Source organism: Amborella trichopoda, chromosome 6 (assembly GCF_054954075.1).
Source record: "Amborella trichopoda isolate Santa Cruz 75 chromosome 6, AtrichopodaSantaCruz75HAP2 v2.0, whole genome shotgun sequence".
Lineage (NCBI taxonomy): Eukaryota > Viridiplantae > Streptophyta > Magnoliopsida > Amborellales > Amborellaceae > Amborella > Amborella trichopoda.
Genome location: NC_142341.1, coordinates 34,198,699 through 34,270,787, shown reverse-complemented (window position 1 = coordinate 34,270,787; position 72,089 = coordinate 34,198,699). Strand labels below are relative to the sequence as shown.

Genomic DNA, 72,089 nt, shown 5'->3' with positions numbered 1-72,089 from the left:
CTTGTACGAGACGGATTGCGGCTTACTCTATTTTTACAAAGCACATCACAGTTTTGAATGCAACTAGTTACCTGGGAGAAAAAGTTTTGGGCGCGGTGTGCAATAGTGCACCATGGTGAAAACCATTTGAACATGGTAGTGTGACTTGGGTTGTTGTGTCGCGTGTGCATGGTGAGTGTTGGTTCTTGACTTGGCGGTTACAACTATTATGTGGGGTTCATCCACCGGTTTCTAACCATTGAAGGTTACTATTGGATTTCCAACAATTACATAATAGAGTAACAAGCACTACTGTTTACTTGAGCTACATCTAAACAGTCAACTTGCTCTCTCTATAAATTTTGGATGGATTCCCAATTTGAAGAACAAATTTCTAACTCGTTTTTCTCTCTTTCTCCAACATTTTTATAATGGCACTTTTTCTTTCTTTTTCTGGCAATTCTAGTGCTTTGTAAACTTATCTATTGTGAACAATAATAGGCAAGTATTTGTGTGACCTTCTGTTTTCAGATATCTCAAGGACTGTTTTGCTCGGTGAACCTTTTTGCACAATGTAATTTGATAGTAAGTGGTGAAATACATTCTTGAGAGAGCACTTAGCATGGCTAATTATAAGAAGGTTTCTTTCATATGTTTTTTACAATTCAAAATCATTTCCTCACCGATTACTTCAATCCCTGTTTCACCCACTCTTTTTCAACATTCTTCCTCCTCATTGCCACATCTTCATTATCATAAGGAGAAGAAGCAACCACCATTATCTCTAGGTTTCAACAATATCTTCAGATAGACACAATACACCCAAATCCCAATTATTCTCTCTGCAACTTCTATTATCTCTCTTGCCCAATCCATCTGTCCTATATGCTCCTAAACTCTCACACTGGTGTTGTCCATCAGAGAATCACAAATGGGCTCACCCTCGATTATTAGATCACGACGTTTTTATTATAGATATCTATGTGAGGGCTTCCCAGGACATGAAATGTGTGGGATTATAGTATTTGGAAGCTATTAAAGGGCTAGAGAGAAATGGGTTTCAACCATAGTTACCGAGAGCGCCCAACGCTCCTGGACCCAACTCCGACGCTCCGTACCCGACCCAACCCGTTTCCATTTTCTTGCTCCAAGTTTTAAGATTCTCATTCCCGTTAACAACGGAGCTCACTCCCCCTACTTTAGGGATCTCTCTCCCTCTACTTCATGGATCTCGATCCCATTCACAATGGATTTCGCTCCAGCTAAAACACGGATCTCGATCGCATACATAACGGATTTCGCTCCCTCTACTTCATGGATCACGATCACAATGTCTCACAGAACGCGTTCCGTAACATTGTAGATGTGGTTCCTGAACAAATTAGATCGTCGCTCCAAGAATTTGAAGATCACGATTTTGATGTTCTTGGAACTAGATACTAACCTAACAAGGATGTGACCCCGATCCTATAATCTATGGAGCTCGCTAACAAGGAAAGTGGATCCCAATCCCAAAAGTATAAGGTTCTCTATTTTCATTTTTAATTATAAAATTTTAATCTCCAAAAATGGTTTAAATCAAATAGATCCGAAAGCCTATGTAAATCTTGAAAATGGACGGTCTTGATAATGTGTTGCAAGATACAAAATTCTTAGTACAATTGAGAGTGTTACTACATTCATCAAGTATCTCCCTAAAGATTAATGGGGTCAAGCAATGGACTTTTCTATCAAAAAAATTTGTGGTACATAAGCTAGTGCACTGCACACACAAAAATTAGAGGTTTTCCTTGGAGATAGAAAGACTCAAATATAGATAGCGAAAAAGACAAAGCCCAGAATACTCAGATATAGAGAGTGAAGAAGACAAGACTTAAAAGGACTAAGTACCAGTTTGGATGTACCCAAAATTGCAATATTCTCAGATGCCAAGATAAAAAGATAAAAGTAAGAACCGTTTGGAAGGATAACCACATAAAGTTTTGTAGTTCATTGAAAAAGGGGTGAGGTTTGTATAAAGTGACAACCTTATACTATTGACGTAAGGTGTTAGTCCCTCATGGGTTAACCAGATGATTACTGCCAACCCATTTTCAAGAGAGAGAGAGAGAGATATATATATATATATATATATATATATATATATATATATATTGAACCTAGTAATCAGGATTCAGAAGAATATATATATATATATTGAACCTAGTAATCAGGATTCAGAAGAATTGAAATAAGGTGAAAAATCTCATAAGACCATTGTTTTTTGATTCAAGGTGAACATATGCACTATCGGCCACTAGATTACAAACTATGTGGCCTAAAGTATGCATTAATTGCTTCAAAATCCAAAAGAATTGAGTCGTATATAAAGGGAAAAGTTTATATAGAGCCGAGGCTCGAAACAATCAAATTCGAGCCTACCTCGAAAATTTCACTAGAAGATATTGCTTTGATGCCCAAATATCCTCAAATTCATCATCTCGACATCAAGATGCATGGACATGATAAAAAAAATGGATTTCAAGTTTTGGAAATAGTGTATTTTGTAACACACTTTTGGATCATCAAATTTCAAGATTTTCAAATTTTCATAGATCTCTCGATCTATATTATTTTTGAAGCTTTAGACTTTATAAATAAAGATGAAAATATATTTAAGGCTATAAAAAAATTTCCGGTATTGAAACCATATTTCTCAACACTATTTGAAGGCAGGCTCTAATTTGATTGTTTAGAGCCTAGGCTCTATACAAACCACACCCGTATATAAATGTCTTTACATACAAAAGTAGTCAATAACATGATATTAAATTTCGTATGACGTTCTCTTACCCAACAGTCGTAACCCACGCTCTGAGTGAGGTCAACTCATCAAACTATGTGAATTGGGTCAATAGTCGCTGCCCACGATTTGAGTGGAGTAAACTCATCAAACTAGGTGATAAAATTGGGCAATAGTTCACTACGTGGTCTATCAAGAAATGGGAACTATTCATTATAATACAAGGTATAGTATAGCCTATATTATAATAAATACTACCCATTTATGGAGTTTCCTTCTGTATAATTTGAAAATATATCCGACCTTGTAATGGTTCTATCCCCATAAACCATATGTGGGGACATGGGCATACTGAGACTCAAATAAATATTTCGCAACATGGCAACAACAGAAGAAATAAGGGTTCACAACATGGCTACAATTGAATAAATATAAGGACAATTTGTTGCATTTGCATGAACACAAAAAAGCCCAATATGCATGCATCTCAAAACCTGGTTTGAAGGCCATGTCTCACCAACAGATTGATCCATCAACTCTATGGGTGTCCCATCAGACAACAAGTGTCGATGGTTCAATCTTTTAAAGAATATATTTCAAAATCCCTAAATTTCCTATGTTGGCCGATTATGAACGTTAAATAAGCAATAACCATTCAGTAAATTAATTGACATAAGAGGCCCCAAGCAAAAGAAGGGAGCACCCTACTTGTTCAAAATATTAACATAAAGTTCTTCAAAATATTAACATAAAGTTATTGATAAACTAACGAACACAATAGTGAACAATAGTGAATGAGGAAGCAGAACGAGGCAGCAGAAGAAGGCAGTTGGAAAAAGCACTTCACATATCAATCACATCAGTGAATGTGGAATTCCTTCCCACCCCTGATGACCCCAAACGGGCCAGGAGACAGTTGCTCATTGGGGAGTTCGGTGAGTAGCCCCTGAACCTCTCTCTTTCGAGGCCTCTTCCTTTTGGGAGCCGGGCTCCCGTTTAGCACGGAAACTGGAACAGCGTCCTCAATGAAGGCTACCTCCCCCCGTGAAATCCACTTTCATGGATTTCAGCAGTTTCTCCGTCTTCTCCTTGGCCTCCAACTTCCTATATGGCCGTCACGACCAATCACGAGATCGAGGAGAGAGGTCTTCTTCTTCAGAAGAAGACTCGGTGACTAATACTTGAGGGAGGCTGATGGAGGAGGCCAGGACGAGACCCCTCTGAAGATGTTGTGGGGTGGCAGCTTGGGAAGGGGTCTTCAAGGATAAGTGACCCCAATTAAGTTGGGTCCCCCATTCATAGGTAGTCTTCATCAATGTACCTTGAGGCAATTCATGTAGATCTCTTGCATCTTCAAAAAATGTTTCATGTTTCTCCAAATAAAAAATAGTTACCCTTTGAATAGACATATCCTTCAAATAAGAAGACATAAGTTAGCTAAGAAGGCACGTCGCATGTAACTATTAAAAAGTTAGGTGTTGCATAAGCATGTAATTGTTAAAAAGTGAGTATCTACCATTCTATTTCACTTATTTCCATTTAAAAATTCATTCCTTGAAACAAATGAAAATATCAAATTTTGATTTCTCAAAACCACGTAAAATTCATCAATATTTCAAGAAAGAAACAACCACTACGCAAGTGCAGTAAATTTCTATTTTTTGGTTCTTAGATACAACTCTAATAAATAAGTAGCTAAAATTGGGGTCCTAAAATTTCTCGTATATGGGATTTTACCTTAAGGAGTAAATATACAATATATACACATGAGTGCATAATATCATTTTGCTTGGCAGTGTTGCATGCCATTTCCACGTTTGCAGTGGTCAATCAATAAAATAGCCAACATAGCAGCGGTATCTTTGTAGGATAGCCAAGATAAAATAATTGCAGAAGAATAAACTCTCTTTGGGTGGAAGCAATGGCAGGAGTTGTTCTCCGGTGTTCTCAAGACCCAAATCGCATTTTCTATCAAAAAATGGGCATGGTTTATATAAGTTTGCAACCTTAAATAATCCAAATAAGGTGCACTTCCAAATTAAAATTACATTATCTAATTTTGGTTGAAAAAACTCTAAGGGCCAATTGGAATTCTATTTTGAAATCTAATAATAAAATTTTAAATTCCAAAAATGGATAAAATCAAGTGGATCTATAAAAATATGAAAATCTTGATAATGAACCGTCTAGATAATGTGTTGCAAGATCCACTATATCTAGGACTCAAAATAAATTTTTTTTTTTTTTTTTTTCATATTCATCACTCTGATGCCTAGATGATCAAATAGAGGGTTTTTCAATATTAAAACGACTTTTCTAATCAATTTTTGAAGGGCATCTCTAATTCTACTTGCAACCGTTTATAAACTTTTTCTTATTACATTAAGGGTGAGGTTGGCATATAAATAAATTTGTAGCAGTAGAGGTAAGCTTGAAGCAAATAATTTAAAATATCAAGTCTAAGAACCCCCTCACAATATCAATGAAGTGAATACAACCTTTATGGAACTTAAAGACAGAACATAAACCATTCAAATGGACCTGCAACAAAGTCAGAAGTCAAAACTCAGAACTCAGAAGTACATATTTCAAAGGAGTCATGAGTGAAAGATCTGATTCATCCGAAAGCTCCATGACTATAGTAGCCCTATAAAAGCTATTTTAATTGAAAGTAAAAGGAAAGAAAATGCTAAATGCGAAAACCTGTATAGTTCCACAAAAAGCAAGAGGGTCCGAACTTTTCTCTATAATTTGCCAAAGCAAGAAGAATAAAACCCGATGTTATTTATCTATCAAAGCTTCTGCTCAACCTTAGCTTCTAACCCAAAAGAATAAAACCCTAAGTTAATTAGGATTTTGTATTAATTGGGTAATGTCTTTGAGCCCTAATATATATTGGATTTTTTGGTGGAATTTTGTCAAGCCAAAATTTGGGGACTTATGATTGAATGGCTTTCATGCATTTTTATTCTAATTTGTTTCTAATTTGTGAGGTGAATTTATCATGAGATGGCATCTTTTAAGTTTCATATTGAAACAAATATTTTGAATGGTTTCATTGTAATCTTCTATTTTAGGATTTTTTTTTAAAGAAATAATATGTTTCTTTTAGAAAGTACGAAAATAAGAGTACACAAAATAGGAAAAAATATACATCTCGCCAAAACAGAGATAAATGCAGTTTCTCGTTGCTCACGCATCTCTATCTAGTGTTTTTTGGTAATGGTTGCCAAAAGCAAGTAGAAGGAAGTGATAGTAGTTCAAAAAGGTTTGCTCGATTGTGTTTTTATCGAGATTTGTTTCGAAATCTTTGATGTAATTTTCATTGATATAATGGATTTCATTGTGTCATGCTCGTGGATGCAGCCCTTCTGGGGTAAACCACGTAAATATTTGTATTATTGTGTATGTGTTTCATGCTTTATTTCTCGTACTTTATTTGCCAAAAAATCAACCCGTCAGGTTTAAAGCTTCTGCGTACAACGAGTGGTATCAGAGCCTGGTTGGGGTTTTCGGTATAGCAATAAAGGTTTCGAATGCAAGTTTCTAGGTGGAAATATTTGATGGAAACACTATTTTTCAACAAGAATGATGAATAAATTTATTTGGCAGATAATGAAAGTGCAGAGAATTTATGTGCCCAATTTAGGTCACCATATGGGAATGGTGGTTCCTCTAGAGAGAGAGGGAGGCAGAACCTCCTGTGTATAAGATGCAATTCCTCTTAGAGAAAGGAGCTTCCTATGAAGAGAAACATTGATGGTACCTCCTGAAAACTTTTGCAAAGTCAGATGTTGTTTTCTTGTAGAGAAGTGGTTTCCATAGAGATTTTTGGTTGTTTCCCTTTTTAGTTAGAGAGAGTTTTTCGTTGCTCTCGCGTCTTTATCTAGTATTGTCAGTAATAGTTGTCAGAAGTAAATAAAAGGAAAGGATAGTGGTTTCAAAGGGCTTGCTCGACTATGTTTCTGTCGAAATTTATTCCAAAATCTTTGATGTAACTTTCATTGGTATAATGGATTTTAGTTTGTTGTGCCCATGGATCCCTTCTGGGGTAAACCACATATATATTTTTGTTCTTGTGTATGTGTTTTATGCTTTATTTCTCGTACTTTATTTGTCAAACAATCAACCCATCGGGTTTAGAGCTTCCACGTACAACGAGTTCATCTTGTCCTGTAATTACATCTATGAATGGATGATCAATGATTGTGGTATAATCAATAACATGTGTCATATTGACTTATAGATTAATGAGAACTCAACCTTCCATTGATGAGCATATACTGAAGAATGTAACCAAATCACACTCTTACGATATTGTAGTGTTCCTTCAAGTTTTGATATACACACACACACTCTCTCTCTCTCTCAACTTGTGTATGAGGAAAAATTAAAGTTGATACGTAGCTGTGTATATATTGTTGGATATGATGCTATCCAAAATCACCTACATAAGGAAATATCATATTATGTAGGATTGAGATTGATATTGATAAATTTCCTAAAAAAAATAGCAATCCAAAAGGATTAGAACTCTTGGGTATATCTCTTGATTTTTTAGGTCTATGTAGCATCTATAGGAACTTCCCTATTTAGTGTGGATTTTTAATCTTATATATATGAGATGAAAGATAAGAGAATATGTGTGCCCTATTTGGGTCATCATAAGGGAAAAGTGGTTTCTTCTAGATAGAAAGGGGGGCAAGGCATCCTATACATGAGATGAAAGGTCAACCTTAGAGAGAAGAGAGCTTAATATGGAGAGAAACATTGTGATGGCATCTCCTGTAGACTCCTGAAGATTGAGATGCTGATTTGCAGTTCCCATAAAGAGTTTGGGTGGTTTTCCCTTTAAGGTAGAGAGAAAGTAAGTTTCACGTTCTTTTCACATCTCTATCTGGTGTTGCTGATAATGATTGCCAGAAGTAAAGAGAAGGAACAATGACATGTGGTATCGATTGGGAGAGTATTTTAAAAGGGTTTGCTCACTGTGTTTTGTCGAGGGTAAAAGATGTAACTCTATGTCCCAAAATCTTTGAGTAACTTTCATTGGTATAGTGGATTTTAGTTTGTCGCGCTCGTGGATGTAGCCTTCCTAGGGTGAACCACATAAATCTCTGTATTCTTGGGGTATGTGTTTCATGTTTTATTTCTTGTATTTTATTTGCTTAAAATCACCGCATCAGGTTTAGAGCTTTCGCGTACAACATATACATCATAGCTGGAAGGCACATACCTAGGGAAAAAAAAGGTACCACAAAGGGGAAAGACATTTGCCACCTCATGGGCCACATGCCAAGGTGGTGGGAATTTCCTTTTAAACATGTCAGTATATTTCAGGTGATTTCCCCTAAGAACTTGATTTCCAAGAGTGACAAAGGGCAATTTTTGTTGTGGTCAAGTACAGGTTTTCTGGGAGCGTATGGTCAAGTACAGGTTTTCTGGGAGCGTAGAGAATCACATCCATGCCCTCGTGTTGTCTTGAAGGAGACCTGCAATCCTGTTTGACCTAGATTTCCATGGGAACATCCAATGGAGCATTCTCACCTCTAACCTTTGTCATTTGGCTCATGGTCTAGGGATGAAGGATCAAGAGAGTAGGCAATAGGGTCCTATTAAAGGAGTTATGAGTCATTTAGGGTAGGACTAGAGTAGGTAATAAGCTTTGAATTACATTAATCAATATGAAAGATAATTAATGTAATTAGTGATTATGGCCACAAGTAGGTTTAGAGGACAGAAATAAAAGGCAATTCCAAGAGGACATGGACATACTAATTCTAAGGAATACCAAATAGAGAGAGGGCATTTTTAGGAGGGGATTAAATGGTGATGTAGAGAAAGATATTAGAGAATATATAAGGATACATAGAGGATAAAGATTGGAAAATAATGAGATGGGGTAAGCCATTCTTGCTCCTAAGCGGCCTCGGCCTCGTTCAATTGGCAAAAAAACGACCATTCAATGAACCATGCTTGGTTTTATGTTACGACAGGCTTCTTGCGAGGCCTTGGTTGTAGTAAGTGGTATTAGCGCTTTGCTGATAAAGATTTGGATAATAATGAGATGGGATGATACTATTCTTAGTTTTGCTATGGCTTATAACCAAGTAATAGAAAATTCCTATTTTAAAAAGAGAGATGAACATTTAATAATTTACATAAGTGAATTACATTAAGGGTGCAGTTTGTATAGAGCCTCCAAACAATCAAATTAGAGCCTACCTTCAAATAGTATCGAGAAATGTGGTTTTAATATGGAAAATCTTTGTGATAGCCTTAAAATATATTTTTATATTTATTTATAAAGTTTAAAGCTTAAAAAATACTGTAGATCGACATATCTATCAAAACTTGGAAATCTTAGAAATTGACGGTCAAAATATGCGCTATAAAATGCAATATTTCCAAAACTTGAAATCCATTTTTTTCCCATGTCCATCGATCTTGATGTCGAGATGATCAATTTGAAGATATTTGGGCATCAAAACAACTTCTTCTAGTGAAATTTTTGAGGTAGGTTCAAATTTGATTGTTTAGAGCCTCGACTCTATATAAACTTTTCCTTACACAAAAGCCAAATAGACTTTTTTTTTTTGTCTATCATATAAAAACTGTAATAAAAATGACTATCATATAAAAAATATAAGGTTATCACATGAGAGAGTTTAACCAAGCAAACATAGGCTCATGGTTATGTGGATGCTTTAATAAAAATATAGAAGAGAAGGGGTGAAATTAATAATAAATTTTGGAGCCGAAATATTACACCCCCACCTCCCCCCCCCACGTAACAGTTAACCAACGCACCAAAAGCTCAGCTAATTGTCGAAATTTCAACAAAATCTTTTCGTCTCCCAAAATTATGCCCAAGCCTTATTACCCTAACCTCAACGGCCACTATATCCATCCATGCTTCTAGAACAAGCAAAAAACATTTGATTTTGAGGTAGGCAAAAGTTTTCGTCCTCCCAAGGAAGTATACTACTGTCCATTTCTTCTCTTGAGCAAAAACCCATGTTATAGACACTTTATAGATCTCAAGTATTGAAATGTAATCTCTACATCCATTGCATAATCTTAACAAAAAAATAATAATTAAGAACTAAACTCTCTGTGGATTGAGACCGTTTAATTTTTTAAGGGCTCGATCTAAGTATTACAAAATTCAAAATTCAAATTTTTTTCTTTTAGAAATAATTATTTAGTAATTCTTATGTGGATTCCAAATTTTTAGACTAAAAAATAGTCCTTCTAGATAGGTGTTTTGAGTGAGGAAGCAGTTGCACAATATGCATCTATGAGAGCATATCAGTGTTGAAATTACAATAAAAGAAATAGAGAAGAGAGAAAGAAAAATAGATCAGCATAACATACACATGGTTCGGTAATGGTACTTACGTCCACAAAGGGTAAACCAGTATTTCATTAATTGGGATTACTCAGGTTTACCAGATTTATAGAGTTACAATTCTTGTCTTTTAGAAAATAAATCTCATTACAATTGTAATCCCACAAAATAGGAAACTCATTATAGGAAACTCAATATCTTATAATCCACAAGATATGAAACTTATTTATCTTTCTGCTATAACTGTCAATACTCCCCCTCAACTTAGTGTGTAGATATCTATGGAGCCCTACATGGACAGTATCGTATAAAATTGTATCTTTGCAATAGCTTTGGTAAATATGTCTACAAGTTGGTCTTCACTTCGAACATAAGGAGTACTAATAATTTTTTACTGCACCTTTTCTCTCACAAATACTTTTATACGTTTGGATTTTTTATGAAAAACTGGATTGGAGGTTATATTTATAGCTGCTTCATTACCCTTGGGAACCCCATATCTCGAATTAGTGATTATAGCCATATCAATTCACTTGTAGTTGAAACTATAGCTCTATATTCGATCTCTGCTCTAGATTGAGCAACTACATTTTATTTTTTAGTATTCCTTAAGTAACTAAGTTTCCTCCAACCAATATGCAATAGCTAGTAGTAGACCTCATGTCAATAATCACCTGCCCAGTTAGCATTAGAATAACCAATAATATTAGTATGATTATTCAGTTTCATCTAAATACTCTGATGGTGCCGACTTAAGATATCTGAGAATCCTATTGACAACCTCTATAAGACTTAAGATAAATGGGCTCACAAGGATAATCGCAAACATTATATCTGGTCATATCACAGTCAAATAAGTCAATCTGTCAATAGGTCTCTGAAAGTGACCCACGTCTTTAAGAGATTTTCCATTTGTTGAATTAAAATTGTAATTAATATCAACAGGGGTGTCAACGGGTTTGACTCCCAATTTTTCAGTTTCTTTCAACATGTCTAAGATATATTTTCTTTGAGAAATGAAGAGTCCATTTTTTTAATGTGCCACTTCAATACCTATAAAATACTGTAGTTGACCAATGTCCTTGATGTTAAATTTCTTGTGAACGTAGTTTTTAAGCTTCATAATTTTTTCTTTATCATTACCTGTAATGATAATATCATAAACATAAATGAATATAACTGTTGTACCCGAAGTTCCCATTTTTATAAACATCGAAGAAGCAGTTGAACTTTTAAGAAACCCAACACTCATCAAAGTTGCGCTGAGTTTGGCATACTATGTATGAGGTGATTGCTTAAGTACATACAAGGCCTACTTTAATTTGCATACAAGATATTTCTCTTTTTCTTTAGAATGGCCTGGAGGTAGACTCATATCAACTTCTTTTTTAAGTCACTATGTAAGAAGGCATTTTTAACATCAATTTGATGTAGAGACCACTTACAATTAGCTGCAATAGATAAAAGAACATGAACAATATTCGTCTTGGCAACTGGTGCAAAAGTCAATTTATAGTCAACTCCATAAGTTTAGATAAATCATTTGGCTACTAACCTGGTCTTTTGTCTCTCAACAGACCGATCATTATTATATTTGATCTTCAAAACCCATCTGCATGCAACTGCTTTCTTCCCTTTATATAGCTTGACAATTTTCCAAGTTGGTTCTTGTCAAGTGTCTGAAGTTCTTCTACTATTGCCTTACTCCACCTAGGTTGAGAAATAATATTTTGAAAATTGGTTGGCTCAGAATTATTAGAAATAGAACTCAAAAAGGCAAATAAGTCATGAAAGATTTTCATAGGAAATATGACTTTGAACAAGATAAAAACTGCATGGTAAGTATAGAAATCTTAAAGTCTAGAAGAATGTTGAGAGATACAAGACAACCTTCGTAAGGATCAGGTGGGGTCACGATGGAGTTTTCTTCTTCTAAATCAGCTTGATGAGTTTTAGAGGTATTCTCAGCTTCGGCTTGATCATCATGACTTGTTCCAGGTATGTTGGGCACATCACTGGTACTAATATTAAGCAAGAGCAAACGATTTCTTGAACACTCCCCTTGAGTCCTATTTTCCAAACCTCTCCAATGTATTATGAAAATATGGCGTTGTTTCAACAAATTGAACATCTCTGAAAATATACATTTTTTTGGTTGTAGGATCATAACATTTATCCAAGAAGGATAAATCTATTGAAATGTTTATCAAATTTATCTAGGTCGTGCTCAGCTACATGAACATAAGATACGCATCGAAATACATGCAAATGAGACAAATCAACTTTTTTATTTTTCAAAACTTCAAGGGTAGATTTACCCTTAATAATTTTACTTGAAAATTTGTTAATCGGATAACAAATAGTTAAAACAGCTTCAGACCATTAAAGTTTTTTAACATGCATCTGAAACATCAAAGACCTTGTAGCTTTCAAAAAGTATCTATTTTTCTTTTCAGCAATTTCGTTCTATTGAGGTGTTCCAACACAAGATGTTCGGTGTGTAATACCAATATTACATAAATACTTAGAAAAAGTTTTATTCAAATACTTTGTGCCATTATCAGTTCGTAAAATTCTATTCTTGCCATTATACTGAGTGGAAATCAGTTTGGAAAATTCTTTGAGCAAAGAAAAACTTTTGTTTTTTATTTTAATAAATATGCCCAAGTAACACAAGAACAATCATCAATAAAATAACAAAATATTTAAAGTCAGCATAAGAATCAACTGGGACTGGTCCCCACACATCAGAATATATCACATAAATGAGTTAATTTGAAATATGCATAGAAGACTGAAAAGGAAATCTTGTTTGTTTTGAAAATTTACAAACTTCGTAAGAATGAGAGTTTAAAGTTTGAAAAGATACTAAAATTTTCAAATATTTATCTAAAGGACGTCCAAATCTCCAATGTCACAATTTATGAATATCGAAATTATCTTGACTGGCAACCAAAGCCTTATTCTCCTGATTAAATAAATATAGCCCAAGAGACAGTCTTCATTCCTCAATCTTCCTTCTCGTCATGGAAAATTACAGAGTTGGAAGAAAAAATAACATTACAATTCATGCTCTGAGTAATTCTACTAACAGACATCAAGTTCGAAGAAAATGATAGTGTAAACAAAACTTCAGAGTTATAAGACTTGGAGAAGAACTTGGTCTTACCAACACCATGGATAAGAATCAAATAACCATTAACAATAGACATAAGGTCATATTTTTATTATTTTTGAGGTTGGATAGACACTATAACTTACTAGTCATATGATCTGTGGCTTCTGATTCTATCATCCAAAGGAAATTATCACAAGAAAACAAGAGAGCATAAGGGTTACCTGTGTTCGGGAATGAAGAAGAAGGATTCAAAGTGGAGGAAGAACCATTGTTGTTACTTGGTTGCTGATAATAGTCACAGTTGCAGTAACGAGTTCGAGTGATTGTGAGGTAGATCTGTCGACTGTCATGTTATTAATGAGCTTTAAGTGTGGATATAATACTCAACACATATCATTCACATATCCTATATTGCTGCAGTGATCGCATTTAGGACGCTATCTATTAGTACAACCCCTTCTACTATCGCGATAATTGTTAGGGCATCTACTTCCACCATTATTTTGAGGCATTTTGTTTCAAATTTCTCGTTATTAGCAACTAGAAAAGATTTCTTAACACTTTCGTCAAATATTTTGAAATCAAGATTCATGAAGTTATGTATCCAAATTTAGATTTCCAAATAGAGAACATGAAATAAACTTTGATCAAGCAAGATTGTTAAGTCCATTCAAAAGAATGTAATAATCCTAAAAGTTTTTTTTAAAAAAAAAAGAGAGAAAAGAAACTTTTAATAAGAGATGGTCCACATGAGCATGATGGTCCTTAGGGACCATCAGTATTTTAAAAAGCTTTTGGTTTGAGCTTTTCCTTAACTTTATCACGTCCTTTAGTTGACATAGGGTTTTAACATTTCAGGAGTAATATAATTGTTACACCTCATGTATGAGGTGTAACTTAATAAAATAATAAAATAAAGTATTTTAAGAATTTAAATAGGAGAGGTGAGGACTCCTACCTTAGAAAATTTTACGATATCTCTCTCTCTAGTCGAAACGCAGTGAGCTCTTTCTCCCTCTAGCTGAATTTTTATCGGAAGCTCCCTCTTAAATATTTTAGGTAAGTGGCCTCATTGTCTGGAAAAATAATCCATTCTTTAAAAATAAAATGAAATAATTACTTCTGCTTATTATCATGAATTTTAGGCACGATAAATTTTATGCGCAAGCGACCTCAGTATTTTGAAGAATTATCTTTTTAGTAAAAATGGTGACATTTTATCTATTGTAAAATATTTTAAATGCTGTAAATTCTTAAAAATAAATTTATTTAGTTTTCTTGTCCATTGTTAGAAAATTTTAGATATTGTAAATTTATTAAAAATAAATGTGATATTTTTGCTTTTAGTAAAATTGTGAGATTTCTTTCTACTGTTTTTGAATATTTAGACATTGTAAATTTCATGTGCAAATGACTGCCTTATTATTTGAAAATTGATATTTTTGCATTTGATTATAGCATTGTCTGTGAAATGTTCATTTGCGAATTGACATCCCATAAATTGTGATAATTCTGTATTCGTGAATTTCTATAAGAGTTTTTCTATCCATATTAGATTGGCAATTATGCTAGAATGTCTTTACGAACTGCTACCTTTCTTCATTTGAGCCCAAAATATTTAACTGGTTATTTTAGAAATGTTATTGAAAGTGATTGTTATTAATGGTTTCAGTAAAATTCATATTAATAATTTCAGTGATATGTTGAGCACATGATATTGCTGCTTTCGAATGTTTAAAGAGATTTAGAAATACTTTAAGTATGCAAGTGGACTCATCCGGTTCGTCGGTGAGGTATAAGTGGACCTATCTGGGACGCCAGTAGGGATTAAGTGGACTCATTCGGTACGCCGGTGAGGTATAAGTGGACCTGCAGGGATTAAGTGGACCTATCTGGGACGTAGAAAGGGATTAAGTGCACCCATCAGGACGCTGATGGGGTATATAGGTGACCTACTTGGGACGCTAGTAGGGTAAATTGTGAAATCCTTTGAATTATGCATTGTCGTTAAAATGTTATACGCATTTCAATTATTCGAATTATACTTAATTATGCATTTTTTTTTTAAAGTGAAACTATTCATGCATTTTTGTTTAAACTATTCTTTTTAAAATTGTCCTTAAGGACCATCACTATTTTCAAAAGCGTTTGGTTTAAGCTTTTCCTTACCTTTACCACGATCCTTTAGTTGACGTGGGGTTTTAACATTTCAGGAGTAATATAATTGTTACACCTCATGTATGAGGTGTAACTTAATAAAATAATATAATAAGGTGTTTTAAGAATTTAAATAGGAGAGGTGAGGATTCCCACCCTAAAATATTTTGAGATCTCTCTTTAGTCGAAACGCAGTGAGCTCTTTCTCTCTCTAGCCGAATTTTTATCGGAAGCCCCCTCTCAAATATTTTAGGTAAGTGACCTCATTGTCTCGAAAAATAATCAATTCTTTTTAAAAATAAAATGAAATAATTACTTCTGCTTATTATCATGAATTTTAGACGCTAAATTTTATGCGCAAGCGACCTCATTATTTCGAAGAATTATCTTTTTAGTAAAAATGGTGACATTTTATCTATTGTAAAATATTTTAAATGCTATAAATTCTTAGAAATAAATTTATTTATTTTTCTTGTCCATTGTTAGAAAATTTTAGATATTGTAAATTTATTAAAAATAAATGTGATATTTCGGCTTTTAGTAAAATTGTGAGATTTCTTTCTACTGTTTTTGAATATTTAGACATTGTAAATTTCATGTGCAAATGACTGCCTTATTATTTGAAAACTGATATTTTTGCATTTGATTATAGCATTGTATGTGAAATGTTCATTTGCGAATTGACATCCCATAAATTGTGATAATTCTGTATTTGTGAATTTCTATAAGAGTTTTTTTATCCATATTAGATTGGCAATTATGCTAGAATGTCTTTACGAACTGCTACCTTTCTTCATTTGAGCTCAAAATATTTGACTGGTTATTTTAGTAATGTTATTGAAAGTGATTGTTATTAATGGTTTCAGTGAAATTCATATTAATAATTCCAGTGATATGTTGAGTACATTATATTGTTGCTTTCGAATATTTAAAGAGATTTAGAAATACTTTAAGTATGCAAATGGACTTATCCGGTTCGCCGGTGAGGTATAAGTGGACCTATTTGGGACGCCGGTAGGGATTAAGTGGACTCATCCGGTACGCCGGTAAGGTATAAGTGGACCTGCAGGGATTAAGTGGACCTATCTGGAACGTCGAAAGGGATTAAGTGGGCCCATCAGGATGCTGATGGGGTATATAGGTGACCTACTTGGGACGCCAATAGGGTAAATTGTGAAATCTTTTGAATTATGCATTGCCGTTAAAATGTTATACGCATTTCAATTATTCGTATTATACTTAATTATGCATTTTTTTAAAAGTGAAACTGTTAATGCATTTCTGTTAATAGATCTCCTTTTTTAAAATATTGATATCTTTCAATCATGATTATTTTTAGGATTATGATGATCACTTACTGAGTAGCCAAACTCATCAAATTATGGTAAACATTTTTTCAGAATAACTGCTGTTTCATTTTGAGTGCTCGTCAGGATCAACTTTGGAAGATACGGTAGTTGTGCTTAAACTTTCTTTTGTTACTTTGTAAGAATTCGCCACTGTAAATTTGTCCAATCAATGAGATGTATATATGTTTTGACTGTCACATCTCAGGAACATCGGTATTGTAAATTCTTTGAGCGTAACAAAGAACAACAATAAGTTTCTGCTAGAGTTAGCAGATGCGATTAAAGAATAAAAGATGCATCAATCAGAACAAACCGAAGATCCTAATGAGAATTATAGACCAAACTGCCAGTGACTTAAATGCTCAAAATCGCAATTATGGGTTGCATTTGTTCACAAAATAGAACTTAGAAATAGAGGGCCCGCAACCTTTCAAAGCAAACCATGGCTGCAAAATAGGAATTCAATGCAACACAAGTGGCCAAAATCCTGTCTCACAAGAGTTCCAAAATCCACTACAAAAGATAGCATTTAATAATCACAAGAGAAAAAAACCCAATGTATAACCACCGACTAATGTGAGCATCAGTCAGATGCAAAATTGAACCATTGCTCTATCAAGGCATGTGTAACAGAATGCCCATCCAAATACGTATTCAATGCAAGATGAGTATTTTCAAAACCCAAAGGCCTCTTAACAGCAGTAATAACTGCAAGAATAATTTACCCAAATCGAGCAGCTCCTTTGCTATAAGGAAAAATAGTTGTTTGCAATAAGAGGCAGGGTCGGAAGCATTGCTAATTCACGTCACAGTTTGATGGAACTTGCGGCTTCCGTTATTTATAAGGCATGTACTCATGCCCTTAAGCCATCTTATTATGGGAAACGAATCAATATTTGTTTGGAGATAGACCTGGATGGATCGCCCTTTAAAAAACCTAGAATACGGTAGAGAACCAAAACACATCAACTGTAGCGATTCTCTACATAGGTCTCAAGACTCTTGCTATGATGCTGTGATGCAATAAAAAGAAATAGAGAAGAGAGAAAGAGAAATAGATCAACACAATCTATATGTGGTTGGGCAATGATGCCTACAGCCACAAAAGGTAAATCAGTATTTTATTCATTGGGATTATGTGCAATTTTATTGCTTACATATAGTATTTGTTATGTGCAATTTTATTCTTCTAAAATAACCATCTAGTTTTTTATGTGCCTCCCAAATTTTTAAACTAAAAAAAATATCCTCCTAAATAGGTGCTTTGAGCAAGGGAGTATGTGTACAAGTACTGCAAGTGCATAATATTTGTGCTCTTTCAAAAATCGAAAAAAAAAAGAAGTTTAGAATATGGAATGTATTTGACTTTTTTTTTAATAATTCAGTGAGGAAAGTTTTTTTAATATAAATTTAGGAGTTAGCTTTTTTTATAGGTGTCCATGGGTGGCCTCAAAAACCATAATATAGTAACTAGATATTAGGGTGCTACCATCACAACCCAACACCTTTTAATATTGGGGCTGAATTGTTGTGGTAGCACCTCCCACTAATGCCATAAAGAAAAATTAACTGCATGTAACTCTAGAGGTGAAAAAACTAAAAAAATTAAAAAAAGATGGGAAAATTGTTTCATGCGGGCTAGACCACATTTCTACAATATGAGGTCTAGAGGTATAAAGCATTCATCTTTATATTAAAGATGAATACAAATAGGTGATTCATCTAAAAACAAGTGTAACTAATAGTCCGAAATATTTTTTTAATATAATTATTATTTATAATGTTTTTTTTTATTTTGTTCATGTTCATGATCAGCATGTTAAAGATTATATATTCTCTAAATATTAGGGTCCAGGTATATTTAAAATATATATTTATTAGCAAGCCCATATTTCTACAAAATGTCGGCTGGGGGCATAGGAACCGTATTCAAAAGGAAAAGTCTACAAAGATACAGTGAAAACATTTAAACGGTTGAGAAAGGTACACACTACTATAAATGTTAGCCTGTACCACTCTCGATGCAAGAGTCATATCAACGCACGAAGTAAAGCTACTTCAAATGCTAGTGCTCTCTCCATGTCAAGAGAGAACAATGGGCTTTAAATGCTAGTGCTCTCTCTATGTCAAGAGAGAACAATTGGCTTACAACAATGACATGAAGTTGAAGTTTTGCAAGGATGCCCCTTTTACTTTTTGGGGCGTCGTTTCTATAAGGTCACAACCTTAAACAATCTAATTAAGGCGTGCATTCAAATTTTATCATAACATGTAATTTTGATGAAAAAATTTCTTAAGATTATCTCATAATCTATTTACATATCTAATTATAAAATTTTTAATTTAAAAAATGGTTAAAATCAAATAGATCTATAAACATATGAAAATCTTGAAAACGGATGATCTAGATAATGTATTGCAAGATGAGCTATTTGTAGGACTCAAAATCTTTTTTTTTTTCATATTCAAACTTCTCAATGTCGAGATGATCAATTAGAGGTTATTTCAATATTAAAGCAACTTTTTTAAGTGGATTTTTGAGATGCATATGTGATTTTACCTTTTAAAGTTGCAACCTTATATAAACTTTTTCCTTTACTTTATCAGTCATCCTCTCCTAAATTCTCCTTCCCTTTTAATCATGCTCCAAGATGGACCACTTCACTTTAAAGTAGGACTCTCGCTCTCTTTTTCTACCTATTTTAGGAAAATTGGCATGACCACCTTCCTGTTTTGCCTTAGTGGGAACTTTGAAATGAAGTTTGTTTTTTGAAATGTTAATTCCCAAACAGATTTCACTTCAAAGGATTTTTCCTTTAACGAAACCTCATATATGCAGTAGGGCTCTCATACGTGGTGGTAATGCTCCCGCGGGTCTGTGCTTTTGTAAAGGAAATCATCATGCCATGTGTTCTAGATCAATGTATGAAAACTCGGAATGCGCGAGTCACGTGGCCTTGCGCGGTGTCAAGTCTGCAATCATCCAAATGGGTGCCCGTCAAGTTTTAGTGGATTCCAATATTTTATTATTATCATTTGGATAATTTGGATTTTTGTTTTGGATAATTTAGTGGAGAAAACAAGCCCTACCCATTTTTTTTAAATGGTTTAGGAGTTAACAAGTTAGTCAATGGGGTGATGAAAATGAGAGTAGAAACCACAACATAGTAACTCAGCTAAAATAAAAATTTTAGCTTTGTAAAAGAAAAATATTTAGACAGCATTACATAAGATTATGCAGTTAATATGATATTTACCAACGTCACTGTTCCTAATAAAAACATAAATCATCCAGCATGCTATTTTAGCCAACAAATTATTCAAATGCTCATTCGTTTACAATAGGCACCGGATAATAGCTAAAATGAAGCTACAAAACATAGCAGAAGTAAGCAAATAATAAAGGACCCGGTTTTTATGCAGCCAAGCCCGTATATGTAGAAATATGCGCCAATTAATAAATCTATTTTTGAGATAGATTTTTGGACTTAATTTTTAAGGACATGAATCCCTAACATGGGGATTATGAATATGAAAAAATAAGTAAATTTTAAAACCTAGAAATAATAATTCTAATAAGAAAACATTTGGACAGTTAGTTTCCATTGATTTTAGATGGAACTACCTACTTGCATCTATCTTTAAGATGGATGTTTTACACTTTTTGGACCGCATGTGTAATCATGCAGTCCCGCATAAGACAATTTCCCAATAATATATTGACTGAAGCCTTTCTCTAGAAATCCATGAACCTTACTATTCTCTAGAAATCCATGAACCTTATTATTCTCTAGAAATCCATGAACCTTATTATTCTCTAGAAATCCATGTTCCCTACTTGTGGGAGAGAAAACCTATTGGTTCTCTTATTTGAATAAAAACTGGATTGCAAATGACGCAATTTCAAAAAAACTAGCAACAATAATTATCACACCATCTTCGAATATCAATGCCTGTGGTAGATCTATGTCTCCCGTTTTTCGTAACGGTACAAGATGCTGGTGATAGCGGTTAGTAGCATGAGGAACCCGGCGAGCCCAATAGCTTCCTTCCAGAAGATGCCGTTGCATACCTTCCAGAAGATGCAGTTGCATACTGTAGTTGAGGCATGTTGTTGTCGATACTACATTCACCGAGGAAGAGTTCTAAATAAAAGAATATGCTAGGGGTTTTAAATATGGAAAAAGTTTATATAGAGCTGAAGCTCTAAACAATAAAATTAGAGCCCACTTCAAAAATCTCACTAGAAGAAGTTGTTTTGATGTCCAAATATTTTCAAATTTATCATCCCGAGATTAAGATGCATGGACATGAGAAAAAAATGGATTTCAAATTTTATAAATGGTGTATCTTGTAACGCATTTTTGGATAGTTAATTTTCAAGTTGTTTTAGATCTGTTTGATCTACACTATTTTTAATGCTTTAAATTTTATAATTAAAAATAAAAATATATTTTAAAGCTATCAATAAGATTTCCAATATTGAAACCATATTTATAGACAGTATTTAAAGGTAGGCTTACTTTGATTGTTTAGAGCCTTGGCTCTAGGCAAACTGCACCCATCTCTTTTCCAGGTGCTTATCTTTACTTCATTCCCCCATCCCTCTTTGAACGCTGGGCTTCTTTTGCTCTCTAAGAGTTTGTTTCGTTGGTATGAAAATTTACATCATGGAATAGTTTTCTTATGAAACATATAGTTAGGCATGTTTGGTTCGTGCATAAAGCCAACGCAAACTTTTTCCATAGGAAAGGGTTTTACTACTACAAAGAACAAATCATATGAAAAGAAATCCCAACCCAGGTGGGGAGTATCTTTGTTCCCAAGGATGCATTACTCGAGCAGATCCAAAAAAAATATTTCATTTGACTTTACCGCAAGGGGTTGAAACCACAAAAAAAGAAAAAAAAAGAATGTCACTCGTCCATCCACATCTCTTTCTATCTTCCATATGTTATCTCTCTATTTTGGAGTTAGTTTCTAAAGAGAATGGGTTTTTAAAAAGAGACAGATTGAATTTCTAGATAAAGGGTTTTCATAAAGAGAAATAGGGATTAAGTTTCTAAAAAGTAAATGGATTTTTAAAGATAGAAAGAGATATTAAGTTTTTAGAGAGAGATTGAGTTTTAGAGAGAAAGATAGATTGAGTTTTTAGAGAGATTAAATTTTTAGAGAGAGAATGGGTTTTTAGAGAAAAAGAATGAGAGATTCGATTTTTAGAAAGAGAAAATGAGTTTTTAGAAAGAAAAAGAGATTGGGTTTTTTGAGATAGAAAGAGAAATTGGGTTTCTAATCCACTAACCTATAAGCATTTTATCTTTGAGAAAATTAAATATTTATGATAATCAAAACTCTTCAGGAAGGATGTGCACTCTATCTTTTATAATATAGAACTTGTGTAATTTCCAAAAACTAGTAGCCTAAGGTAAAACACAAATTTTTTGAGACACAGAGGAAGGGAGAAGGTAAAGTAAAAGAGAAGTTTATAGAGCTAAGAGAGAAGTTTATGAAGAGAGAAAGAGGGACGGAGAAGGAGAGAGGTTAGAAGAGCTTAGCTAGAGAGTTTGTGGAGATTGGACAGAGAGCGAGGGAAAAGCCGAGTGAAAGAGATCATTTTGTGGATATAAAAAAATTCCAATGATACTATTTACCTTGGGCATAAGATAAGATGGTCACAATCAATCTTAAGCATTAGGTGGTAAATGGGGTGATTATATTTTTTCTATCGACCAAGTTCGAAGTTAATTTTTTTTGTTTCAAACTTGGTGACACTCAAGCTGTCAGATTTTATATCGGAAGATAAATGATCTCATTATATACAATCACAAAAAAGAATGTTAAAATAAGGAAGAGTGGAAGCATAGTATGCTCCCTCGGGTGTAAATAATATGTTTATTACTTCGGGCAAATACTAACTTGAAGATAATTTTTTATTTGAAAGTTTTTGGGACATAATTTTAATGAGATGAGTAGTTTCAATCTATGGTTTAAAAAACGGATCGGTGATCCGGATTGGGTTTTCAAAAAACCGATCCGGATCGGCGAATCAGCGATTCGGATGAATCGGTCATAATAAAGTTTAAAAAAAATTTGAAAAATTGATTAAAATTCATTATAAGTATTGTTTTTTAGGAATTCAATAAAAAATGAAGGTATTCCATTAAGAATTTTCATGTTTTTGAATGAATATGCGAATATTGATATGTTCTTTCCTTATATGAACCGCCATTCAGTAATTAATTTACATCACACAAAAGGATAAATATAGAATTATCATGGAATAAGTATATCAATATACATGGACTACAATAAAGCATAAAATTAGTAACATATGATCTAAAAATAAAATGATAGGCGACGTTATTGTTTTTTTTTGGTCACGTTGGTTTCATTTATTAAATTTGTTTAACAATTCATTGATTCGATCTAAAAACGAATCATCGATATTAACAGGCGTTTGATTATTTTCAAATATTTGAGTGTTAGTGTTTTGTTGGGTTCTCATTTTAAAATCTTCGAAGATTGTCTATTTTTCATGCTCATTTGCACTGTCGTGCTCATCCCTACACTGTTGTTGGGACTCGATATGTGAATAATATGGTTGGGATAGGGTGGTTTCAGAATCATCTCTCATTTTCTCTTTGAATAATATGGATTAAAAAATAATAATAACAAATTTTAAAAAAAATCAATTATAGATTAAAAAAAAAAATCACAAATTTTCAAAAAATTTTATCAAGGATTACAAAAAAAATTCGATCATGGATTAAAAAAAAAAAATCACAAAGTTTCGAAAAATTCTATCATGGATTACAAAAAAATATCACAAATTTTCAAAAAATTCAATCATGGATTACAAAAAATTCGATCATGGATTACATAAAATTCGATCATGGATTACAAAAAAAATCAAAAAATTCAATCGTGGATTACAAAAAAAGAAAAAAACAATTCGATCGATTACAAAAAATTCAATCGTGGATTACAAAAAACTCTACCATAGGTTTCAAAAAAAACAAAAAACAAAAAATTCGATCATGGATTACAAGAAAAAAAACAATTATTTCGATCATGGATTACAAAAAAGAAGCAAATATTTCGATCATGTATTACAAAACATTCGATCATGGATTACAAAAAATTCTATCATGAGTTACAAAAAAAAAAAAAAAACGAAAAATTCGATCATGGATTACAAGAAAAAAAAACGAACATTTCGATCATGGATTACAAAAAATTCGTTCATGGATTACAAAAAATTCTATCATGGGTTACAAAAAAAAAAAAAAAACAAAAAATTTGATCTTGGATTACAAAAAAAAAAAAACAATTCGATCATGGATTACAAAAAAATCGATCAAGCATTACAAATAAATCTATCATGGATTAAAAAAAAAAAAAAAAAAAAAAAAAAAAAAAAAAGTTCGGTACTGGACTCGCCGATTCACTTTACGGACTCGTCGATTCGGTACAGTGAATCGGCGAGTCACTGTACAGAATCGTCTCTCTAGAACCGGGCGATTTTTATTTTTTTCGTCGATTCGATCTGTCCATGGCGATTTCAGAGTCGAACCGGACGAGGTGTTTTTTTAAACACTGGTTTCAATGAAAAAATTTTAGTTTATGAGTTCACAAACCTATAAACATATAGATCGTTCCCTCGACAAATTGGATGGTTTTGATACAATCATGTGATTTGTTTCTTGGCACATAGAAAGTGAGAGTTAATTTTTTTTTTGGGTTGCATATTTTGAATATGGACCTGGTTTTTATGACTTCCCCAACTCATACTATTTTCATGCGGGCCCCTTTAAACACTATTATGTTTCGATCTTGGATCAAATTTTGTAGTGATCCATGATCTACAGTCAAATGATCATGAATATAAAAAATAAAACATAATAAAATAAAATTTTAAAATATTTTGATTAGAATATTTTCTTATCCATTAGACATGAATCTTTAGTTGGGGATATTCATCTTAAAGATGGACATTTAACTCACAAAATACTTTTTCTTTAGATATTCCTAAAATATGAGCATACTTTTTCTTTAGATATTCCTAAAATATGAGCATACTTTTTCTTTAGATATTTCCAAAATGTTGAGATAAAAATGATATCCTTAGAGTAAGTTTTGCGCAAGGAAAAACTTGATAATGGGGTTGGGTCATGGTACTAGCTTCATATGTGTCTCAGCTATAGATTAGGCTTTCATTATCATTTAACGCATTAAAAAATCACTAACTATTTAAAAAAATCAGGTAAGAGCTCGTCATCCCTGAATTACCCAAAATAAAATAATAATAATAATATATTCCCACATAGTAAGAAAACTTCTAGCTTTCCTCTTTACTGCAATTATTAAAAATACAGTAAGGCTCTCACTTAGGACTTATTGCAAAACTAAAGTCCTTCAGAATTCTTAAGAAGAGCTTATTCACGCCCACTTATTGAATCCAACTCCCTCAAAATTAAGCGCACGAGGCAGCCACCCCTCTCTCTCTCGACTGCTCCTCAGTTCACCCGTGACATTAGGTATGCTATTTATTTTCTTATATTTCAATTATTTATGTGATGCATCAACTCAACGCATTGGTTTCGTTTGTATTTTCAATTCGTTCTTTAATCCAAGGATCTAAGTTCTCTCCATCTTTCTACTTGCATATATTTTTTATTTCAGAATCCAGGAATCTCTGCAGTATTTCCATCACTTTTCTTATTCTTAATGCCAAAAAGCTAGTGAAAATGTGTCTAATTTCTAGATTAAATTGCATCCTGTAATTTCTAATTTTCTATTCGAAATCGCCATTAATCCTTGAGTTTGAGAGCTGATTCAAGGGGGCCTTTTTCTTTATGATAAAGAACAACAAGGTTACTGAAAAATCAAATTTCTATGCGTCCTGCCAATGGAAATCATCTCCAGATCATAACGGGGATGAGTAGATAGCGTGCACCAATCTTCCTATATATAAAACATTAACTTATGAATCAATAATGGGTTTCCTGAATCCGTACACGTTACCTTCTCTTGTGCACGGGTGGGTGTGAGATCAATCTCAGTCTCTCTGACATTTCTCCCCGAGGCAGCATATCTTAGCGGGGAAAAAAGAAAAAAAAAATCAGTATGTACTTGCTTCTGCACTCTTTTGAGTAATACTTTTGTAAAGTCTGAATTTGTCAGTTGCTTTTATATGCTGTTTTTATCTTGTATCATTTTTTTTGATATTCATTTCATATATATGTTCCATTTGATGGGTTAATGATCTATGATGAAAATTTATATCTATTGAATGGATGTATCGACACTCTTTCATCCACTCTAGTTTGGTTTAGAATGGGATTCTGATTTAATCAAGTGAGCTTAGATGTTTATAGTTGAAACGTTTCAGGCTGCACAGGAGTGGCATCTCATTATTTCCCAATGGCTGCTGCCCTAAAGGCCTTCTTGAATAGTCCAATGGGACCAAAGACCACTCATTTTTGGGGTCCTGTTGCCAACTGGGGCTTTGTAATTGCTGTATGTGTCGTTCCTTTGGCTATCTATGCTCCCATATGTTGCATATTTCCGTAGTTTCATATGTGGTCTTTATAAATATTTTTCATGGTTATATCCATGTTCATAATGATTATTTTCTTAATGCATGATGTTATTATTGTGGAAGATTTTTTTAAGTATGAAATGTACACCCTTCTTAGCATGTGGATGTCTTTTGTTGGTGTGGGATTGACTTTTATTTGTTCTGCACTAATCTTCTTCCCTATTTATCTTTCTGATAGTCTGGGATAAAAGATCTGTACATCAATTTTGTAACTACATTCACACAGAAAAAAGGGGGAGAATCATGTCCTGACAAATTGAAAATCTGCTTTAATCAAGATGATTGTCCATTGTAGCTGGGACAATTTGCATAAACCCAATGCTATGTTGTGAAATAATCTCCTTTGTTGGCTCCTCTCCTAAGTAACTCAGGCCAATGAATCTGCAACAGCACATATATTTACTTGCAAGAGCCTAACCATTGGATATAAACCATGGAAAGTCTACCAATCAAGCTGAGTGTGGTAGCACCAAAAGCACTGGGAAATCATTATCTTTTGTTGTGTCGCTCACAATTCCAAAATCTTTGATCCCTAGTGGATGTATCATTTTCCAAGATACCTGGATACTCGTGTATCGTTATACTTGTGCACTGGTATGGCTTGGTATGGAACCACTATTGATACCGCATAGCGGATAGTCTTAAGCATTTTTTTTTTAAACTCATTGAGTCAACCTTGGACTCTCCCAAGTTGACTCAACCCAGAAATCTGGTGAATCTTGTGCTTTATCACAGGACACATACAATTCTTGCCACTGTATGCTGCTTGTGAAGAAACTCTTCTGAGTTTTATGATTGTAGAAACATGGCCAAGGCGGCTCAACATGACTTGGCTTCACGAAGCTTAGTCGGTTTAAACTTTATAATCATCCTTATTAGGGATACCTGGATTATAAAATTATAGAAATATAATAATATCGAATATGTCTCACTATATGATATTTTAGAATGTCTTCAAAAAATAAAATGGATATAATATCATATTTTGTTACAGAACTTTATTTATTCTATTTCTCATAAAAATAACAAATAAAATAATTGATGGTAGTAAAAAAGTATGATCCTAGGTGTATGGAGCTGTGAGAGTATTCAAGCATAAATTATTGTTTTATACTGCTAGTAGATGTTAGCATGTAGAGAACTACACTAAAAAGATGCTTTTATGTGTACTATATTTTTTATATTTGCCCAATTTTGGCTAGTCATATGTTACTATTAATGAATTGGTTGTTTAAAAACACGGGCATGTTTATTTTATTTTATCTTATTGAAATAGTTGAGGAACATTTGCTTTTTCTTAATAGTTAAGGACCATGGGATAGAGAAACAACTATTACACATGAATAATAGAGAAGAGGATCAAACTTTGCGCTTCTTTACTCATGCATGGGCCATAGGATGAAATTATCCGACAGATATTCATCTGTTCTATCCAAACTGGGCCTAAGAGCTTCCTCAATACTGGACTTGGTTGATTTTCTTTACTTTGGCCTCATGTGCAGTTGTGCACCTATAGCTCTCAAACTTTGCTCTACTATAGTCCTTTTATCTAAATGCTCTTAGTTTGTGATATTAGTTTGGCTTTCATTGTTGTGTTTTGTTTTTTATTTTCAAGTATGGTTAATTATATTTTCAAAAAGGCATATTTTATGTTGGACTTTTTCTGGTTTTCCTTTGTAATCTTTGCTTTGGTCAACACTTCATTTATGTTCACATTTAGGATTTTACATTTTCTACTTGTGCACTTGTGATATGAAAAAAAGTATTTGAATACTTTGAAATGCATGCATATATGTACTTATGTACTATAGATGTATTTACCTTCTTATGTATGTATTAGAACTATAGTTACCCGAATCACATACCAAGGTTGTGATTCTGGTTCGGAATCGCGATTCAGCAGTTCTCAAGATGAAACACGAATCTGGAAGATAGGAATCACGTTTCAAGAGTTTCATAATGTGTTTCAAATTATTATCTAAATCCCGATTCTTGGAAGGTTGGAATCTAGATTTCATATCCCAGAATTTGCGATTCATGGTTGCACAACAATGCGATTCAATGTGTGAGAGACGTTGATTCCAATATTTTACGAATCGCGAATCCATGTTGGTTTGGAAGCGAGTTCCTCATCCTCAAAAGGTACAGTTCTTAGATGCACGGAACAATTTTTTGATCAACATCGAATCATGCTGTAATGGCACGAAATATAGATTCAAATGCAAATGTTGAATGAAACACGTTCACAAATTGTATGTTACGGGAGGAGCTTCGGGAATTGATTCTACGTTACCAGAGGAGTTCCAGGAATCATTTCCTACCATGTTACAATTTTGTACTAGGTCAAATACCCATGATTTGGGTTTCAAGACTGTGATGTTGTGAGATCCATAAAGCCTTAATAAACTTTCGAGATGAATCCATATATAATAATATATGCCAAGTTACCCAACTGATTTAGCAATTTATAGACTATGAAGTGGGTGGCAATCCCACCTCAAGGTAATACGTTTGGGTGGCTGCCCCACCTCAAGATAGGATATTCCTATAGGATGGTTGTAATAACCAAATGCTTATGAATGATTATTTATTTTATCAAGTGAAGGATTATGTGGGGATATTTGGTAGGTTTTTCATAAAATTCTTATTAATGATCATCTACGGAATGCTTATCACTCATTGTCTTATTGTATATTTGGTGGGGCATGGACTTAAACCCCTAAAAGAAAGGAAAAAAAAGGAAATAGGTCAATGGTGATCAAAATTCATGGGCACTTATGGGATTCATGGGCACTTATGGGCTTTGAATTTTGAGGAAAATGCAACATCTTAGTCTTTCAAGCTAATACCAATCTATAATGTCGTCTATGGTATCTGCTTGGTTTTATATAGATAATTTGGGTCAAACTATGGTATCATCTATCCCCAATCATCTATGTAAAACATTGTCTATTTTCTCGTAAAATACTTCTCTATTATACGGAGGGGTTGGGTGCACAATTAGTGTATTGTGGGAATCTCGATTCCCAATTGAAATAGACAATGGTTCCAATAATGTAGGAATCACAATTCCTATTTCGTCGGATCGTGATTTCGGAAGTCATTGAACTGTGTGGGGTCATATGCGATTCTTGAAAGGTAGGAGACTCAATTCCAACATGATGGGATACTGATTCCTACAAATAAGAATCACGGTTCCTATTTTATCGGATCGCTATGATGGTTTTCATTGTACGGGCGACGATTCAGAGATTAAGAATCATCTGGCACATGCGATTCCGATTCGTTTCCGATTCTTGAAATGAATCGGAATCACAAGTGTTTCCAACAACTATAATTAGAATTGTATTTAGCCTTGGCCAGCCCCAAGCTGGTCATACCGGTCCCAAGGGTTGTGTTAGGTAGACAGTCAGTGTAAAATTTTACCAAATTTTTTCATGAATTCTGAGCGCATCCCTTGATAGAGAGCAGAATGGAAGAACATGATTCGTATAGCTGACCCCAAATAGTTGGAATAAGGCTTAGATGATGATGATGATGTTGATGTATTACAACTGCATTTGAAATTTTGAATATGTATGTAGAAAATGTATATGACTTTGTATCATGCATGCATATACACATATATAGACATTCATTGTTGGTATGCGCAACAAGAAAGTTGAGAATTTAAAGGTGAAATTTTTGGAGGTTGGGGGGAAGGAAATGGAAGTGTGACAAATTAAACACAAAAGATGAAATGATAGAAGTAGTGAAATAATTGAGTTTTTCTAAAGAAAAAAATGATGAAGAAATCTACCACCACTTGTTAATTCTGTGTTACATGAATTCTTTGAAAAGGGTCCCATACCCGTGTCGGAGACCTTTGGACATGCATACTGGTACGGATCATAGTTACCGGAATCTCTCCACCGACCTCGCGTTTTCGGTTCTGAAACCCGATTCTGTGTTTCCGTTAAGGAGTCTCCATGGAAACCGTTGTTCGGAACCAAGGAAACTCAGTTCCTCTATTTTGAAATCTCGATTCAATACATCTTTAGATACCATTTTTTGGAACCAAGGAAACTCGATTCCTTAATTTCATAATCTTGATTCAGCACATCTTTAGAAACTATTTATCGGAACCAAGGAAACTCGATTCCTTAATTTCGGAATCTCGATCCAACACATCTTTAGAAACTTGAACCCATTAATTGTGGGTAGATGTTCCCAAATATCTCGAATTTGGATTCCAGCGAGGATTAAATCTTGATTCCACGTCAATTGAAGTAGAAATCTTCCTTCGAATGCTTTTAGTGGTTGCAGGGTTTCAGTATTTTACTTGTGCTACCCTGGATCGCCTTTACTTTAAATTTAAAATATAACTGGTAAATACAACACATACAATTAAAAGTAAAACCATGGTGTAGACATAATCCTATTTTGTCTTTATGATAATGAAGTCAAAATCACAATTTAGAAATTATTGTCTTTTGTATATAATGACCATAAGTTTAATAGTCAACACAATCACTTTAAACTTTGGAAAACCTTTTAATAAGAAACATCCAATATAGGTTCTAAAGTTGATGAGGCTCAAGATGTGCTTATAGCTTCCTTCTCCATAAAAATGAAATCACGATTCTTGGTAGGGGTCGTCAAATGCATTCCATAGTCCATATTATTGTAAATCTCGATCTCAAACTGGCATGGATCTCTGATGCATAAACTTCAGAAACTTGATTTCAAATATGTTAGAATCACGATTCGAAATATCAACATATCTCTGTTCCACATGTCGGAAACTCGATTCCATAGATGTCGAAAATTCGATTCCGCATATTAAAGAATCTTGACTCGTGCAGTGTTGATTTCTGGGGGATGGGAATCTCGATTCCAAGGAGGACGGAATCTCGATTCCATATGTGAATGAAACTTGGATCTATTTCGGTTGAAATACGATTCTCAAAAACTAGGAATCTCGTTCATAGCGATTCCTATTGTACGGACAACGATTCCTAAGATGAGATTCTTCGATCTGATCGTGATTCTGCAATTCCGGTTCCTAAAACGATTCGGGTTCCTAGGCATTTCCAACAATTATGGTACGGATTCTTCTGGATTTGCAACTGGATTGGGTGATTTCGGGAAATGGAAGGCTATGATAGACCATTATGCCGTAGCCCCATTAGCATGGTGGCCGAAAACCAAAGAGGTTCCAATTTTTGGTGTTGAATCAAAAGCATCTATGATCTATCATATGTTTTGTACATTTTTTTTTTTAACTGCAAAATGGTAGTGCGTCTTGTTTTATACCCACACGCCTTATCTTCTACGTATCATGAATGGAATATTATGAATTTTTTTGCTGGTCTTTGTAAGCATCTGTCATTTGTACATACATACATATATACAATATTATGTATGGAGTATTACAAATTTTTTGCTAGTGTTTGCGAGTATCTATCATCAACCTTGGGTTTGCCCCTCTTACAAAGGAACTTAACCTATCAGCACGATAAAAAAGATGAGGGCGAAGGAGAGTTTGTTGCTTTTCCTGGAGAGCTAAGACAGAGATGTCAAGGGCACAACCCTGGAGGGTTATATCGAAGGAGTCATTGACCATGAATGGCTGTCGACAATAGAATCAGTGGCCATTGGTGAGCTACTATTTGAGTTCAGCTTCATAGACCTTGATGGGGAGGAGGAACACGATTCCATTACACTTCTAGCACAAGGGAACATGCCTCAGGGCCAGCTAGTAATGTAAAGATTTTCAATTAGGGCATAACATTCTCTGCAAAAAAAAATTCTCAATACCAACGTTAACAATTATAAAAAAAAACACATTCTCTACTAAAATGAGCTAAGAACAGAGTCTGCATGGCATCTATCAAAATCATAATCTGAATGTGTGATCGACTTCTCTTCACCGTCCTATGCATGATGATGCGCATTTGTTGAGCTGGGATCTTTTTAGCTACATGTGAAATCCACTGTAAACTCATGCTAATTGATCAAAGACCACCCCTTGTTAGAGCTGGGACACTTCAAACTAAATTTGCAGCATTGGGGTGTCCTAACTGAGAGGGAACCAATCATTAAGTCCTAGTTTAAGGCTTGGCAGATTCAAATGCTCCTATTGGTATGGTGCCTATCCTTGTGATAAAGATAATATAAGACTTTCAGATTCCACACTAAAAGAGTCCCAACCATAGTTGTTGGAAACGTCTGTGATTCCAAATCGTTTTTGGAATCGGAATCGCAGGATCGCGTTTATCAGAAGTTTCGGAATCTAGGAATCGGTGTCTGTAAAATTCGGATTTGAGAAAAATGATTCTCACTATTTCGGAATCGTGATTCAAAAAATTAGGAATCATGTTTCCTATTTGCAAGAATCGATGTCCCTTCATGTTGGAATCACGTTTCATACCTATATGAAATCACACATGACCCCACTTGTTTCGGTGGTTGTTGGAATCATGATTCGATTAGATTGGAATCATGATTCCTAAAAATTTGGAATTGTGATTCCTAAAAATAAGGAATTGTGATTCTAAAAATTCTAGAATCGTTGTCTCCTTCAACTTGGAATCAACATTCTCACCATTCTGGAATTGTGATTCTCCCCATATTGAAATCGATATTCTCCCCTTACTAGATTGCGAACCAATTCCCTCCGGTATATGAGAGAAGTATTCATAAAATATATAAATTCACCCATTACTACAAGATCAAATTTTGGTCTGTATATACTCAGCCTAGGACTCCAAGTACTAATGTCAACCTTTATGATATCTTTGTCGACAATCCCATACAATGAACTCGGTCTACCGATAATCCTATTATGCCTACAAGGTCTGGAGCTAGTCTACGGCATACAAAGAGTGAGAACAAGGGCGAACTCCCTTTATCTCATTTCCTTGAATTATAAAATACGTACATGACATAGTAATTATTCTTTGTTAAATGTAGTTTTGAGTCTTTTGACTTTGAAAAATTGAGTTATTCAATTTTTAATCAATTTCTTTTGATATTTAATGATTAATTTAACTTAAAACACCACACCGGACACTTCGCTCATATCTTTATTATGTTCTTATTTTACTTAAAGAAAAGCATTTTTATCCTCTTATTCAACTTGAAGAAATGACAATGCCGATCATATATTAAACATTATTACATTAGTAGTTTAGTACCAACACCATTTACCAAACATTATTAAATTTGAAGTAACATATTTTTTTAGTATTATTTATTCTTGATAAGAGTTCTTAAAAAGTAACATGGAATGAAGGATGGAAATATTAGTAAATTAAGAAAAAAAAACTTTAACATATTACCCAAATTTTAAATTTTGATTTTATTGCCATGTGCAACAACTTCAAATTCTCTCATGTTCTCATACATGTCGCTCTCACTCATGATTGAGCACACATCTGAGGGTTTCTGCTCTCCTTATGCTCACATTACTTTCATGTTATATATTATTTAGTTGAAAACTTGAAGTCCCTATTCTCACATTACTTTCGTGTTATATTATTTAGCTGAAGACTTGAAGTTCCTATTCTCACATTACTTTCATGTTATATTATTTAGTTGAAGAATTAAAGTTCCTATTCTTTGAATCAACGTTTATTATAAGTAGAATCACATTGTTGTGTAGCAAAGAATCACGATGTCTGCGATATAGAAACTTGATTCCAACCAACATGGATTCGCAATTCCAAAAAATTTGGTATCAACGTTTCTCACAAGGAGAATCACATTCTTGTGTAGCTAAGAATCATAAAGTCCTCGATATGGAATCTTGATTCCAGCAATCCAGGAATCGAGATTCCTAAACTAGGTGGAATCGCATTCCCCAAAAATGGAAACGTGATTCCTTTCTTTTAGAATCGACTTTCGCCTGGGAAAACGTTGAATTGAGATTCCGAAATGGAATCGCTACCCTCATAGGCGATTCGGGTAACTATAGTCCCTACTCCTTAAAGCTCTTTAAGGAAATTTGGACATCAAGCCTGTTTGCCCCTTTTAATCAAAATGGTTAGAGATTGAGCTATGGCATCTGAGGTGATCTGCATAATTGCACAATCCTGCACGTATTTTGTCGCCATAATCCCATGAAAGGAGATTTAAGAGTATCCTGGAAGGTCCTGCTTGTATATGATCCAAAGTTATGGCTTTAGACATTGCTACAATGTTTTGCATATCTTGTGCTTGTGAAGTATTTGACATGGATTCGTCACTCATTTTGGGGTATTCAGTTGTCATAGGTGCTGATATTGTTTTTTATTTTTTTTCGAGAATAATCAACAAAAAAGAAGGCCACTGAATCCATCACAAACCTATCCATGAAAAGAAAGGAAAATCTTGTCAGGCTACTGTCATGTGGAAGTGGATGGTGGGATAGAACATAACAAGTAGGACCATAGATCTAAACTTGTGGCATCAACCTTGAGCATGGATCTATAAACCATAAAATCTAAAGTACAGATTTAACCTACATTTTGAAATATGTATTGGCAAAGTGACCGTCATATGCATAAAATAGCATGGAGGTAAGATTTGATTTTTTGAAGTTGTACATGTAGGTAAGATTTTATTCCATTATGCCATGCAGTTCTAACTATCATGTGCTACAATAATTCATATTCTAATTTCTTGGGAGTAAAGTGATAGATATGTGGAATGTCTGCTTTTTCAGGGATTGGTAGACACAAAAAAGCCCCCAGAATTGATATCTGGAAACATGACTTCAGGTTAGGAGATCTACATAACTTGGATCTTAATGTCTCCTTGTTGATTATAAAGCCAAGAGTTAAATCTTTGAAATTAGAATTCTTTATTTGTTACTGCAGCAATGTGTGTTTATTCGGGGCTTTTCATGAGGTTTGCTTGGATGGTACAACCTCGTAACTATTTGCTTCTAGCCTGCCATGTCTCCAATGAAAGCGTTCAACTCTACCAACTGTCACGGTGGGCAGCTGCTCAGGGGTATGAAACTAGTTGAATAAACCTTGAACATTAGATTTCATCTATTTTAGTACTTGGAAATAACAATATGCTTACCTGCTCTGTAGTTTCTCTTAGCATACAATTTTTTATTTTTCCGCTCTTTGGACACTGATTTGTTTGTATTCCCTTGCCAAGGACTTTAACTCCTGCTTAAATTGTTTTGAGCGTCATTACTTTGAAGTTAATTATAATTCTTATCATTATTCTGGAAAGAAAATGATCAGACCATTGTAGCTTGTAATTTTCTTCATCCGCATCAAGACACCATGGGATACACTGGGTAACAATCATATTATTGAACGAATTCTTAAAAAAAAAAACGAAAAAAGAAAAGAAAAGAGAATAGAGAAACATTGTGTAATATGTCGCTAATATGCTTAGATCCATTGTCTGCTGTAATACAAAACATTGTAAAAATCTGGCCTTTTTATCATTTAGGGGTCGTTTGGGTACCTGAAAATTTATTACATGACAATAGATTACAAGGAAATATGACATTTCCACCGTTTGGGTACACTTTATAGTAAGGAAATAGAAAGAGATTACCCCGAGATTTCTCCAAAAATCACGAAACACATTACGCTCGGTGAAAGGTGAAAAATCTATTACGCGCTTGACGGGTAATCTTTGGGAAATATTTTCGCATGCGTATCTCTCTGCCCTATCACTCGCTAGGTGATCCCTCCCCTCTAAGCCCGCCCTCTCTCTCTCTTTAGCCCATAACTATCACTCGCTTGGTGATCCCTCCCCTTCTCTAAGCCCGCCCCCTCTCTCTCTTGAACCCATACCTATCACTCGCTAGGTGATCCCTCCCCTCCTCTAAGCCCGCCCCCTCTCTCTCTTGAGCCCATACCTCTCACTCGCTAGGTGATCCCTCCCCTCTAACCCCGCATTTTCTCTCTCTTGAGCTCTAATAATTGGTTTGCATAAGGTGCTCCCTCTCTCTTTAAGGCCCTTTCATCTCCTCTGGACTTTTTCCTTTTTTTAAGCCCCTTCCTCTCATATGGACTTTTTCCTATTTTTTTAAGTCCCCTTTCTCTGATATGTGCTTTTTCCATTCTCCCTCTCCCCTTAGCATATCCATTCTCCGTAGCAAATCTAATCAATGAGAAATTACACAACATAATTATAATAAAAAATTTCACACAACATAAACCTCATAAGAGATTAGTAAAAGCTCAATTGAAATAAGATACCTCTCTAGTCACAATTGTAATAAAAAATTTCACACGACATAATCCTCATAAGAGATTAGTAAAAGCTCAATTGAAATAAGATACCTTTTTAGTCTCCTCCAATACCTCAAAATTTTCTACTGCAATTACCAAACCTTCTAGTTTACTAATCAAACGTCTTTCCATTTTTTAACTTGTACCATAAAGATTTTTAACTTGGTATCATAAATTTATTGCTTATTTTAATTATATAGATAGACATTTGAAATACTTCTATAAAAAATTAATAAAAATAAGGCTTATTACAATAAAAACATGTTATTCCAATCATATTATTCCAATGACTTATCATGTTGAAACCAAAGTCTAATCATGTTAGAAGACATGTGATTCCATATAAGTGTCAAAGGCATGCAAAATAAGTAGGACATTTTGTGATGATGACTTCAGAATGGTACAAGTTGTTATTAGAAAATCTTTTTTGAATGGTGATGATGTTATTATTAGAAAATATTTTTAGAATGATGTGATGATGACTTTAATTCCGCATTTCAGTGGAATTTTGTGACAAAAAAAGAAAGAAATGATAGTTTATAGGCAAGTGCCGGTAAAATGTTGGTAATGCATTTCCCATATTTCTTCCTGACATAGCCAAATAGTGGCAATGTATTTCCTAGGTTGCATCTAAATACTACCCAAAAAGTAACAATCCATATGTAGGCAATGCATTACGCAGTAATGTATTAGGCCAGTAATATATTTTACAGACAATATATTTCAAGGTATCCAAACGGCCCCTTAGTTGCATTTATGTACGAATCACACACATATGAAAACATAAGAAATTATTTATAGAGAAAGAAGAGTGCCACTCTGGGACTTTCCCTAAATGTATATTGTCGCATGAGCTTCTCTATTATCTGTAGGGTGATATGAGATGTTATCTGCGAAAATATATGGTGTCCTCAATTGGGAGTCAATCTAGCATCTCAAGGGGAGTGGGGGATGTAGGGGATATCAAAGGTGGGACATGAACCCATGACGTGGTGCTTAATTGTCGACACCCCAACCTATCTTGTAAAATGGGTAGGCCAGCTTGGCTTATCAGGACAAACTTAACAGGTTCAAAATCTTGACCTCCTTAACACAAACTGGATGCCTTACCATTGGGTCCAAGTTCATAGAGACAGGTGCTTCCAATATACTTTTAAGATTCTAGCATTTGTTCTGCAACTAGATGCCGCTACGAGGGGTAGATTGGATTAGCCATATTACTCTTTATGGTTTAATTTGGGGAGACCTGTGTCATATATTTTGATTTTAGAGGTTTGGGAAACATTGGGTGTTTTAGAAGATCTAAAGAAATAAAAAATCATGTAAGTTGCTTTTCTATTGCAAGGGCTAGTTTGGATGGACCACTTATATAGAAATAGTTCCATTTATCTGCCCTGCTTGTATTAATTTTAGGAATTGTTCAGTTTGCTCTAGGTTTTCATGAGTAGGTCTTATTTCTCTGCCCTTACTTGGAAAATGGGGAAATCTCTGTCCACATTTACTTGTAAAGGACCTCTTATTCCCCCATTTGTATATATCGCCAGCCATCATCACTATAGCTTTACAGGAATGTTCAAAGGGGCCCTAATAAAGTACCTATTACTGCTTAAAATTACCTCCCCCCAATCACACTCTCTGGATGGTAATAAAGAAATTTGAGATCTGGAAAACTAACTCTTTCTCTCTCTCTCTCTCTCATGAGTGTGGGCATGAAGCATTTTTCTACAGAACTTGATAAAATTTTTTTTAGTTAATTTTTGAACCTCAAGAGAGATTGGAAAGGATTGCACACCCCACCCCACACCACCCCCCCCCCCTCCCCCCCCCCCTCCCCCCCCCCTCCCCCCCCCCCAAGTTGGATATTCCTCTTTTATGTAGTTTTTTCCCATGCAGTATACCTTTTTATACTGTCCACTGTGAATGCATGAATGTATACTTGAAGTATTTTTGTGTGCTCTCTCTGCAGATTATGTTAAATCTATTTATGTTTTGTTTCAAAACAAACACATATTTAATTTTTTGCTGGTCTATTTGGTTTTGGATGGTACTAGGGACCACATTTGGTTTTCAACTTCTATTTTGTAAACCCTGAATTTCTCAAATACTTCATCTTTTGTTCTAATTAGATAAAACATAGGTGTATCTTGAGAAATCATCTATGAAAGTGAGTATTTCTTCCCACCACGAGTTTGTACTTTTCTCAGATCACATACATCATTGTGTATCAATTCCAGTAACCTGGATCTTCTTGCCCCTTTAGGAAAGGGTTTCCTTGTGATCTTTGATGTTACACATACATCACACAATATTTTTTAAATTCGCACACTTAGGAATTAGGTCTAAAAAACTCATTTTTCTCAATGCATTATAATTAACATGACCTAATCTACTATGCCATAGAGAGAAGGAGTCAAACATATTAAGTTTGAACATTCCCTCAGTAGCATATCCCCTTCCCACAAAGACATCGTTCTTCGACAAGATAAACTTGTCGGACTCAAAGACATGTTTGAAACCTCTCTTGTTCAAAAGATATGCAGACACCAAGTTTATCTGGACTTCAGGGGCATGAAACATCCAGAAGGGTGAGGACTTTACTGGGCGTAAATTTTACTTCCATTGTCCCTTTACCAAGTACTTTAGATGAGGAAGAATTGCCCATATAGAGGATACTATCCTCCCCTACCATTTCATAGGTCCTAGACATATTTATGTTATGATAAACATGTCTGGTAGCTCCAGAGTCCCACCATTCTGTAGTGCCCCCTACTGCATTAGCTTCAGAGATCATAGAGACAAATCTTTCTTCGACCACATTGGCATGAGCCTGTTGTCTCATTCAAATTCTATAATATTTCTTCATATGGTCGGCTTTGCCGCAAAAATGGCATACCATGGGTTTCTTACCCTTATCCTAAGCTGTCTTTGTATTTGAAACTTTCGGATCCTTCTTTTCTTCTTTCTTTTCTTCCATTTTTCTTCGTCTTTCAGACCTTGGCTTCTTCTTTCTCGGACCTTCAACTATATGGGCTCTGACAACCATCTGAGACTTGTAGTCTTTCTTATCTTGGAGTCTAGTCTCTTCTTCGATCCTCAGATGGATCATCAACTGTTCAAGACTAAAATCTTCTGACTTGTGCATCAGAGAGTTTGGGTAGTCTTTCCAAGAGGGCGGCAATTTATCAATTATTGCCCCGACATGGAATAACTCATCAAATTTAATACCATTAGATGCTAGTTCATTGGCTATAATTTGAAAAGCATGAATTTGAGCCAATATCAATTTTTCTTCTGTAATTTTGAAATTTAAGTATCGACTAATGATACACTTCTTTCTATCAGCATCTTCTTCTTTATATTTGGCTTCTAAAGCTTCGCATAGTGCCTTTGCAATTGACATTTCTGAGTAAAGATTAAACAGAGGATCACTTAAGGCATTCAGGATATGCTCTCTCTATATAATCGTTTTTGTCCCATGTTTCAATTTCTTCGACAGTTTGATCTTTAGAACTCTGATCACCGGTAGATTCTGCCGATGTAATTGTAGCAACAAGACGGGGATTTCTGAGTACATACTCTACTTTTAAAGTCTTTAGCAAAAATAAAACCTTAGACTGTCATCTTCTGAAATTAATTCCTTCAAAACAATCCAGCCTTACAAAAACCTAGGTCATAGCTTTCAGTGAGCTTCTCGTGATTTAAACACTTCGAAACTGTTAGTTTCAATCTCGGTATTTAACCGGATTAACCAATAAAACTCAGACAATCGATCGAAAGTCTGTATTCTGGAGGCACGAGAGGAGCTTGCTTTCTTCGAAGTGTTTAATGCCCCCAACTCGGTTAGAAAACCCATATGCAAACGGTACCAGCGAGAACACTCCCAAGATACAACCAGATCAGGAAGAAGTTCTTGAATCTCTGAGTTCGACGCTCAAAGACTTGCTCAAAGCTATAGTAAATAAGCTGATATGTTTTTTACTATAAAATTCAACCCACTGGTTTAGAAATCACCCAAAAGTCTTTCTTTGTTTTAACAAGAAAAAAATTCCTTAAAACATACAGTATTGTGTCATCAGAAAGAAATTCCCATAAGCATACAGTACTGTAACAGAAAAGGACTTCTCTTTACAGAAAAGACACTTGTCTTTATGATGAAAAATATGGTGAACCCATCGTGAAAATAAAGTATATATACAGATTCTAACATCAAAATATCACTTGAAGAGTACAAGTTGCTGTAAAATTCAACTCTTATGATGGGTATTTGATCATCATGTTACCATGGCATACCCATCACAATAAAATATTTAGAAAAGTAAAACACATAGAGAGAGAGAGAGAGAAAGAAAGATACGATCTTTGAATCTTCATGTCTTTATTCTTCTTGAAACCAAATAGTGTATGATTATAAGTGAGATGGAAAAGATATGTCAAAAAGATAGAGAACCACATCATCATATTATGGATGATGATTGAGGGTTGTAAGCACCTCATGTCTAATGTGGCAAAATGAGAGATGAAAAAAAGGAGAAAGAAAAAGGTTGGCACCACATGTCGCCTTAGTAGCAATGCTATGAAACTTACATGTGGCGTCAACATTCATTCTTATTTAATGCCATTAAGTGTGATGTGTTGACATCTGATATAAGTTTCATAGCATTGCTATTAGGGCGACATGTGGTGTGAACCTTTTTCTCTCTCCGTCCTTTTTCCATTTCTCTTTTTTCCACATTATATGTGGGGTGTTTGCATCACATAATCATCATCCATAGTATGATGATGCGGTTCTCTATCTTTTTTACATATCTTTCCCATCTCACTTATAAATATACACTATTTGGTTTCAAAAAGAATAAAGACATATGAAGATTTAGAGATCGTATCTTTCTTTCTTTCTCTCTCTTTCTCTCTCTTTAAGTGTTTTATCTTTTCCAATATTTTATTGTGATGGGTATGCCATGGTAATATGATGATCGAACACTATCTTAAGTGTTGAATTTTTCAACAACTTGTACTCTTCAGGTGATATTTTGATGTTAGAATCTGTATAAATACTTTATTTTCATGATAAGTTCACCATATTTTTCATCATAAAGACAAGTGTCTTTTCTGTTAAGAGAAGTCTTTTTCTGTTATTGTACTGTATGCTTATGGGAATTTCTTTCTGATTACATAGTACTGTATGTTTTAAGGAATTTTTTTCTTTTTTAAAGCAGAGAAAGACTTTTGGGTATTTCTAAACCAGTGGGTTGAATTTTATAGTGAAGAATATATCAACTTATTTACTGTGGTTTTGAGAGAGTCTTTGAGCATGCAACTTAGAGATTCAGGAACTTCTTCTTGATCTGGCTGTATTTTGGGAGTATTCTCACTGGTACCGCTTGCATATCGGTATTCTAACCGAGTCTGGGGCCTTAAACACTTCAAAGAAAACGAGCTCCTCTTGTGCCTTCAGATCACAGACTTTCGATCGACTGTCTGAGTTTTATTGGTTAAGCTGACAGAAACTAACACATTAATCATTTTATCTTAGAGTTGGTGTGAATCAGTGTTGTTGCATCAATGGCTTTTGGCTTTGTGTCATATATAGACACATTTCAACATATGGGGACACTGGGTATATAAACAAGTTAGATAGGAGTACATTGGGGGGCTTGATCTCCGCTCATTTTGAGTTGTCTTGTTCATTCTACTCCCTCTCCATCTATATAGTTGGTGTTATAAAGGGGAAAAATAAAGAAACGACGCATTCGGAAATGTCTTACGTACCAGACACTTGTGACACTTAGACACGGAGCCCCTCGTGTTGGTGTCAATGTAACATCGATATAAGTACATTAGTATCCTTTTGAAATGTTTGATCCCTTCCATCTACTCTATGATTTTTGTGCATGTGATTAGATTTTTTGACATGTGACCTTTATAAATTGAAAGAAATGCAATTTCTCTGATGAAATGTACATTATCATTTTGTGGTCGTATTGCATGGTGGGTTCCGTTACTTCAAAAAGAAAAAAATAGTTGGCCTTGGCCTTGAAATCAATACTATCAAAATGCCACAAATAGTTACCATCCAAAAATGAAGGAACAAGAGAGAAAAAAAAGAGGTATGTCTCTTCCCCAACTCTACCAAACCTATGCCCATCTAGTCCATCCTCTGCCTCCACCCCCTCCTCCGCTACCCCTACCCATTCCCTCTTCTCCTTCCTTCCAACATCCTCAGCCCCCCCACCCACCCACCCACCCCAAAAAACCCCTCGTCACAACCAGTCTGCCGTGCTTCTTACCTCCTTGCAGAAGTACCCAAACTCCTTTGTGTTTGTGGTACAGTTAGTTCATCGCTCGCCCAGTCGCTCCAACATTCCTTGGTTGGAATCTTCCATCCATCTAGAGGCTATGTGAGATGCATCTAACAATGGGGACTGAGCTTATGGGGATAACCTGACCTTTGCTGCTGCAAACTTTCTGACGGCCTCATCCTCTTCTCTTTCCTCTCCAACTCTACAGCTTAGAGAGCTCTTCAATGGCCCTCCTCCAATTTTAAAGGAGCTTCTCTCTATCCAATGGAGCAAAGACTTAGGTGCCTACACCAAGCAGAAGGTGTGGCTCAAAGTCTTCAACATCCCTCTCCATGCTTGGCACCCGGACACCTTCAAATCCATTGGGGATGCTTGTGGAGGCTTCATCTCTGTGCATTGGAGGTCGTCTTACAACCTGCCTCTTGGCTTTATCCAGGCTCTCATCGAAACCTTCAAGCCCCGTCTCATTCCTCCATATATCTGGTTAGAAATTGAAAGTCTGTTCTACACCATACGTCTGGCTTGGGTTTTGGTTTCTCCTCCCTCGTTTCACCACTTCCCGATGGAGCTTGTGACACAACCTGCCCCCCTCAAGGCCCCCCAGAAAGAATGAACCACAGTCACCTGTGGATATTGTTGCAGAAAACTTCATCGTGGTTGTCCGATGATCCATCATAGGTTGCAGCCCTCAAGACCACCTTCGCCTCAGTTACACCCTGTCGCACTGACCTTAGTGGTCCAACCCTCTCTTCCCGTAATCGTCACCCAGACCAACCCCTCCTCTGCCCTACACATGTCCCCTTCACTCGTTTCACTCCCGTTCCATCCAGTTGTCCATCACCTATTTCCCATGCTCTTGGTAGTCACATGCCTGCGTCCCCCCTAGACTACCACGTGGCTCCCCCTGGTACATCCCATAATGAGGCCCCTGACTGCCCCGTATCCCCCCGCACTCCCCTCGTCTACTGAGGCTGACCTTGGGTCCTCCCCACTGTACGATAGTTGCTGACTGGACATTCTGCCCCCCCCCCCCCCCCCCCAATCGCCGTCTGTGTGTGGTCCCTCTGTGCATCAAGAAAGACTCTTTCCCCCTCATCCTGTCTCTTTACCATCTACCTCTCATCTCGAGACTCTTCGACCGTTCTCTCCCTTCTCCCTTGTCGTCTCTCTTCCTCTCCACCACCCTCTCTTTCACCTCTTATCTCCTCCCCACCTTTGATTCCTATCCCGGCCTAACCCAATGGCCCTTCAACCTGGCCTTCCTCCTGTGTAGTTGACTTGAGCCACCAGCGATCATGTCACCTCTCGAGAAGTTGGGTCTCCCTCATCCCTTTCCTAAACCCTTCCTCTCCTGCCATCCCTCCGGCCCCTCCCTTCTTAGGTGACCCACTTCCCGTAGAACCTCACCTTTTTGTGTCGGCCAATGATTCACCTCTTGAAGTGCCTCGCTTGCCAAACCCAGGTTTGCTCCAAGCTGACCCAATCCCCTCTACTGTAAGTCGTGAATCCTCTCTCCCGACCATCTTGGCCCATCCCTCGACTCCCCCTTTGCCTATCTCATCCATGGCCTTCTCCTCTTCTCTCTCTATGGACAACCCTCCTTCCTCACATCCCCTTATTCCATCATCTTGGATGCCTCCCTCCTCCCTATCCCTTCACCCACTTCTACATCTCGGGACCTCTGGAACCCCAAACATATCCTGACCCCATGCCTTAACCCATCCCTTTGTTTCGCGCATCGTTCGCCTTCAGTAGTAGCAACTATCATCACCCCCCCCTTTCGTCCATACTTCCCTTCACCTTTCTCCCTTTCTCCACCGCTGCCTTTGCCAAACTTGCCTTCCCCCTCCCCTTCCCCTTAATTGTTGGTTTACTCCCCACCCCCCTGAGGGGGGCTAGCTCTCCTGGGCCAAACACCAACCCCCTTACTTCTTCAACCCTCTCCGCCATTGTCTTCCATCCCGTGTCCCCCGAACTGCCACCGATCCTCCCTCGCCTCCCCCTCTTCTCTTGCTCCCTCAGCTGCCCTGGAAGCTACTCCCTGTACTCCTTAGCTATTCCCTAATTCCTAGAGGAAGCTCTCCCACTCCCCCTCTACTTTTCTATGACTCGTCCACCACGACAGCTGGCTCTCTTTTGGCATTTGCTACATCAGTTGACTCTGCTTTCGTCGACAATCTGGAGAGGGCACAAGGCAACCAAAACCTGGTGTTGAAGGCCATGGTGCTTGACCACGATAGATCGGAGGAGGCCATTTGAGCTTTGTCACTGCAGACGTAGAGACTACGTTCTGAGTGGGTAAAAAGGGCTGCATGGATCTTTCAAATCTCCATTTTAGTGTTAACTACTATCGGTCGAACCCCCTCTCTTCTCCTTGCCCCTCCACTACCTAACCCCACCGGCACTTTTTGAGAAGTGTACCCCCTCCATACCCTTGTCCACATGAAAATCCTGATATAGAACATCCGGGTTCTAGGTGACGCAGTCAAACGTAGGACTGTGCACAATTTTTGCATGAAACATTCGCTTTCTCTCCTAGCTCTCATTGAAACCAAGCTCTCTTCTCCCACTGGTGATGGTTAGACAAGTTTGGGGTTCCTGCCCCTACCAATGGGCATCGGTTGAGGCTAGAGGGGCCTCAGGAAGGATTTGGGTCATCTGGGACCCCTCTACACATTCTCATGTTCTCTCCCAAATTGGAGCTTCTCCATTTCCGGGGTCTTCTCTACAATCTCCGACGGACTACACTGGAAATTCACGGCTGTGTATGGCCCTAACTCCATCTCCCTTCGCAACTGCTTTTGAGAGGAACTTGACATAGTGGCCTTAGTCTCCCTTCGGTGCTTAGGTGGTGACTTTAAGGTCACACAGTGGTCCTTCGAGTTCAACTCTAACCTCAGAATCTCCTAAGCAATGTTGCCCTTTTAGACTTCGTCTTTAGGCACCACCTCATTGATATTCCTCTCTAAGGAGCCCAATTCACCTGGTCAGACCACTTGGCCACCCCAACCCTCTCCAAACTTGACAGATACTGCCTTCCCCCGAATGGGACTCAACCTTTATGGGATCCCACTTGTTGGCCCTACCAAAGCCCACCTTTGACCATTACCCCATTTTGTTGGATACCAACCCCTTCTCAGTGGCCATAGACCTTTTAGAATTGAATTATCCCGGTTCGAGGAACCCTCTTTTAAATCCCTTTTCCACACTTGGTGTGCTCTCTAGTTCCACTTGGGTCCGAGGCTGGGCTGGCTTTTGCCTCCAGAGGAAACTTCAACTACTTAAGCCCCTCCTTAAAGATTGGGTGTGCCACCTTCTCGGGAATTTCAAAGAGCAGAAAGAAGTCCTTTTGGAGTCCATACAGTCTTGGGACTCATTGGAAGAAACCTGTCTACTCGACCCTACTGAGAGCTCCCTTAGGGGACAAGCCAAGTTTGACTACCAGTGTACTCCGCAAGGAGGTGATCTTCTAGTACCAGCGGTCTAGAGGTAAATGGCTCAAATTTGGGGCTTCTAATACGACGTTCTTTCACAAGATAGCCAGTTGCCGGATGAGCGGCAATTGCATCTCCCAAATCAAGGTTGGAAATCAGATTCTCGATCAGCCCTCCCAAGTTGAGGAGGCCATTATCAACTACTTCAAGGCCCTCCTCTCAGCCCCTCAGTGCCTTAGACCTTATATGGCCAAACCTTTCCTTCAATTTTAGTCACCTAGACCAAGCCAACTGGCTTGAAAAGAGCCTTCTCTTAAGAGATCCTTTCCGCTTTTAAAGACCTTGGCCAGACCGGGCCCTAGGCCCTGATGCCTACCCAGTCTCCATATTCAGCCAATTCTGGGAGACCATACACCTTGATATAATCGCCATGTTCAATGAATTCCATGAGAGAGGGGTTATTCATAGGGCTATGAACGCCACAATGCCCTTATCCATAAAAAAGAGGCGGCTGAGGAACTCGAGGATTTCATGCCTTATTAATCTGATTAACAGCTCCCACAAGATCTTGTCCAAGGTCCTCACCTCTATGTTGAGAAGTGTTCTAGGTTGGGTCATTTCCCATTCACAAGGTGCTCTTGGTAAGGACCGTCAAATCCTAGATAGTGCTCTCGTGGCACACGAGTGCATCCACTCCCGCCTTCTGGGAAACATTCCCAGGTGATAATAAAATTGAACTTGGAAAAGGCATATGACCACGTAGACTGGAATATCTTAGACTCTAGCCTTTCCCGTATGAGGTTTGGTCCTCGCCAGAGATCTTGGGTCTTAGCTTGCATCTTTAGTCCGTTCTTCTCTGTGCTCATCAACAGGTCTCCTAAAGGTTTTTTCCCTCCTACTGGGGTCCCAAGCGAGGCGACCCACTGTCCCCCTTTCTCTTTGCGATAGTTGCGGAGGTATTCAGCTGATCGATCTCGAGAATGTACCATAGTGGTCTTCTCATTGGGTTCAAGGTTGGCAGACAAGGACCTGAGATTTCCCATCTCCAATACGTGGACGACACCCTCATCTTCTGCGACGCCAACCCTCGCCAGATCGATAACCTAAGGCTTTTCCTCAAATGCTTTGAGATGGGGATGGGGTTCATAATCAATATGGCCAAAACCAAGATGATGGACGTCTGCTTACCATCGGAAACTCGTTCCTCCCTTGCAGATATATTGGGCTGCTTGACAAACGAGCTGCCCTCCAACTACCTAGGTCTCCCTCACTGCATAGGAAAACCTAAAACTTACCAATGGAGCCATATTGTTGATAGAGTAGAGAGAAGATTCGCAGGTTGGAAGGGGAGATATCTTTCTTCGATGGGGAGACTCACCCTCCTTGAGGCTACCCCTTTCAAAGATCCTTATTTTTCAGATGTCCTTGTTTCTCATGCCTGCCCTGGTGTCGACTCAGCTGGAACAACTCATGAGGAACTTTCTTTGAGCAGGTGAGGGGGAAGAGAATACCACTTAATCTCTTGGGCCAGAGTGTGCTCCCCTAGATCCCAAGGGGGTTTAGGCCCATCCGAAACTTTAGAGCCAACAACCTTGCCGTCCTTGACAAATGGTGGTGGCGGTTTGCCACACAAGAGAACCATCTCCGGAAGGAGGTAGTCTGACACAAATACCACTGTCTGTCTGAATCTTGGCTACCTGTTGGCAGGGGTGGGTCCAACTGCTCGGGTGTGTGGAAGTCTCTTCTTTGCAGCCTAACCCAATTCAATCGCTGCATCTGCTTCCACCCCAGCGCAGGTCACCGTGCCCTATTCTGGTCGCACCTGTAGCTGGGTCAAGCCCCACTTAAGGATAGATGCCCCTCTACATCATAAAGTAAAACCGACAAGCCACTGTATCTGGTGCTTCTAAACAGTGGGTCAGCACCGACTGTGGAACCCGAGATTTAGGAGACCGTTGACTGATCTCGAAATCCCAAAATTTCAGGTCCTATCCTCCCTTCTCCACTCCATATTTTTGCTTTTTTAGGGGAATGATAGAATTATTTGGACCCCTACCCCTTCCAGTCTTTTCTCAGTCTCTTCCTTCTACAAAACCCTTCATTCACCCCCCCTTCATTCGGCTGTGGGCAGGGCCTGGTTCCCCCCAAGATCCAAATGTTTGATTGGATCACTTTCTCTGAGTGAGACCATTAACCAGCTGCAAAGAAGAGGTCTACAATTACGTAATAGGTGCACTATGTGCCTAGTAGAGAAGGAGACTAATACCCATTTGTTCATCCATTTTCCTACAGCCAGCTCTATGTAGGGTACCTTCTTCAGCTCTTTGGCTGGTCCTGGGTGACCACTTCATCCATCCCTCAACTATTTGAGGCCTTCCTCTTTCCTTCATGGACTAGACAGGGGAGACTCCTTTTCATGCAGCAGTTGCGGCTGCCCTTTGGGTGATCTGGCTGGACCACAACAATCACATATTTAGAGGGGAGAAGTTACACCCAACGACAGTATTCGAGAAAGACAAATTGCTTGTCACCTTCTAGGCTTAAGAACCATAACCTCTTCAAGCATTGCCCACTTTTGGACTTCCAACTCAATTGGAGGAACTTACTCTCCCTCAGAATAGTTCGCATTTCACGGTCCTTCCTTTGGAGAACCTTGGAACAAGACCAAGTCAAATTTAACTTTGATGGTTGCTCTCTTGGCAACCCAGGCTTCATTGGTATCAAGGGCATCTTTAGAGATTCGAAGGTGGGCCATGCTCTTTGGGGGCATTTGGTAGTCGTGTAAAGCAGTGAAAGTGCATTATTATTGCACGTTTCACCTGTTTGGGAACAGTAAAAATGGGGGAAACTCGGAACACAAGTTCTCCCCATTCACTGTTCCCTTAAGGAAAGTTGCTGCTTTGGGGCACCCCAACATGGCTACTTTCAACGAAACTCATGCCATCAGTGAAAGCTGACCCTGGGACAGTAGCATTATAATAATATACATTATAGTATTATAACAGTAGTATAATATAATATACTCTAATATATATTATATACAATATTAATTAATATATTATATAATATTATTATAATAATTACATAGTATATATTAAATTATTATATAATATTTTTTGGTTACTTATTACTATATAATACTATTATATATAATTATAAAATAATATAATATAATGCAATATAATAAAATTAAATAATATTATATAATAGTTGTGGTTTGTATAGAGTCAAGGCTCTAAACAATCAAAGTAAAGCAGTGTCGAGAAATGTGGTCTCAATACTGGAAATCTGTGATAGCCTTAAAATATATTTTCATCTTTAATTATAAAATTTAAAGCTTGAAAAAAATGGTGTAGATCGAGCAGATCTATGAAAACTTGAAAATCTTGAAAATTGACGGTCCAAAAGTGCATTATAAGATGCACTATTTCCAAAACTTGAAATCCATTATTTTTTCATGTCCACGCATCTTGATGTCGAGATGATCAATTTGAGGATATTTGGGCATTAAAACAACCTCTTCTAGTGAAATTTTGGAGGTGGGCTCTAATTTGTTTGTTTAGAGCCTCGGCTCTATATAAACTTTCTCCTTATAATATATATATTAAATATAATATCATAATATGTAATATTTATATATATGTGGTATATATATATGGGAAATGACATCATGTAATGGGAGTATGGTAATATAATGAAACAACTTTCAAAAACCATGTTAGACCCATTTTTTTAATGCCAAATTTTAAATATAAACTCATTTCAATCTAATGAGCAATCACAAAAAAAGTAAAATTGGAAATCGCATCTCAAAAGATGATTTTTTTAACCCAACTAATATAAGCCGTCCATTTTAATGAGACACTTAGATATAGGCCTTAGAAAGATTTTTTTCCCTTCCAAAATGTTTAGATAGCTTTAATATCATAGATTAACATGATAAAAAAGAAAAAAATTGATTTTGAATTTGTGAAGTCGTAGATCTTGAAATTCACCAAATGGATGGTTGAGATTCATTGTTTGGAGGCACTCATTTTGACCCATCTATTATATATTAATTATATAATATATTAATTAATATTGTATATAATATATATTAGAGTATATTATATTATACTACTGTTATAATACTATAATGTATATTATTATAATGCTACTGTCCCAGGGTCAGCTTTCACTGATGGCATGAGTTTCGTTGAAAGTAGCCATGTTGGGGTGCCCCAAGCAGCAACTTTCCTTAAAGGAACAGTGAATGGGGAGAACTTGTGTTCCGAGTTTCCCCCATTTTTACTGTTCCCAAACAGGTGAAACGTGTAATAATAGAGAAAGTCATGCACTTTCACTGCTTTACACAACTACCAAATGCCCCCAAAGAGCATGGCCCACCTTCGAATCTCTGAAGATGCCCCTGATACCAATGAAGCCTGGGTTGCCAAGAGAGCAACCATCAAAGTTAAATTTGACTTGGTCTTGTTCCAAGGTTCTCCAAAGGGAGGACCCTGTGTCCATGGAGATGGGCACGCATGGTTTGGTGACATACTTGGAGGGAGGCCTACACGGTGGCAAATGCCCTCACTAAGGCGCCTCCCAATAGAACTCGCAGGAGACTTGCGAGCATCGTTTTTAGCTCTTGACAACACATTTTGTGTACTTTATGCTTAGCATGTATAGCATTTTTTGGACTCCATATGGGGTTTTTGGCACCTCCCATATCAATACAGTCTGTAGGTGGTTCATTCTTTTGCACACCTCCCATATCAATACAGTTAACAGTTTCTTAAAAAAAAGATCAGCCAGCCTTAAAATTGTGAGTAAGCAAAAGGCTTCGGTGGATTTTGTGATTGGTGAAATATGCAATTTAATTGAATCATTTAAAGACGTATTGGAATCTTGTTCTTACTTTCTTAAGGCTTCTATTTATGATCAAATATGTGGTTCTCTCTTTGTTCTTTTCTTCACAGGTATTTTCAGAAGAAAGAGGCTTCTGAGGTTGCTGAGAAGCAATAATTCCCTTAGTTCAACATTCCCCAATTGTGGAGTATGCAAGTGGAAAAGTGTTTACTGAATTATGCTCCTTTTTGGAAATCTCCACATATATATCATGGTCAATGATCTGCTACTATTTTTTGTAATGCGTTATAGATTGTTTGTGGTTTTGCATGTTTCCAACATGAGTGGTTATGCATTTCAAAAATTTCCACCAGTTTGTGGCTAAAAAATATTCCGTGCTTTATAGGATTCAGTACCATCTTAGTGACCCCCATGATTCCCTTATTGAACATTCACATTTTCAAACTTGTGTTTTCTTTGGTTCAAACCAGTGTTTAAAAAAGTCGTAGATCTGGATGGGACCCAGTTCTTGGGTTGGATGAGTGTTTGTATCTTTAACATATAAAGCACCACATGGTTTGGGAACCATGTGGTGCCCAGGTAATGTACGAGGAGTTTCAGACAGATTTGTGCAATAGTACCAAAATAAAGTTCAAGGTCAGTTATAGAATAATGTAGTTGATTTACAGAATAATAATTTCAACATGATTTTATGTTCCCTGCCTGGCTCGGCCTGGCCCTCAGGCCGACTATGTGGCCTGGGCTCTAGTTTTTCGAGGCCAAGGCGATTGGGCTGAGCCACCTAAGCCATCACCAGCACTAAATTCCTGATTTTTTTTGAGGGTATCAGGAGTCGCCCATGTCTGGGTGATACTGAGATTGGTACCCTGTTAGTCCAGAGTCGAGTTGGCTGGTTCCAAGTCTTAGGACTTTTAGAGGGTGGTATTGTATTGTAGATAGATGTGCATGGATAGGTGAGAGCAAATTATGGCAAGATTGATGATTCCAGCCACAAGCAGGTGGCAACTCAGCCATTATCATTTAGTTGGACTCCATTTCTTGTGAAAAATAGCAAAGAAATTGAACTAAAGAAACCTCCGTAGAAATTCGTCTAGATCTTTCTCCTCTTGTCATGTTTTTTCAATCTGTACAACTTTCTTTATATAACAAAAAAAAAGGTCATGTGGGGTAAAGAAAATTCAGCTTAGTGATTTGCCCCTAGAGGCTGGGGGAACTTGTTAATCTCAAGGCTTGATGTGCTTAAAACAATGACGGCTCCAAAGTTTTTCACTAAAAAAGAGAAAAGGCACACGAAGAGAATTTAAGGAGAAGATTAAGGTACTTGACTTCTTTGCAGAATTTCTACGCGCTAGCCATTGCCTGTTGCAAGAAAACGTAAGTTACTCGACTTCTTTGCAGAATTTATCCAAAAGTAGTATCCTTGTCAAAGTACTACCCTATTTAGGATAATAGATTCATTCCATTGGAAGCTTAACAGAATTCAAAAGGCTTATAAACCTAAGAGATTGAAATAATTAAGGGCAGTACAAAATCTTTTCATATTCATATGAACCATTAATTGCGCCGTATCATTTGTGAAGGATTATATACTAATCTTTTAAGCTAGTGCTAAACTAAATTATTGCACATCCATCATCTTGCTCATTTTCTCTATTCCATTAAACCTCCCCATTTCCAAATTCCAGCTACAGAATGTGTTGTGTTTCCCCCTACCATGAATTCCATTTTCCCATAAGCACACGGGCCGACAGCATGACTGACCTCCAACTCCAAACAGCCTGTCCACAAGAGAAAACCAGTTGAAAAAACTTCTAAAATTTTTTAGGCACCATATACTAAAATCTTTCCATGATGATAATCATAAAAGGAAACAACTAAGAACATTAGCCTTCAAGAAAGAAGATGGAATCACAACAAAAGGTAAATGAACTAAACAATGATGTATGAAGTATCACAATCATTATTTATATAACTGCTTTTCTTTCAAACAAAGGAAGAAAAAAGAACTTCTTCAAGAGGAATCCTCATTACAAGCCTCAAAGTCTCCTTGCTTTCAACTCCCCCTAACCTTTTTATCAAATGAATCCTACTTACAGAGCTCAATCATCACCATCCTTGATAAGAGAATTTCCTATACCCAATAGCCTATGAATTAGATCTGATGCAGTTTTACTGCATCAGCTTCATTTATGGCTTGGCAATCACCCTCTTCCAGAAGAACTTGAAGACAACTCGAGTGATGACACATATACTGGACTATCACATAGCCCTCCCTCATCATCTAGTTATGATTCAGATGGATACCCTTATGATCTTTATCCTGACACTGATTGATGTTGCAGCTGCATGATGATTGGCGCCGCATGATGATTGAAGTCGTAGCAACATTGTTTTGTCGGCAGCACTGTGGCACCGACTCCTATCACTGTAGACAGCACTGTGGCACCGACACCTGTTACTGTAGATAAACTTTTCACTATACAAAGGCCACCTGTCCTGGCCACCTGTCTCGATTTAAATTTTTTTGAATTTCAGATTTCAAATCCGCAGTCTATAAATAGTCCTTCGAGGCATTGTAATCGACATGGTGCTTCTAGAGCCTCTCAGCCTGCTTAGTCTTGGTTGTGCTTTAGTCCAGTGTGCTTGAGTCTTTAGTATGCTTTCTTATTATGCTTTCCTGCTTTCTTCTGCTAGTTTTTTATGCCTGGAAGATCTTTTCTTCTCTTCTCTGTAAGATCTCTCCTTCTTATCTTATATATTGTGTATCCTATTTATATTCCTGTTTATAAAGTTATTAGACTTTGGTGTGCATGTTATCTCTGTTTCGATTTTTCTGTTATCCTTCTCATTTCTCATGTGCTGTTAAATATTGTTAAATTGTTGATGCACAACTATTATTGGTATCAGAGCCAGGATTATGCTGTTGAGATAAATTTCTTATTTACACTGTTGACTGGGTTAATCTTTAATCCGTACTTGGATTATTATGCTCTGCGTCTGCGTAGATGGACTACAATCTCTTACATCAGAAAATAGAGTACGAGTTACAGGTTAATTTAAGTGATGCTATTTCACTGTTGATACTTTCTGAGGTTTACATGACAGGAACTCTGAAGTTGGCAAGAAGGCCTGAAAAGGAGTTCATACTTTGTAAACTGTAAGGAAAGTTATTTTTAACCTATATTTTTACAATTACAGTCAACTCTGTAAATCTTTTGCAAAAATGGCAGATGATAGTATCTCAGATACTTCTATAAATGTATCTTCTTCTTCTAGCCAAGACTTAGGACCCATGTTTTCAAAACAGGAACACCTTTTTGAAATAACCTATACTCTTGAAAAGTTTTCAGAAACTCGGTCTCAATTAATTAATCCTTATCATGTTTATGATAAATCCAACTTAAACTGGACTAAGCGAATCAAGAAACTTTGTGGGAAAAACAATCCAGCAGCCATTAAAGAATATGTTCAAGCCTCTTCTTTTGACCAACACCACATTCCAGCCACCCAAGATGAACAATATGTTATCATTACCTTACCCAGAAACCTTTTCCCTCAATGGCTTAAAGAAGGATATACCCATATCCATTTTGGAGCCATTAAACTAGCCTTAACCTTCCATGGTAGGAAAGGAGTGGAAGCAGTAACCAGAATTGCTTTGCTTGATACCAGATTTCTAGAATATCAGCATGCTTACATCGGTACAGTCCAAACAACTTTAAATGCTGGTACTATTTTTGTTATCTTCTTTTCTAACTTCAATATTCCTATCAAAGACTCTCATTTGAGTTCTGCTTTTAAAGTTCAATTACAAATTACTGGAACTAGACAAATTGAAACTGCATTTGTAGCCACACTCCATTATCAAATGGTGTACCGGCTCTAGAATCATGCTTTTGATATTATCACACCTTTACCCTCTGAATGTAAAAACACTGCCTTATTCATTAAAGTTGATAATAACTCCCAGCCTGTTTGTCACTATATCCCAAGACAAATATCAAGGGAACAGTTGCTTGAATTAATTCCAACCACTTGGGTTACAAACTATGAGAATTTACAAACCCAAAGTCAGGCTGTGGTACAGTCTGAGTAAAAAATGACAAGGATGCAGGATGGAATGGTCCAAATAAGTTTTTAGTCTTCTTCAAGTAACAATGAAAATCAAACTAGAGAAATATTTCCTACCCAATTTCAAGGACTTCTTGAAAAAGTCCCAGTGGTTGCATTTGATAAAAATGGGAATCATATTTATGAACAGAAAACTGCAGATGGACATAATTGGTTTGATTGTTGTAATTGTTCCACTTGCGTTCAAAGAGATGATGATTTTGATAAGAAGCCAAAAAAGAAAAACAAAAAGAGGACTTCTCAACAAAACCTTCATCAAAGATTTATTGATGGAGATCCAACAGTCGGATTACTTGGTGAAAGCTCAGGAAAGTGGGATTATTATGTTACATATGGCAGTCCCAAACCTAAACAACTTGAATCCACAGATATCATCCCTATTCGGTGGGATGACAAGAATGATGCTTCTAATAAAAAAGTTCCAATTACTGAATGTATGGCCTTTGACCCTCACAGTTCTAATTTATGCTACTAATTTTCCTCCATTGCATGATTATGAAAAGATCCAAGAAAATGAAAGATGTGTGGAAAATTAAAAACCCTAGCACCAGAGATTCTTCTGGCACTTTAAAGACAATTTCTCCTGTTGAAGCAAGCCTTAATTGGCAAGCTGAAATGGCATAGTCTCACAACTTAGCATTGCTTCGGATTGAAGAAAAAAAAAAAAATATGTCTTCACAGTTACATGGTTTATCTGGCATAATTATACAGTTGAAAGAAAAAATACAATTGTTGAAAGAAGAATTGATACAAATTCTGTATTCAGTCAAAGACATTCATGAACAATCTTATTTGCTGACACAGAAAGGGAAAGAAAAAGCATTTCTAGAAAAACAACTGCAAAATCTGGAGAAAGACCTTTGGATGAAAGCTCAATATTCCCAGCCACCATACCAATCCCAATTCCAACCATTACTTGGAAACCTTTATCTCCCAAATTATCCAACCCTAAGGAACCCTGACCCCTTTCCTCCTACAAGAACCCTTTATCCTCCTACTGGTCTCATTCCTCCGAGAAATTTTGGTTTCAGATCTTTCAGTTCCTTTGAAGATGAAAGACGTTTCCTTGAAGAAATGTTTTTCCCTCAGTTAAAGAAAAAACCAATAATTTCAGTACCAAGTTCTTCTCAAACTCCAATGCCTAAACCACCTGTTGTTACACAACCAATTCCTGCTCAACCTCCACCTCATATTCCTCCCAAAAATGAAACCCAAATGTTTCAGTCATCAGATGGTGATTCAGATATCATAGCATCTTCGATGCCTACACAAAGCCTAACTTCTCCATAACCTCTACAAGACATGAGTACATTCTTAAAGAACCTAACCAAACAACCCGAGTTAAACCTTCAAACAGAAACCAAATCCTCTGAGTCTCAGTCAGACTCCTTTGAAACTTTTAGTAGCCAAACCTCTTCTTCTTCTCTGAACCCAGACCCATTGTTAATGATGAACCCCCCAGACCAACCTCTAGACCCAGATCCTAAAAATTGATAAAGAAATTAGACCACTCGACCCTCTTGACCCCTTACCTCACCCCACTCATGGAGATTCATCTAAAGGATTTACTATTGATGACATCCCACCTTCAAAATGGAATGATAGATTCCAAAAAATTCAAGGTTGGATGCATGCAGAGGTGATTAACCCTGCAAACACTTTGGCCAATACAATTGCAAAAGTCATTGTACGACTGAGAGGACGCTTGTTTGATTGGTATATAAGCCTTGGAGATTATTGCCAAACACAATTAAGTAATTGTCAATCTGTTGTTGAATTTCTTAACTATTTGGTATTTGAATTCACAAGTCCTGTTAAGCATGAACAAATCACTGCTCGAGAAGAATTCTTTCAGCTTAAATGTTGTTCGTTTAAGAGACAAGACTTGGAAAGACATTTTTCAGAAATGAACAAAAGATATCACAAAATAGGAGGTATTGATGATGTCAATTTAAAACAATTTTATCTTGAGTCTATTCCTCCTACTCTTGGAAAAAAAGCAGCAAAGACAATGGAAAATCAAGGATTAACGACACATAATATCAGTTTTGGTGAGATATATCAATTTGTTCTCCATGCTTTAGAAAGGTTATGTAACCAAGTTGAATTTGTAAAACAGATGAAAAAGAATAAGCATATTCTTGGAAAATCTTGTGATAAACCATATCTCAAGATTAAGTGTGAAACAGAAAAACAATGTGCCTGTCCCCCTTTTGGAAAAAAGAAGAAGATTGACCAAAAAAGGAAAAAGAAGAAATTCAAGATATTTAAATATCTTCGCAGATCTAGATTTCAAAGGAACAGGAAAAAAGGAGATCGTTATTATGTCTATGGAAAAAAAGGGCATTTTGCCAAGGATTGCCCTAATCAGAAGAAAAAAAAGAAGATTCTGTCCCAAGTCTTAGAAGAGGACATTGAAGATGATTTGGAATCAGTATTCTCTCTGGATGATGAGCAAAATGAAGATACACTGATATCTATTTCCTATTCTGATAATTTTGAGCTCAATGAGATAAGCAACACTGTGATCCCCGAGATACTGTGTCCACAAGATGAAATCCTTGATATATCTAGTCTTCCTACTCAGCCTACCCCAATTGCCCTTGTTCAACTCCTCCATGAGCACTATTCTAAACCTCTAACAGTTCCTGCCTTTTTTTATACTGGTGCATCTGCTAGTATTCTAAAACCTGATTTGCTACCAAAACAATTTTGGGAAAACTGTACCAAACTTTTCTAGCCGCTAATGGTGAAAAATTCTCTATAAACCAAATTAGCAAACCCATTCTCATTAAGTTGTTTCCCAAAGTTATTATTCAGCACAAGCTTTTAGGTTCCTACTTACCAAACAAAGACCTTCTCTTAGGTTTTGATGTTTTACATCAAGTGAAACTTCAATGGACCTCTAAAGGACTTCATTTTAGAAACTTAACCTTACCCTGGATTGCTAGTATAGACCAACCACAAACCTTAGAAACTGTTAGACAAAAAATCATTTCTGATTGTTGTGCCAATTCTCATTTTGGATTCTTGAAAAATGCACCAATGCCCTATGGAAAAACCAGAACTTCTATGTCAAACTTCCATTCAAGAAAAATGAGGACATCAACCCCACAAAAGCCTCCCACAGAGGGTTAAATCCTGATTTGTTAGACCAAGCTAAGCAAGAAATTCATGACCTGCTAAAGGAAGAATTAATTGAACCAACCAATTCTCCTTGGGCATGTGAAGCCTTTTATGTAAATAAAAGAGCTGAGCAAGTTCGTGGAAAACTCAGATTGGTTATCAATTACCAACCTTTAAATACTTCTCTTGCAGACGATAAATTTCCTCTACCCAACCAGATTGTGCACTGTTCTCACAGATTTCTCATGCTTACATATTTTCAAATTTTGATTTAAAGTTTGGATTTTGGAAAATTGGCATACACCCTGATGATGGACCAAAAACAGCTTTTTGCCTCCCAAATTAGCATTTTCAATGGACAGTTATGCCCTTTGGTTTGAAAAATGCACCCACTTATTTTAAAAGGTCTTGATCACCATTTTCGAACCAATCTCAACACAAGCTTTGATATATATAGATGAGATCCTTCTGTTTTCCCTTGCTCTAGAAAGTCATGTTCTCCTCCTAGATACATTCCACTCCCTTTGTTGTAAATACGGTATCATGCTTTCTGAGAAAAAATGTGTATTTGCCACATCTGAAATAGATTTTCTTGGTATACATTTTCATGATAGTATGTACAAACTCCAACCCCATATAGCCAAACATTTACTAGATTTCCCTGACACTCTTTCTTCTGTAAAATAAATACATCAGTTCTTAGGTATTGTAAATTACATGTCCCCTTTTATTCCTAAACTTTCTTTGTTTACCAGTCCACGCTATCTTTTGTTCAAGAAAAAAGTACCACCTTGGACTAAGAAACAGACTGAGTGTGTTTCGGAGCTCAACGATTATCCAGGAATCTTCATTCTTTAAAAATTCCTTCTACAGGAAAAAGAGTTTTGCAAACTGATGCATCTGATGAATTTTGGGCTTGTATTTTGCTTGAAGAAATTGAGAAAGAAAGAAAAATTTGTGGATATAGGAGTGGTAGGTTTAAAGATTCAGAACTCCATTACCATTCTACTTTCAAAGAAATTCTTGTTGTCAAAAAAGGAATAGAGAAGTTTCAATTTCATCTCATTGGACATAAATTTTTTTGTAGAAATGGATTTGTCTGCCTTCCCTAATATGCTGAAATTCAAAAACAAAATACTTCCAAACCCATAGCTCTTAAGATGGTCAAACTGGTTTTCCCAATGGAATTTCGAATACAAGCACATTTTGGGAAAAATAATGTTTTAGCAGACATGTTCTCAAGAAAAAGATTTTTTGAAGAAACTATTCTTCCAGTTATTCCCTTTTTGGGTGCAATCATCAGCATTAATGATAATGAACAAGACCTCCCTGATGAAATTTATGAAGTTATCCACAGGAAAACTATGGATTCTAGAAATGATGACATGCAGCAAAAGATGCATGAAATAGTACTCAGAAAACATGGAGATTGTTTTCAAGGAATTCGATGCCATCCAACTTACCCATTTCTATCCCTTTTCCAGACCAGACACTACTACAACATACCAAAAGAAGTTATTTGCGTTTTCTGGTATCTTACCCAAAACCACCATATATGTTTCAATTTCCATGTAAGAAAACTTCTATCTTACCTCTGACATTGCCATTTTCTACAATGGAATAACTACCAACATCCTAGTCCCAGAGCCTTAAATTTTTATAAATTTTTAATCAAACATTACCATTATAGCCAATGGTTTGAATCTTTTGGTTATCCCCATAAGCCTTACATTATTATAAGCTTCCATCAAGACCTTACCCCTCAGATATATTCTGAACATACCTACATTACCTAACATCCTCTCATAGAAACCATTCGATGATATGATTCTAATCTTCTAAGTTTTTGGCTATTTCAGACTGACTTATGGAAAGAATTAAAGATCATCATGTGTTATATTAACAGAATCCAGCCATAATGGATTTCTATGGATGTTTATATATGGAATACAATATGGAACGATGAAACACCTAGAGGAGCAGCTTTACTGCATCAGCTTCATTTATGGCTTGTCGATCACCCTCCTCCAGAAGAACCTGAAGGCAGCTCGAGTGATAACACATATACTGGACCATCACATAGCCCTCCCTCATCATCTAGTTATGATTCGGATGGATACCCTTATGATCTTTATCTTGACACTGATTGATGCTGCAGCCGCATGATGATTGACGCCGCATGATGATTGAAGCCGTAGCAACACTGTTTTGTCGGCAACACTGTAGCAACACTGTTTTTTCGGTAGCACTATAGCTGCACTGTAGCAGCACTGTGGCACCGACACCTGTCACTGTAGACAACACTGTGGCACGGACACCTGTTACTGTAGATAAACTTTTCACTGTACAAAGGCCACTTGTCTTGGCCACCTGTCCCATTTTAAATTTTTTTGAAAGTACTAGTGATCCCAGGCTTTTTCCTTCAAAATTTCATCAGTCTTCTAAACATTTGATGAGGAATTGGCAGCTGGCTTTGATCAGTGAATAATTTCCATTCATTCCATAAAGTCCGCAAAACACATCTAGTAACTATCTGGGAGCTAGTACCAAAATGATTAAATCTAAGGTGGAAGCTCCATTTCCTCAATCAGTGTGGTCAGTTTTAATTTTATGCAACTCTATGATTGCCTGAATGAAAGATCTCTCATAGTGATATCTGTTAATGGAGAAATTAAGGAGTAAAGGCGAACATATAAAAGTCTTAAAGAATTATAACTCCCAAATGCTCAATTTCTATTAATCTCAGTAATTTGAGAATGAAAAATTGTAAGTTTGCCCCAGCTACATCAGAACCAGTCTGGATGAAACAAGGTGAGTATGCACGAGGGATGTATCCTGTTCAGCAATGCAACTATAAGAAGGCTTTTTATTTAACTTTCTTAAGTTTATTCCTTAGTTTTGAGTGAATAGAGGATGCTTAAACACTGGATATAGAATGAAGACGGCTTTTCCCTTTCCCTTTCTGCCTGTTGTCTCTTGTTGCGTTAAAAGATAAGCATCGACAACAACAAAATAGCTTACTTGACCTTTTTATTTTGTAACATACGGAGGTGAAGGGCATGGTTTCCCATCCAAACCTAAAAGGTAAACCTTTTACTGAGTAATAAAAGCATTAACATGGAAGTACAAGAATACTTAGCTAGTAAGCGCACACATCCGAGCACACACACACATAAGAGCGTGTGCTGAGAATATGTGGAAGAGCATACATGGCAATAATTGATATGGCGAAGCACATCAAGGCAACTGTAACATGCATGATCATTGTTGTGAAGCTGTTATCAGGATCAAAGAATTTTCTTCTGGAAATATGTGTAGCTACACCTGATATAAACACAACTGCAAACACTCCCGCCGAAGGCAATCAATGACGAAAACCAAATTATGGAGAGTTCTGCTTGTAACAATGTGTTAAAATGTACACTATCCATAATAAGTTAAGATTATAAAGGCCTTGAAATAAGTGTAATGAATTTGGGTCCCTCTAAAGCGGTGTCAAACTTGCATATTGTGATAATTACAAATAAGAATAAAGTTGCTCATCCTAAAAAAGTGTTTGATGAAAAGTGTGGAATAGATGATCCTCAGCATCATATCTTAAATGGTGGTCAAGAACAACAAAGAATAGATTGAGTATGCAGAGCAAAACAAAATATTCAGTTCTGCTGACAAGCGATTGTCAAATCTACAGGGATTAAAATTTATGTGCTCCCTCCAATGAGAGTCACATTAATTCACAATGCGTGACATATAGTTTGATCTCAATATATATCATGGTGTGCTCAAATTCTAAATCAATATGTCAAGTTGCATTGAAATATATCTAAGTTCTAGGAAATCATATCACGAACAACTGGACAACCTACTGGCAAACAATGCAATCACGAGAGGATCTCTTTATGGTCTACTAAATTACAGTCATACAGTCATCCTTTCTAATGTAATTTTCTCAGATAACAGATTTCCCATATAACAGATTACATGAGGGTTGCTAGCTCGTTTTAGTTCATTATTGGAGGAATTGGATCAATTCTATATCCTGGGGAGGCTGGACGATGCGATTGTGTGGGAGGTAGAAAGTGATGGTCAGTTCACGGTGAGTCCATTTATAAAATCCTCTTTCCTGATTGCCTTCGTACTCGCTACTGCAAATTGCCCAGATCTAGAAATGGCCAATTCCTCATAAAGTGCAGGTCTTTTTGTGCCTGGCAGCTCAAAATAAGATCCTTACGGTTGACAATTTGATCAAAAGAAGTAAAATTCTTCCAAATATGTCTCATGTGTAAGAATGATGGCGAGTATGGGATCACTTATTTTTTCAATGTGACTTTCTCTTTCGAATTTGAAGTTAGTTCTTTTCACAACTTGGGGTCAGAGTTGCTTTACCCCAATTGATTTTGGGTACTATAACAAACTTGAGTTTTCCGAGCTTACCAAAAATGGGCCCTATGAGTTAGAAAAGTTGTGAGGGGGACTATTATGTGGGAAGTTTAGAAAGAACGTAATAGGAGGACTTTTGAAGGGAATATTCTATCTTTTAATAGAGTTTTAAATAATATCGACACACCCTATGGTGCTGGCTGGCAGTCTCCAAAGAAAGTAAGGGTATATCGGAGGCGGATGTTATGATTAACCTACCTAATTTGTTTCGCATGGGTATTGTGAATTATCGATTGAGATGTAGATGGACTCCTCCGTTACAAGGAGCTACAAGCTCAATTTTGATGGGAGCTCCCTTGGAAACCCTTGGGTGGCTAGTATAGGTGGAATTGTTAGAGATTGGCATGGGGCCACCATTGTTACCTATGTTGGTCCTATTGGGGTGGCTATTGCTAATTACACTGAGATTCAAGCCCTCTTTCATGGTTTACGGATCCTTAAAATAAGAAATTTTGGTAATTGTTGCATTGTGGAGGGTGATCCAGTGAATGTGATTAATTAGTGTAATAAGGAACAACGTGTGTCATGAGACATGAGATCTATCTCGCTACAAATCTTAAATTTGGCAGTTCTTATCTGTTTCTTTTTAACATGTTTTTAGAGAGGCCAATGTTTTGGCTGATTCTTTAGCGAAAAGTTATGCCTCTCTGCCATCGCTCTTGGTTTTGATGCTGTAACTTTATCTATGTAACCTTCTTTCTCTTCATCAATAAATAAATAAAGTAATATTTGTCAAAAAAAAAAAAGAAGTCATCCTTTCCATTGTAAAACATTATTAAAGCCATTGTACATGAAGCCAAATTTTGATGTTCAAAACATGAAATAGAACACGAGCTCCCGTTGAGATGTTCAAAACATTTGCACTTCAACATGGTAGCAAAGCAGACATAAAACCCTAAATCCAATTCAAACAAAGCAACAAACTAAAAAAAAGAGCCAATAAGATATTCAGCAGTTGGAAGAGGACATTACCAGATCTTCAGTTCACAGCCAATAGTAAAAATTTGACCAATATTCATGTTCTATCCCTGAGATTGCCTCAATTAACAATAGAACAAAATACAAGACATGATTTGGAGATATTCAATGAACCAAGCATTTATTCTTTAAGTTGATTTCTCTGACAGACAATGTAGAATTATAGATTTAACAGATTCAAGATTGAGGCCTCATTTGGGCAGAGAACTTTGATACCATATTATTTTGAAAACTAATATGTCAATACTTTCCTAGATAATTCCAACCCCCAACAAGACAAGACAACATCATTTCTTGCAACAAAAACATATCTAAACTACCTCCGAGGCTCTGACAATACAAATTACATTTTAATCCTTGATAAGAGTAGTTTACAGGGCAACAACCAACCATTCGCACTCACTCTCTTGGGGTTCCTTTATTTTTCTAAAAGATATCTTCTGGAAAGTTGAATGTTTTATTTTAGAAGGTTACAAGTTATGGGTACTATGTTTGATAATATATACATATTAACCATATAAATATAAAAATATAACACGTATAACATAATATAATATATATTTGTATTATGTATAGCATATAATATAATATTTATTTTATGTAATATAATAAGTATACTATTTATAAAATAATAATAAATATTTATATATTATATATAATATATATTATAATATAAGATATATATTATGTATATAATATTTATATTATTATTTATACATTATATATAATATTTATTTAATATAATAAATATATTATTTATAATATAATAATATATTATATATAATATAGAATATTATATAATATTATATATTATATATTATAATATTATATATTATATAATATAAATATATAGTAATATTATATATTTCATATAGTATATAATATAATATAATATCATATTATATTACATAATATTATGTTATAGTAGCATTATGTTAGGGTGTGGTTTGTATAAAGCCTAGGTTCTAAACAATCAAACTAGAGCCTACCTTCTAATAGTGTCGAGAAATGAGGTTTCATGGACATATTTGTGATAGCTTTAAAATATATCTTCATCTTTATTTATAAAGTTTAAAGTTTCAAAAATAGTGTAGATCAACAGACCTGTGAAAACTTGAAAATTGACTGGCCAAAAATGCATTACAAAATACACTACTTTCCAAAACTTGAAATCCATTTTTTTCTCATGTCCATGCATCTTGATGTTGAGAGGATCATTTTGAGGATATTTGAGCATCAAAACAATCTCCTCCAGCGAAATTTTTGAGGTAGGCTCTAACTTGATTGGTTAGAGCCTTGGCTCTATATAAACTTTTCCCATTATATTATATTATATCATATTAATAATACGTATAGTGAATAGTGATCAACAAAAAAGTTGTGAAAGATTAAGTTCCTATCCCCTTTCAAGAACTTAATCTTTCACTTTTTAACAAAAGAATGGGAACTTTTGTTGAAAGTTTAATTTCTCTCATGAAAAGTGTGAGACAAACCGCATAACTTTTTCAAAATCTAAAAAAATACTTTAAGAAAAACAAACACGTCTTTAAAGTTCTTATATATGATGTTCTAACTAGCTTCTTACATACTTGTTTCATAATGAGAACACTGCTATATGGTTCTATTATGGTTTCTTTGGCCCATTGTCAACTTTTGGTATAAAACGTTTGGGGTACCTGTCCTTTGTCATACATCTATGAAAAAAGAGAGATAGCAACAATGCATGTTTTTACAGAAAACGCTTCTCTAAAATGATGCATTAATCCATAAAAACACATTCTCTATGGGTATAATTAGGACTCAAATAAAATATCATAGATGCTGCAAAAAACAATTTCTCTTGCTTCTACGGTGGATGCAACTTAACCTAAAATGATGGTGATATTAGAACTAAGGAATAAGGAAAAATAAATAACCAGAAAGTATAAAAGCAGATTCCCAAATAATACTTTAAGGAGTTCGCAACAATAATCCCAATTGCTCCAGCACTTTGAACCAAGAGAATATGCAAGATTATATAAATGCTAGAGAATATGACGAGTGATGCATTAGACCAAACAACCTATCGTTTAGTGCTAACTGCATGTAAAAGAGCTTCAGTTGTTCCTGGAGACAAAAAGAAGATAATGACATCAGGAATCAGAAGAATTGAAAAACTCTCAAATTGGGAAAGGGAAAAGATTTATAAAACATGCCAGTCTCGTATTGCAAAAGTAGGTTACACCCAAAAATCCACTACATGAGGTTGTTTTGATTTTGAAAAACTCTCAAATTGAACATCTCAAACTTCGATGTGTAGGGTTGTAAAAAAAAAAGATTTGAAGAGGCCTCAAAATAGTACATATTGTAATATATTATTCCAACCATCCATTTTAATATTTTGAAGTGTTTACATTTATCTCGATCTGCGCCATATTTTGAGCATTAAATATACTAATAAACAATAAAAATAGATTTTCAAACCAGGAGTTTTTGGCACCAAAATTGTTGAAGTTTAGCGCTTTATGTAAACGAGACCTTTTGCTAAATTGCTCTTTAGAAAGTCCAAAGCAATTTCTCATAACTATTGAGTCTCCATGAATAAATATTCAATATCCCTAAATCAACGCTTTGTTGAGTTTACATTCGTTGTGCTAACGATTGAACTCACTACATTGGCGCGTTTCGCTAATGATAAACTCACTCGCTAACAATAAAACTTTCTGGGGCTTTACTCATTGCATTTCTCAACTCATTAAAACATAATATCATCGATTTTCACTATTTATATTGAACATTTATTCGCAGAGATTAGATATTGTGATAATTTTTTTGGGATCTTTTAAAGAGAAATTTTTCAAGAGACATGGTTTACACAAAGCATCACCTTTAAACAAGCAAAGTAGACAACATCTTTGAATCCTGTTGGAAGATGAAGTTTTGGTGCTGGAAACTCACGTGTTGGTTTCAAAATCTATTTTTATCATTAATTACAATATTTAAAGCTCCAAAGATAGTGTAGATAGAGCATACATTTAAACACTTAAAAACATTGAAAATAGATGGTCTAGATAATGTATTATATAATATGCATTACTTTTAGGACCTGAAATCTTTTTTCCCTTCTTTCAAACAATGGTATTAGGGCTGTGCATAGATCCCACATCCGATCTCAAGGCTTATTGAAGTTTCTTTGATCTCAAAGTAGAGTATATATGCCTTTAATCAATTTTTTATTTTTTTTATTTTTATTTTTATTTTTATTTTTTTTAAGTAGTAGGAAAGATTTGGTTCTATGTTTTTTTGTGATACAGTTTCAGATGGAATTGAGGGTTCTAATTCATTTCTATTCCTTGGTTTAGGTTTAGCGAGATGGACATGCATAAGCGAGACAGTGGCTTTCCTCAAACTCGCACTTTCTTCTATTTCATCGGTATACCTCTCTCTCTCTCTCTCACACACACACAATAACGTCTTCTCTGGAATTCCTGATTTTTAAATTGGCATGGTTGAATCCTTTCTTTTGGGGCCTTTTCTTTGGATCAATGTCGCAGTTTATATCTCGGGCGCTGTCATTTCTTCTTAATTTGCTAATTGCTAGACGACTTATAGAGGATGACTACGCGGTAACTGCTTTGATTGCTAAACATTGTAATAGTGTAAAAACTATTCTCTTTTTTTGCCATTGTTAAGAAAAAGATGTAATCCAATTATTGATTGGTTCATAAGAACTTGATATTTTATGGACTGAGATTGTAAATGGTATTTGAATTGTTTCTATCGAATTTTAAGCAAACAATTTTATGTTTGATGCACCTTTATGCAATACAATTTCATCGTTAGGTTATAACTATTTTATTGCTCAGTTGAGAAGTCTTTCTCCGTACTTGTATGAGGACATAACTCTAGTAATACAATCTAACTAGAATACTAATATGAGACTTAGCTTAATTCAAAAGATGGTTGAATGACTTTATGTTCACCAAGTCTTAAGTATCTTCATACAATGATTTCATTTTTCCAAACTTTTATGCGGCTCCTCACTGTTTTTTTTTTTCCTTTTTTTATTCTATAAGATGGCTATAAGATCATTCATGTTTTATGAGATAGAATTTTCTATGGTCAAGAAATAACATATCCAGAAAATGCATGTAACTGATATGAGGACGTTGAGATAGATGAGTAGCAAGACAAGAAATGATAGAATTTTGAATAAATATAACTGAGGGAACTTATGGGGACATCAATATGCGATAGCATGAGAGAGAGTTAACCATGTACAGTATACACCTAATGCAACACCATTAAGAGGGGCGATATGTTTCAAGTGGAATTCCCTATAAGGGCAAGGGATATTTATGGAACTAGTGAGAAGAAATATGGCAACTTATGATCTAATTAAGGGTATGACCCTTGTTAGAAGAGAATGGTAGAATATTGATTCGTATAGCCGATCCTAAATAGCTAGGATAAAGCTCAAATGATAATGTAATGCTTTATAACAAACACATTTGCACAATTATTCTGTGAACTTCTATTATTCGTTGTACTATGGATTTGTCAGTTCTAATGTGGTGGCTATAAGGCTTATTTTTTTGAGTAAAGGTGGCTAGAATTGTATTACTGTAGTAGAACTAGAATGTACACAAAAATGAGACCCTCTTAGAGAGCACCCTATACATCCTCGAAGGGTATAACAAAGTGCAAAAGGAAAATTACAACTCCAAGGATGGATGTGGGAGATCTAACAAAAATCTAAGACCGCCTAACAAAAATCTAAGACCGCCTTGGGGAATTAGAGTAAGCTCCCTCTTTGGTAAGATAATTAACATCAAAGTTGGCCTCCCAAAAAATATAGCATCACGAGATTGAGATATCTCATGACAAATGAGATATTTCATTGAACATGTCATCTAGACGCCACGGGCAAGGAGAGAGACCTGATGCCCAAGCTATGACATTCTTAGAGTCCCCTTCCACCACCAGGGTGTGACCTAAGGTGATGCGAAAACTACATAGACCTTTTAAAAGGACCATGGCTTCGGCTAGATTTGAGTATGCAAGGCCAATGGGGCAAGAAAATGGCCATGGCTACGGGGCTTATTACATCAGTTATTTGAATAGATGCATTATCATAGTAGTCTTTACTGCTCTAAAACATGTGTTATTCTGTGAACTTTTGTTATTCGACATCACTGTGGATTTCTCAGTTCGAATCTGGTGGCTATAGGGCTTATTACATCAGTTATTTGAATAAATGCATTATCATAGTAATCTTTATTGCTCTAACAGTCTTACGTAAGTACATTTTAACATTATATATAATTATAAAACACTCAGAGTATTATTCGTCCAGATTAGAAGAGTTGAAACGGATTCGAATTTAACTGAATCATGAGAAACTTGCATCGTTTCCTTTATAAAACTTTGAGGATGCTAAACTGTCAATGTATAGCTTTCCTTGGCACTTCCTCATGATATTGTGATTTTCATGTTTCTGATATCATGTAGGAAAAGTCTAAGAGATTTCCTTTAAGGTAAATTTTGATGTGTATCATTTTATACCATTTCACTTTATTTCATATTTGATACCATCTCAAAGTTTTTGTTCACTTAAATTACGGGGATGAATAGCCTATGGAAGAAATTGGTTCCAAGATTTTAGTTGTAGCATGGATAACTGTCCCAATTTCTTCTTACAATTGCAGCATGGTTCTTTCATTTTCTTGTAGCAAAGCCTCAAACTTTCTATAAAATATGCACAAGCTGTTCTATTTCATGTTAATATGGCAATGCTGGAATTCTTAAAAGTTTTAAAGTGCTTTTGTAAGATTTTGCCTATTGGATTGCAAAGGTAAATTTCTTATTCGTTTAACTATGATACTTGAAAGTGAATTTCATACAAGGATTGTGGTTCCTCTCTATATGAGCATAGTGGTCTCTCTTTTGGTTTTAGTGTCTCCTTGTGGCACAATCTCTAAACTTATCTAGTTAAAGATTCATTGTGGTCCCAATTTGGCCAGACTCTTTTTTCAGCAACAGTGCTGCTTTTTCCTTTCACCCATTTAAGATTCATGGGCTTCATGGCTTTGTCCACCACTCTTAGCTATGTGAGACTGTTTTTTGTAACCTAGTTGTTCTGAAATGCTATTGGGAAATCTTTGATAAACTACAAGAAAATAAAACTTGTTTTTCCCTTTATTCTGAAAGGTAGACTTCTTTGCTAGTCCATACACACTGCTCTTCATTTGTATGGACTGTTAATAGGGTGTATGGATTGTCAATAGTCCATATACACATAGTTAATAGTGTAGGAACATTGTCAACAGTCCATACACACTGCTAACAGTGTACATGGACTGTTAACAGTCCCCGTACACTACTAACTTACCACACATACTGTTCACTGTGTTAAAATTCCTTACATGTCCATGAATATTGTTAACGGTGTGTATGAATATTGTTTAATAGAAAAATTGAAATGTTGATGAATGGATATCAAGATCTATCATGTGACGATGATTAACAATGTAGGAACACTATCAACAGTACATAAGTAAAGTTAACAGTGTAAGAATATTGTAAAAGTCTATAAACAAAGTTAACAACGTATATGGACTGCTAACAGTCCACACATATTGTTAATATTGTGTTAATAGTCCAGATACTTCCATGAACATTGCTAACAATGTATATGGACTGTAACCACTCCAAACATACTGTTAAAAGTCCAAACACAACATATGGATTATTAATAGTTCATATATTGCATTGTTGACCATGTGTATATAATGTTAACAGTCCATACAAATTGTTAATTGTGCGTATGGAAAGGACAATCTACACACAATGTATATGGACAATAGTATATTTGCACAAAATATAGTATCGTTGTTAATAGTATATATGGAAAATAAACACTATTAACAATGTAAATGAACTATGGAAAAGAGTTGATGCATACCATACAATCCATCAATCAAGTGAATGCAATAAAATCATCATACATGTACAAATAGGCATTGATACATATCAATTGATCCATCATTCAAATGATGCCATGGCTAGCCCAGCCTATTTATGATAGAAACTCATCCACCCTTTTCGAAAAAACCCCTTCTTAGTCTCCAAGTTCAAAACACTACAAAAGTATTTTGTGCTGCAACATTAAATCATTCAATTAGACAAAAACAAGCTATATTTGTAGAAACTCATTATATTAAAAGACAACAAAAGGCAACATTTCTAACACAACCAAGATACATATTAGTGAAGATTATAGCACCTGAGCGAAGTCTTCTCAGCTTCTTGGTTGTGCTCTACGAAAGTTCATGAACAAAGTGGTTAGGTGCCTCGATCTCTCCCTCCGAATCTAGGTGATTGGGCGGCATGCGTCTTGGGTTTCAGGAGAGCCCGGGACTTTGAGATCGCTCTCTCTAGAACCTTGCTCAGGAGCGATGGCAGGTATACCAACTGATGAGAAAGGAATTTAAGGTGGGTTCAGGAATTTCTCGGGCTGGCTCACGTGGGCACCTTCTTAAATCACGAAGAAAGCCCCTCAGTAGTAGAACTGGTTCGGAATCGTCTCTCTTGGCCTGTATTCTCATGTTTCTGCAATCACATACACATGGTTAATTTTACGATACAAGTGGGTTGAAAGAGACCCCACCTTGTCTTTGAGCAAATGTACACGGAGAGACTAACACAACAACTAGATCAGCAAGTGATTGACTCGACGTGGTAGCAAGATGGGTACGGTAACTAGACCAGCACAACATAAATACTACTAAATGCCAGTACCATCATTGGCCAACCTGGCACAATGGCTAGCCTATCGTGGCAGTAAGGCGGGCATGGTAACTAAGACCGGCTCAACGACAATACTGCTAGACGACAAGACTACCATAGCAATGTTTGTCTCATCCTCTCTTGGTCAAATGAGAGAGAGAGAAAAAAGAAGAGAGAGAAAGAGAGACATGCACAGTACTACCGATGTTGTGCATGTAAGAAGAAGACGAGATGAGCAATGAGGGAGAAAAAGAAAAAGGGAGAGAGGAAAGAGACAAGGAAAAGAATGAAGAAGAAAGAGAGAGAAGAGAGTAAGGGAACATGGGCAGCGATGAGAGAAAAGTTAGGAAAGAATATGGACAGCGATGAGCTCCTGCTATCCATGATAGAAGGGTAAGAAGAGAGAGAAACATGGACGGCAATGAGCCTCCACCGCCCATGACAGAGGAATAAGAAGAGAGAGAAGACGTGGACGACGATGAGCTTCTATCGTCCATGAC

The 72,089-nt window shown here is 36.0% G+C and overlaps 1 protein-coding gene and 1 long non-coding RNA gene across 5 annotated transcripts; both read left to right on the top strand.

Annotated features, from left to right (window-relative positions):
- The first annotated feature begins 25,196 nt into the window (after nt 1-25,196).
- On the top strand, nt 25,197-53,958 carry LOC18435025 (mitochondrial pyruvate carrier 1). 4 transcript variants are annotated; one of them, XM_011625395.3, is made up of 5 exons: nt 25,197-25,273; nt 26,128-26,255; nt 35,024-35,078; nt 35,178-35,313; nt 53,490-53,958. In XM_011625395.3, the coding sequence occupies exons 2-5, from the start codon at nt 26,160-26,162 to the stop codon at nt 53,512-53,514; spliced, it is 312 nt and encodes a 103-aa protein (XP_011623697.1). In that variant the 5' UTR covers nt 25,197-25,273; nt 26,128-26,159; the 3' UTR covers nt 53,515-53,958. The 4 variants fall into 4 exon arrangements, with proteins under 4 accessions (XP_011623697.1, XP_011623696.1, XP_088726995.1 ...); XM_011625394.3 differs by having other exon boundaries at nt 51,258-53,958; XM_088870869.1 differs by having other exon boundaries at nt 26,114-26,255.
- A 293-nt stretch (nt 53,959-54,251) lies between these two features.
- LOC148781711 (uncharacterized) lies at nt 54,252-60,832 on the top strand. Its single transcript, XR_016058564.1, has 2 exons — nt 54,252-54,304; nt 60,311-60,832. It is a non-coding gene; the product is annotated as an uncharacterized LOC148781711 (long non-coding RNA).
- Nucleotides 60,833-72,089: the final 11,257 nt, after the last annotated feature.

Excerpts from the sequence above, each read along its gene's own strand:
- LOC18435025 (XM_011625394.3), top strand. The coding sequence starts at position 26,160 with ATGGCTGCTGCCCTAAAGGCCTTCTTGAATAGTCCAATGGGACCAAAG. Across the intron at positions 26,256-35,023 it reads ACTGGGGCTTTGTAATTGCT|GGATTGGTAGACACAAAAAA; the intron begins GTATGTGTCGTT and ends CTGCTTTTTCAG. Across the intron at positions 35,079-35,177 it reads ATCTGGAAACATGACTTCAG|CAATGTGTGTTTATTCGGGG; the intron begins GTTAGGAGATCT and ends TTGTTACTGCAG.